Source organism: Plectropomus leopardus, chromosome 6, assembly GCF_008729295.1.
Source record: "Plectropomus leopardus isolate mb chromosome 6, YSFRI_Pleo_2.0, whole genome shotgun sequence".
In the NCBI taxonomy this organism is placed as follows: domain Eukaryota; kingdom Metazoa; phylum Chordata; class Actinopteri; order Perciformes; family Serranidae; genus Plectropomus; species Plectropomus leopardus.
In genome coordinates this window covers 18840538-18900772 of record NC_056468.1, presented here as the reverse complement: position 1 = coordinate 18900772, position 60235 = coordinate 18840538, and the positions used below count along the sequence as shown (strand labels likewise).

The following is a 60235-nucleotide window of genomic DNA, read 5'->3' as shown; positions in this document are numbered from 1 at the left end:
ATCAGAAACAGACACTGAGTGAGGGGAGGGAGCAGATTAAAGCCCCACAGTACATCATGATAGCGACTGCAGCATTTTTTGCTGCAAGACAACCTTAAAACCCCCTTCGTCTGAACAAACAGCTTTCACTGTAGGCAAAGTTTGAAAAGGGGACAGGGGAAGAAAAAAATGCAAGCTACTTCTCAGAAAATTAAACACCATCGTATCATATACATTTCAAGATATTCCTCCTAATAGCTATTTTTTGCTCTGTCTTTTTGACTATCAAGCCTCAAACAAATCCATATGAGTCAGATATGAGCTGTTGAACATACTTAATATGACAAATTCAAAAGGAAGACTCGATGATATTGCTGCCTCTCCATTTTGAGTCTCACCAACACAGCTTCCATCCTGTCAGGCCCAGCTACAGCCACGAGACAACCCTCAATAAGACCTGCTGCTGGGTAATCTTGGGAAGCACAGCCTCAAATGAGTAACTGTCTAGTTCATGTGAGAAAAAAATAACTGTGCTATGCTATTGGTTTTCGCTTGCTTTCTCTTCTACTACCTCCTTCCTTGCATTTACACTTTTGGCAGAATCTGACAAGGAAGTGGTTGGATGACCATGTTTGAAATTTGAGTGTCTTTTACAGCGCAAGAGTCTAATAAACCTCATTATGAAAAATCAGCTCAGTAAAGCAGGAGGCCACAGGGTATTTTTCCAGCCATTTAGATAAAAAGTCCTTTTTTCTCCACTGCCGCTCCACTCCTGAGGTGAGAGGGGTGGAGGGAGCTCTCTGGGTCACATGATGGCACAGCGATTCCTCTGTAGCGCCCCCTGGAGACGGATGGATGTGTGGTTCTGGCGCATGCCCCGTGCCACGGCGATGCCCAGCAGCTCTTTGAAGAGCAGGACTACGTGCCAGTTAAACTTGGCAGAACACTCCACGTAACCGCACTTCCAGGTCTTCTTCACCAGGACTGATACCGCCCTGCGAGGCATAAAGCGTTGCCGCTGCAGATCTCTCTTGTTGCCCACCACCAGGATTGGCACCTCACTGCTGCTGCCTTCCCTGCAGGAGCATGTAAGAGGTGGGAGAGAAAAAAAAGGTTCATTTCAAAAATGCACAGTTATCATTTTGGTGTTGGTCACAGTGGTTGGCTGGGCGTGTGCAAGATGTCTGTGTGCAGTTTTTCCCTTCCTTCTGAGGTGTGCGGGGGTGGACTGGAGGATTAGAGCTCACAGGCTCAAGGGGCCTCCCACCGCACTCTGCAGCAACTGGTTTACAGCATTATGAAGTGTGAAAATGTATGGCAAGCCAGAGGTAGGAATAAATTAGTGACTTGAGACTTGTATGCTCAGTCCCACAGTGTTAATAAAAAACAACAACATCTAAGAGGACATCCCCACGTCCAACCATATCCAGTGACACCTGATTGGTGGTGGTTTGGAAATCCAATTTGACGCTCTTCTTAAAGGTCCAGTGTGTAGGATTTAGAGATATATTGTCAGAGATAGAATATAATCCGAGCTGGCCTTCAACGTCTTTTGACTTCAAATTTAGGTTGTGATGGAGGCTGGCCCAAATTTAATGCCAGGACAACATCTATTGCAAACATCAATTTGATGTAGAATGCTGACAGCAGATGAAATCTAGATATTTTTGGTTTTTGGTTGTGTTGTTAAGTAAAAAAAAATACAACATCTTCCAAACGTCTCATGCCAGCGCCACCTTGACGTAAAATTTAGTTGTAAGGCAAGAAGAACAAAACCCATCATCTGCAAAATGTCAGAATATTAATATCCACACAACATGATATTATATCATCATTAGAGATTTAAAATATAGTCTACCCAATTTTTATTCCAACTAAGGTTTAACTAGGGATGCACAATGTTGGATTTTTTGCCAATATATAACAACTCAATATCCCCACCTAATTTTGGCGATCATTAAGTCTCATCTGTTGTGGAATTAACATCATATTATGCATACTCTTATCATGATGGCCCACCAGCAGATAGAGACTTGAAATTCAATGCTTTTCAATATAGATAATATTCATTTATTGTGCAAAAAAAGAGAAACACTTCAACTTAAGGTTGATGTTTTGTACATGTTCACTTTGTCAATAAAAATCTGTCATATCAGCAGAAGCCAATATCTACCGATACTGATGATGTGCCAATATTATCGTGCATCCCTAAGATCAACATCTGTCCGATATAAATGTCCACTGTCTCTCTGACATAATTTTGATGTGCCAGCATCAAACCTTAGAATGAGCCCTTTTTATCTACAAAGGGTGCAGATATTCATCTGTGGAGTCTGACCTGTTTCTACAGATCGAACAAACCAAACACTGGCTCTGGATAGGGCCATTTGCATTTTTGCTAAGTCACTGTAGTTAGCAGCCCATCCATGACAAGCCAAACAATGTCAGAAGAACACCGATTGTTTAATGTGACACTCTTTAATAAATGTTTTTACTGGTTTAAATCACATACATTTGTTTTGAAGAGGAAGAGACCTCTGCAGATAATTTAGCTTCTGGTAAAAAGAATGAAAGCTGAATGAATCCTAACCAGGAGTTCACGGTTCATGGGAGAAGTTGGCTGCAATCTGCTACCTTCACCACTATATGCCACTAAATCCTATACACTGCTCCTTTAAAAAGAAGATGTTTAAGGCGTTTTCAATAAAAAAAAAAGTTGCTGGAGGGAATCCTGGATTAGATTGTAGAGCAAATACCATGAAGGAAAGAAGGCTCATTATGTAAATCGGATTTCTTACAATGAGATTAATTTTTTACTTCGAAGGCTTTCTGTTTGGGTGGGTGCCAAAGTCAGGGGAACTTTTATTATTGTTTTCTGAGATTCTTTTTTTTTAAAAAATGATAATAGCTCAAGCTGAATATTAAATCAGGTACATTATGACACCTGAAGGAGCATCGACATGTGTGAGACATCTGCCGACTCACTTAGCTCAATGCCAGCTGAGGTATAAATTGTTAAAGCTGCTCAGCAATGTATCGCTTCCTCTTATACCGAATAAAAGTTTCTTTTTGTTACATTGCGCCTCATCTTCTGACAAGGCTTGCATGCTTATGCATATTTGCACGTCTGCCTCCACAGATGGGCAGATCGCTCGACAGAGAGAAAAGACAGTACAGTACAGTTTTCAAGCTCCTGTAGCGAAGTCCAAAAAGATGAAGGGTTAAAAAAAATAAACATTGCAGTAATCATCTCACTTTTCTCCTTTTCACAGGTTGTGCTCACGTAACAGTCTTAAAAATATCTCCTCGCATATCTGCTCCAGCTTGAGTATTTTAGCAGAATGGGATGTACTGTAGGAGTGTGTGTGTGTGTGTGTGTGTGTGTGTGTGTGTGTGTGTGTGTATGTTTGTGCATCTGTGTGTGAAATTTGAGGGAAACTGCAGGAGCGATAGACCCAACACTGTCATAGTGTTCACTGAGCAGAAGGTATAGGTTTCTGTGGAAAAACAACTTTATTCTGATTTTGAACTTCTTTTGTCAGCAGAGCTTTGCAGAGTATTTTAAGAATATATTTTCAAGTAAAACAAGCACATTTTTTACAGGTAACATCTACAGTACAGCCCCCTTACGCTGTAACAGCCTCCATTATTCATAATTTCAGTTTGTTTCTGTTCCTTCTCCCCTCTTTTCTTTGCTTCTGCAGCCTGGCCTCAGAGGTCTGTCCTATGATTACACATTTCTTCTGATTTCCATTCACCCATTCTTCCCCAGCTGCTGGTGATAATGGTTTTCTGTCATGGGCCATAAACATTCATGGCAACACATTTGCAGCTGCAGGAAGATAGGGATGATCTGTGCAGTTGCAGTTTGGTCATGTACAACATAGATGCGCAAATGAGGCCACTCACTATACTCTTTCAATATGTAAATATATGCAGGTATGCCAACAGCAATGATGACAGACCAAGTGATGCCTTTTCATTGGTCTTTTTTTCCCCTCACTAGTGTTGGTTTCCTTTCTGGCTCTTGTATTAGTTCAAAGCCAGCCAGGAGACCTTTAATGTATCTCCCAGTGGTTTTCAAGTTTCCTCTTTTTGCTGCTCTGACCAATAAAACCAAAAAATATCCTTAAAAAATAATCTTTATATCACTGTGGCTCTCATGCAGCAATGCCAGAATCAAATGTCATTACCAAACTGTCATGATCCATGGAGGGGTGTGCAGAATTAAAAAGATATCACCACAAGCAGACGATCTATCACTGTCACCTTGTCACAAACGTGTAATTGTACAGCTTTGTGGCAGGGCTGTGAAATTGCATGCTGTCTCCAGATGGATGACTAGGTGATGTCATTAGAAATCCCCAGCGAGGGCTAACAAGCTGTATATCAGTCTGTTGTTGATGCTCAGTAACAGTCTGGCCAGCTGAGAGCGAGCGTGTGGTTGACCTCACCTGTGCTCCACGATCTGCTGTCTGATCATCTTGACGTATTCAAAGCTCTCCACGCAGCAGATGTCGTACACCAGGATGTAGGCGTTGGCATTGCGGACACCTCGGCAGCGCAAATCCAGCCACTCCTACAGGACAGACACAGAGAGAAAAAAATAAATGAACAAATAGATACACAAATAAATGTACAATGTAACAGATAAAGAGCATTACCTAGAGAATTTTTAGCCATGCTGTAAGCAAGTTGGTCCACTTACACTCAATAACTATTACATGGACTGCTCAATATTTGGCACAGATATCCATGGTAGCCAGAGGAGGAATTCTACAGACATATATGATCCCCTGGCTTTTCCTCCAGTGCCCATTAGATTGATATTTGTGATTCAGGGTGAAATGTCTTGACAAGTATTGGATAGATTTCCATAATAACTGGAACATGCCATGTCTCCAGTCCCATTGCAGGTGGAAGGGAGGGGGCAAACTCAAAATGTCCCTTGTTGATTCCTCGCCACTGTTATATGCTTTTTGGCTAATATAATGTTTCCTTCCACTTCGTTTTTGGTTAATACATTAATAAAAATTTGATCACAAAAAACCCCCAAAAAACCCATTGCGCAACCAGAACTAGAGGGACAGTGCTTTTATTTTCCTCCGTAGCTGTTGGTAGCTATCCCCAGTTAACAAACAGTAGCAATTAACTTCTTTGCGGTTACTGTCACCAGCAGTGAAAATTGCATGTGGTGGAATGACGGAAATAACTGCAAAAAACAAAATGCTGTGTCCTGCATTATTTGTAGTGCTTTGGCTCTAAGGAAAACAAACAGCGATCCAGGTATTTTTGCAACAACGGTAAAAATAGAACACCACTTGGAAACATGGATACTTCAACCCAAGCTGTACTTTTTGTTTTGCCTGGGACTAGACCTTTGAATCTGACCACTCCACTGAGTTCAAGTTGACTGTGTAACGAGTTGACAATTTTGTCTGATACCAGGCAAGGTCTCCAGCAACTGGTTAGGGAAAATCAAATTTCCCCCACGGAAATCAGAGTGGATGCATTGTAAGAGTTAAGATTGAAAAGAAGTCTAAGAAGTTGACATCTGACCCTGCGTTAAGTCCCACCCCTCAGCACAGACTGGCCAATCATAGCGCAGCATTAGCCAGCTCCAACAAGGGTCTGACAACTACAGCTGTGCTCCATAGACTCTCATGCAAGAGTCTCAGATTTCCGTCATTTTCAGTCTTACATTTTGTGGACATCGAGCTAAACATTTTGCAAGGGACACATGTTAATTACCCAGAGAATCTGTGAGGAGATAAACGTTTCTTTCCAATTCCAAAACCAATATCAAACCCTGAAAAGTGTAGGGTTTGTGAGCAAATGTTAGGTAACTAGCTGACTTTGCTAATGAATGTAAACATACGCTAAATGATTATAACAGTGAAAAACAACCTACCCAGCTTAACAGGAATAGTGGAGGGAGCACTGTCTGATATCAGGTGACTTTTTGTGTAACATATGGGTCTTATACAGGGGGTTCACTTCCCTTTGGGGATCCTCAGAGTTACTGCAGAGGGGCCACCAAATCATTGTCTGAATTTTTTGTCTGAAATTACACATTAATATGAGTTCAATGTATCATTAGTAAAGATAAATTTCCTTATTCATGAGAAAAAAAGAATAATTGACAGTACAGAACATCGATGATAGGTCGATAGCTCACAGCTGGATAGAACTGGTTGCAGTATTATTATACGCTGCCAGACAGACGGACAGCACCTACTACATCTGTCTGATATGTGCACGGGCAGCGTCACTTGAGAACGTGGTGCATCCACATGATACGCTGTCAGGTTGAAAGACTGCCGGTAATGTCACAATATAAGGAGCGTGAGGGCAGGTGGGGTGGGAAATGAATGAGTCCTACAAACAGACTGTGATGTTTTTTCTACATGTGCCTCCTTTCCCTAATCCTAACCATCTGTGCCAGCATGTGCATTTTGGTGTGGGTTGCCATGTGCTGTTGTTGCTTGAAAAAAAGGACATGCAGGATTATCTCACCATGTGCATTTGTTGACTTCATGGTAGCAGTATCATAAATAGTAGACGCAGAAGGATACCTAACAGGTAATATGTAGATGCGGAAGCCCACTGACAAAGCAGCAATATGTGAAGAGTTGGGATGAGAATGTGTTGGTTTATACATGGCACTTTAGGCCACTCGCCACATTATTGTACAGGCCTAATATAATATGCAACTCCATTTATACGGTATTCGCAGTGGGGGTCCCTGCTGCGTGTTTCTGATTTAGTGCTAATTAGCAAGTGTTAGCATGACAACATGCTAAAGGAAGATAGTGAAAATTGAAAATATTACTTGTTAAATCACATTTACTTAAGTGTCTTTTACACAATGATAAAGTCAAGGTGAGCATGTTAACATGCTGGCATTTCCATTTAGCTCGAAGCCCCACTGTGCCTAATGACAGCCTTATAGTTCCACCAGCTTATAATGGACTGACTTATAGAATGCCATAACAGAGAGCAGCTAACTGAACAGTGTGTGGCATGTGCTCTGTAATTATTCTTGAGCACTTTGGCTAAAAGTCATAGTGCCTGCTGCGTAGCCTCGGTGAAAAAGTGCAGTGTCAATGAAGTCGTGGAGCTCTGGAGGTCCCACAGCCAAGAACAAAGTCATAAAACATGGTGACCGTCCGGCAATAAGCACTGCATGTTCAAGGACAATGACGATCTAGCTAATGAGACATATTGTTACGGAGCCCTCCATCACCAGGAGGAGGAAAAGGAACTCATGCTGGTGTTTAGCGGTCATTGCTGCTTGTTCTGAGCTGTGTGATGCCGTGCACATGCAGCAACACTTGTTTGATGGTAATGAGGCTCAAACTGTAATTAAAGCACATGGCACAAGTGGGCACATTTGCACCTTACTGGGGAACAGTTGCTTCAATAGAAACACAGTGACCCATTCTTCTATTCATGCTGTGTCTCCCAGAGCTCTCACCATCCCACCACCACCACCCTCACCGCCTCTAACAGCATGCAATGAATATATAAGCATTTGATCTGATAAAAGAGGGGGAGGCAAATAGAGGAACTTCAGGGGGTGGGAAGAAAAGATCTGCTGAGGGAATGAGAAAACAAACGCAGCCCTGAGAAAATGTCGAGAAGATGAAGAAAGAAGCAGCGGATCAAGGGATGAGCAGACAAGGTGTCAACATAACCTCTGGTGTGCACGCACACTGCTAATGAAGGGTCAGGAGACTCTGAGACTGGAGGCAACGGTTTTTGCAGTACAATTCAGTACTATTCAATCTAATGTAGCAGGTAAACAGTGAATACTATTAGCTACATTGTGTGCAAGGCACAGTCAGACTGTGTTTGTTAGAAGTTTAACATAATAATGTCATCATTTCAATACTTTATTACAGAGGAATTAAGCCCTTTGAAACCTGGATCGACATCAGTTTTCTTGTGCTGTGTTCAGATGTCTTTCATAAGCTTTTGAAATCTTTTAAAAACCTAATAAAATTGGTTTTATTTCTTTCAAAAACATTGGAAAAAGGCAATGAGCAACTTGGTAAGAAATGTCCCGCAAATTTCTGAAAATTTGCCAATGCAAAAAGAGAGAGAGAGAGAATGTGAGAAAATGATCAAAAAGCAGCAAAAATGTCAAGAAAACTGCACCGTTCACATGTACATGAAACACTGCTGGATGGCATCAGGTGAGAACGCAACCACACAGAACCACTTGCGTTGTTATTAAACCCCAGCGGGTGGCTGGAGAGCGTCACTTGAGAACGTGCCCTGATGAAACCTGTCACAAGTGCACGAATCAGGCAAGATGGCGACAGGTTGAATTGCTGTTGGTAATGTCTTAATATAGGGAGCCCAAGGGCGCCTATAGGGTGGCTGGGGTGGTGGATGATTCTCACAAACAACCTTTTAGTGCGGTGTTTGCTTCCTATCTAAATGTGATGTTTTTTATCTCCACCTTACCATATGCCTATTTCCCCTAATCCTAACCATCTCTGCCAGCATGTTGACTGTCCAGCATTGGTTACCATGTGCTGCTAACATAACTACGTGCATTTGCTGACATCACAGCAGCGGCATCCCAGAGCGTAAACAGCAGACACAGAAGGATATCTAAATTGTAATAAGCTGATGCAGAAGTCCACTGATAAGGCAGCAACATGTGACAAGTTTGGATGAGAATGTGTTGCTCTTTCATAATGGTGGTCCACGGGGAAAATGCTATTTGGGCGGCAGGGGATTTCACTGCAAGTGGCCACTGGGAAAAATTGGCTACAAAGCTGAGTTGTGTTCCTGGGGAAAACAGGGCAGCAGCTTTCCTGTCTCTCTCCCCAGGTAACAAAGTCTGCCTCACAGCATCTCTGGAGCTCATTAAATTAAACATTATCTATGTTTAATGCATGCAAGATGTAGCTGGAGCCATGAGCAAGATAGCTTGGCTTAGCATAAAGTCTGGAAGCAGGGGGAAACAGCTAGCCTGACTCTGTCATGGTCAGGTGAATTTTTTTGCCAAGTGCAGGTAATAGTCATCATTGCAAAGTTTCCAAGCAACCAGAGGAAACTCCAGCAAGTCATTTATCTAATTCTTGGCAAGCAAATAAATGAGCACATTTCCAAAATGTTATTTAGTAGTTTGATTTCCAGCATTTGTTAAGTAGATTTGTTTAACCTTGTGACTATGTCATTGTATTTGAGGCCCTTCTGATTCCCAGGGCATGAACTAACGATTGTCAACACCCCTTGGAGTGAGATTCGCTGTATCAATGCCAAAGGCAGCCTTTGACATCTTTATGAGATGCTCCGGGCTTTCAACTAACTCCAACGAAAAATCAGTTTGTGACAACAGACCTACTTGAGGCTAAGAGGAACTGACGCAGTATAAGGCATGAAGAAGTCAGTGTAGGGCAGTAGGGGAGGTGGATTGGTAAAACCAAACTCAACTTTTATCCAGTGTTGTTTTTCTGAAATGTTTCTCAATTCCTGTACAGTCGTTACTCAAGTGACGTACTGACATCAAATTACTTTACTCAACTACCATCCTTAATTAGGACAAAAAAAAGATCTTTTTTTTCTAAATCAAACCAGGTAATTACACTGTCTAAACTTAACCACAACTGTTTCAAAAAAATGACCATTTCATACAATGTGTTTCAGCTGTGCATCACATAGATACACTATGGGGTGGCCCATAATGTCGCCATCGCACGCCGAGGGGCGTGAATAAACATCTGCATTCGATGACCTGGGAATAAAAAACAGTTGTGTATTTGTGTCTGAATTCAGAGTCTTGGGTACATCTCTTTTTGAAAAAGATTTAATCATTACTCTGCACATGTCGAAATATCTTTCCATCACACACATAGAATTTAGACACAGATATAATCCCATATGTTACCACTGCTGAGGCAGTTTTTTTCAATATGCTGTCGTGATTTTCAAAGCTGACCTGTTTGACATAGCAGATAATTTAGCTTTGTGTTTTTTGACTGATGCACCTGCGCCTCGGCACAGCTGATTTGTCCTCTTTGGAGTTCTCTATGTTGTATCGCGTTGCTTTGAAAACCGAGGTATCAAAGTGCTGATTATCAGACCTCTTTTAATTTTGATGCTTCTAATTAGCAACAGGCTAATATGAACCTTGTTTGTAGCGCTGTTGGAAGTGGATGGAAGTGATTTTCAATGTGGTGTTTATGTTATTTCTTTCCAGCTCCTATAACATCTTGCACAACTTGAAATAAGAATGCCAGGAATGTAATTACATCACTCAAGATTGGAGGAAATATGCCTTTTTAAATCACCATACTGTACAGGCAGTCAGCACAAATAAGATAAACTGATAATTTGTGATAGGGGAGGCTGAGGGAACACGCAATGATCAGCATTACTTCTAATGATGATAACAAGAACACATCTGTGTCAGTGAGGAATAATTTGCCTTCATTCAGTTTGGATGAGAGCGTTTGTGAGGTGAGTGTGAGGAAGAAACAGCCTCACACATCAGCGAGCAGATAATGAGGCCGATCACCAGGCGTGGAGACAAACATGTGGCACTAAGATCCCTGCCATCAAAAGTGAAAGAGAAGGCAGAGGAAGTAAGGAGGGCACTGTGTTGTGAAAACTGGAATGAATGTGATTATTTTCTCTGTCTCCTTCCAGGTTGAATCACTTGTCAGAACGAGGGGAAGACATTTCACAGAAGGTATGATTTCTACCGTAATTTCCGTCGTTGCTTCTTTGATAGAGTGTCCAATACAATTTAAAGTCACATCAAGCACCTAAGAAAATATTCATCTATTTTTGCCAAAACAAGTCATAACAAAGCATATCATCACAGCTCGCCCTTTTCTGATAATTGAGGCAATTGACGACGTGACATGCACGCAGTGGCTTCAGTTGCAGCCTCACATCCCTGAGAGGCTAAAAATAGCAGCTTGTGTTCTCTCATATCTCTTTGCCATCCAAGTCCTGTTTTTAAATGTGGAGGAGGGGCTCAATACAGCAACACTAATTTTCCAAACCCAAACAAGAGGCAAAATAAAGAAATTAAGAGCTAGAAAGACAACCCAGAGGAGAAAACGTAGCTGATAAATTGAAGTGAAATGAATTTAAAATGCATGTGTGGGCATGTTTATTTTGTGTGTGCATGCAGGATGTGAGAGTGTGCTTGTGGGAGCGTGAATGTGAAGTGTGGTGCCACTGTCTCTATCCTCCAGTCGGTCTCCTCAACGCGTCGCACAAAAAGAGCATCTCATCATTCGCTCCTCAAGAGCCAAACAGAACATGTTTCCCTGACAACCACAGGCCATGGTCAGTTTTTAGAAGGCTATGACAAAGCTGCCGTGTCTCCTGATATTAAGGGAGGCATCTTAATGGTAATGAGTGGTTGTGATGGATCAATACTAAAGCTCAGGAGAAAGGCCAGTGTGACCTGTTGGGGGAAGGGTGCTGAGCATTTAGAGATATGTCACACAGAGGCCACCCTGGCAGATTTGCAATTAAAATTTATTACATCCCCTGGGCATGAAACTCCAATTACTCACAGGTGACCTATGCTGAGCCACCATTAAAACCTGTAGGTTTTATTGTTCTTTGATTAATGCACTTTGTCTGAAATGATATGCAGAGGGTGGGCTGTTGCTGATTTCCTGCACAGAAAAAATAAAAAAAAATGCTGCTTATTAAAGCAATCAAATACAGCTGATCTTTAGAAAGACAGCCATAAATTGTTAATTTTAAAAGGACAGTTTACCCCACAATCAAAAATACATTTTTTCACTCTTACCTCTAGTGCTATTTATCGGTCTAGATGTTGTTGTTGTTTTGGTGTGAGTCACAGAGTGTTGCAGATATCTGCTGTAGAGAAGTCCGCCTTCTCTCCAATATAATTGAAATAGACAGCACTTGGTTTGTGGTGCTAAAAGCACCAAAAAACAAACAAATAAACACACAAACAAGCAATGTCTCTTTCCAGAAATCATAACGCGGTCTCTCAAAATAATCCATGGCGAAAAACAAAACATCTCTACAGCTGATATTTCCAACACTTTGCAACTCACACCAAAACAATCTAGACTGATAAATAGCATTACAGGTAAGAGGTGAACTGTCCCTTTAAAACCAAAGCTAACATGCATTTTACACAAGTTAAGACAGCTTTAAAGGAATATTTTGACATTTTTGCAAAAATAGGCTTAATTATCCACCAGCTGATAGTTTAATGAGAAGACTGACACCACTTTCATATTTGTAAAGTTACAGTCCAGACAGCAAGCGGTTACCTTGGCTTAGCACAAAGACTGAAATCAGCAATTCTTGTACCGTCTGAAGGTAAAACCTCAGCCTACCAGCACCTCTACAGCTAATTTACATGTTGTGTCTCATTTGTTTGAACCATACCAAAAACAAAAAAAACTGTTTCTGGTTTAGTGTTGTGTGCAGGACTATTTCTTGGAGCAGTGTAACTTTTTTAAGGGTTAAAAAAGTGTTAAAAACTACATCTAATGAACACTATCATGTTAAAATGCCTAACTTTACAGCGGAAATAAACATGCTACAGCCTGGTACAAAACACAGTTTTGGTCTCTGTGGCTAAGGTTAGCATTAATGACAACTACAGGGGCTGAATTTTTATATAATTTGTCTGATTAAAATTTGATTAAAAAAAGTTAGGCATAATTTGAGTGACAGGCTGTCTGCTGATAGTGATCTTAGGCTCTCAGTCAGATCTACCCCTCGCTCCTCCACAGTGCACATCCAATTATGGTCACTTGTGCCTCCAAAAATCCGAAATGCCAAACTTAAGACCAAATGGGTGATGTCATGGTGGTTACATCCATTATTTTTATACAGATGTCCATGCAGTACCTTTTAATTCCCTGTAACAAGACAACTAAGCTCCTTCCTAAAATGTTGAATTATTCCTTTAATCATACTTGATGCTGTTGACTGAGCTGTAAATATTTTAAAACTGATTTAGCTGTTTCTATTTTAAGAACACTGAATTATTTGTTTTACTCACATTAAGTCGTCTAAACTCCATTTGGTTTAATATTAAAAGACCACCAAAACTCTCAGCTTGTGTGAGACAGAACTTTGACACACATACGCCTAAATGGTTTGCACACCTCACACAGGCTTCACAGCTGCACGCTTCATATTTCTACCACATGTGTGAGAGTAAAAATTACTCATGTGTGACGTTAAAAGCAATAATCTCCACCTTGTTGTCACAGTATCAACAGAGATAACTGAGAGAAAATGTCCAGAAAGAGCAGGAGAGGGAGAGGGAGCATTCTGTGTGGGAGGAAGTCATGGAGATACATTATGGCGAGGAAAAAAGAAAAAGGAGAACAAGAAAAATCATTGCTGAATCCACTGTCAGGCTTAAATCCATCTGTCATCGCATCTTATTGACACACTGTGACAGATGCTCTCTAAACGCAATGCTATCAGCAACAGACAGCCACACCGCAAAGCAAACAAATCATTACAGCATCACAGTGAAATAATAGAAATCTTGCCTGTCTCCAGAAAGGATAAAAATGGCTGTCTACAGTACGTGGTTAAAATGGGGTCACAAGTAGCCTGCCAGAACATCGCTGCTCTTTTTTCAAATATAATCTGAACTGATGAGAAATTGCCACGCTGCATAAGCATGGAGGCGTACTGACTCACTCCATTCTGCAGCTTATTCATCACAAATTTCAGAGGACATTATAAAACCTCATTTGGTAACCCTTACTTCGACAGCGTCCATTAAACTCTGTGCAACCTCTCTAATTGACTGCAGCGAATTCCTACTGTCTCCTCTGTTGGTCTTTTATTCCCAACAGCATCCCAGCAGGGAACTGTGCTTTAATTCAATCTGCTGTATACTGCAAGTCAATTTCAATCAGCTTTCTTTGTGCTGCCCACTGCCTCTGACCCGGGTTTCTCTGGCCTCGTGGTAAATACAGAGCAGGGTGTTGAGACAAAAAAAGCCCCCATGTCTCATCACTGTGAATAGAGGACGCCACCAGTCGAAGCAAGAGAGCAGGCTCCAGAACAAGCAGGACATGACAGGAGCGGGGAGGAAAAAGTACAGCAGGCCTCGCAGGGTCGTTCCTTAGCAAATGACTACCCATAAATCTGTCTGATAGAAATGTTGTGGCAGCACTCAGCTAATGGTTTTCTCTGCCTGTGTACCTTCCAAAAAGGGCCAGGCAAACAGACGCCTGCTCGCTGCACTGCACCCTGAAATGAGCATGAGATGTTCACACAACATGATATCGGATGATGAAAGTGGCGCGACTCAAACTTCAGGGACTTGCATTCCCACACGTCGACTCATGAGACTCATCCTGTCTTATTCCTGCTCACCTACTAACGTGTTCCCTAATGGTGGGTTAAGCACCATTTAGCAGAAGAAAGAAGAAACTCAATCAGAACGTCTTTAAAGAGCGTCTCTGTGGGCTTGAAACACTGAAGCACCCAGTAGACCTTTTAACACTCCCTAACAAAACGTTAAATCTAGTAGAACGACTACATGTAATTCTGCAGCAGCCTGACAGGATGATCGCTCTGGCCTCTCAGCCCGCCTGTCAGATGTTTTCGGCGTTAACGCCATGCTCTCCGAGCGCGCAGCAAACCAACACTTTGATAGGCCTCTTCTCCTTGGCCTGATCTCATTTTCTCAGCAGCACCTCGTCAGTACAGATAACAACAGCTGTTCTTGGGAGGGCTATGTGTGACACAGGAGGGGAGAGAAGCAGCGGCAGCAGTAGAGTCAGGTGTGGCGACCTTGGAGATTTCTGTCTTGAGAGCATCACAGCCTCTTCACCGAGGCTGCAGCAGGCAGGAATCAAACACACACCTCAGGTGAAGAGAGGCTTTGACAGACAGAGGACAGAAACACACACAAGGCCACACTTGTCTGTATTTTTTGGGCTGTTAAAGAAAAAGAGAGACATATCTTAAAGATTTTTTTGGTATTTTTGCCTCCATCAGCTGGAGAGAGACAGGAAAGTACAGAGAAGGATGACATGCAGCAAAGGGCCACAGGATTGGAATTGAACCTGGGCTCCTGTAAAGGTCTCAGCCTACATGAAGGCGCACAATCTACCAAGTGAGCCAGAGATCACCACAGAGAGACCTCAAAGCACTGGTCCCCAACCTAGGGATCCTGACCCCCACTAAGGTCACCAAAGCTCCGCGAAGGGTCGCAGGGCCTTCATGAAAAAGACATCTATTAAGTATCTATGATTGTTAAGACAAAGAATAAAAAGTTCCCAAAAAAATGTCAGGAAAACTCATCTCTGATGCAATATTCACAAGAAATAATCTGCTCAAAATTCATCCAAACTGCTCGTTTTGGACAGCCTTCCAGTATCAGTACTCAGTATTTTGTGTTAACTGTATAGTTATTATTTTATGTTGTGCTGTTATAGTTTCGTATCGAATATGTGTCAAATATCCATAAAATATTCCACTAAGTCAGGGGTTGCAAGTTTACTCAGTGACAGAAAAGGCATCTCTTACGCCTCCCTACAGTATGTGCGATTTTAGGAATCCAATAAATTTAGTGCAACATGGATCTAATAAACTTAGGTATGATGTCAAGTTTAATGCATGCAGACTGTACGATGACAAGGCCTACTGAATTGCAAGCTATGACGTACATTTCTTAATGTCAGTACACAATAACAAAACATCGACAGTGTGCGTCATCCATCTATGCCACTGTATTGGTAAGACAAGAATGTAAACAAACATGAATGGAGCCCTCGCTATAGTGCCATTAATGGGTGTCGAAAAAAGTCCAAAGAGGAGGAGGAGGAGGAGAATGTGGACACGGTCATGGCTGAGGAAAAGAGGCCAACTTGGCATGCCGGTTTTGTAACAGGAGCTCAAGATCGTGACAATGTAGTGAGACAACTGTGACGTAGGGCCACTGTTAAGAGCCACGACCAAAGATATCACCAGGTTTCTTTCACATCGGTCATCTTTTATCTAGGACAGCCCAGAATAGCACAGTGTATAACGGACAATAAGGAGAAAGGTTTAGAATCACTGTCTTAAAGGACAGGATCATTTTCTTCCCCAAGTCTGTCTTAAAACAACACTCACACGCATATGTACTTTGAAACAGGTTTTGGCTGCTGAAAGTATTCCTCTAAAATGATAAACTTTTATAGCCACTGTTGAATTTAAGGGATTCATAAAGAATGTGGTAATGGAGGCATGTGTTTGTTTTTGAGGGGCACCGGCAATAGCCATGGCTGGAGGCATTAAGTTTTCGGGTGGTCTGTACATCCCATTCCAGTGAACACAACATCTACAGAATGTCTCTCGGTTCTCTCTTGATTTTTAAATTCTTTTTTTTTTTCAAATTTGGCAAAAACATCCACTTTGAGTCAAAAATGAACTGATTAGAATATGGTGATTTAAGGTCAAAGGTCACTGTGACCTCGCAAAGCATGTTTTTGGCCATAACTCAAGACCGCTTACAATGATCATGACAATATTTCACAGAAAAGTCTGAGTATATAATGATTAAGTGATCAGCGGGTCAACTTTACTTTGACGTCATAATGTTCTACAAAAACATTTTTCTTATTCAACACCTTAACTCAGGAACAAAAGGGGAGACTTTTGGTCAGATACTGAATTAGTGACACTCATCTTGAGTGCTCAAACTGAAACTGTGCTGATTGCGTAGATCTTCTGTGAAGATGTGTATGAAGCATCCATGTTAACTGTAACAGCAACTTGACTGGTGCGTGGGGACATACAACCATGAGGACGCAATTCTTCTTCCTGTTATGTTTTTGTTGTACTTAAAAATTGCTCTTTTTAAATTCTTTCCTTTTGTAAAGCATTTTGTAACATCCATATTAACTGCAACTGTGGTTTCTGACAACTGTATTAAATGGAAGGTGCCATATAAATAAAAATTTATTTAATTACTCTCTTACAATCCCCTAAAGAAAAAAACTTCCAGAGAAAACAGCTTGAGAGAAACCTTGGCAATGAAGACTAGAAGTGACTACAAACCTAGGGCATGCAGAGCGACAGCACATTTCTGCTATGATCCTGCAATCAGATGCATCTCCAACTAATGAGGTGTGGCATCTGACCTGTGGCCATGAATAAAAGGGCAATCTGTTCTATTTTTAAATTGGGAGTTTAACCAGGTGCTGTGGCGATGCCTGCAGCACAAGCCTGTTGCTATCTGTGCATGCAAGATTCGACCCAACCAGCAGCAGCATTATCAGCTTATCTGAATGTATGTGAAGACATGCTATGATTAATAAGCAATGTGCAAGCTGTCATTTCTGCCTCATGAGGGGGGTTGTGAGAGTTTACAACGTCAAAGTGAAGCTCTCCAAGGCTTTAAGTCAGCCGGGTCTCCATAGCAACTAGTAGACTATACGGACATCTGATAGTGATGGAGGAATAAATAAAATTGGTGTTTTTGTCTTTAAGGAATGCCACTGGCTGCGAGCAGAGGGGATATTAAAGCAGATATGTAATACACGAGGCGTGAATAAAGTTGAATCTACAGTACTGTGCAAAAGTCTTAGGTCACCATAGATTTGTTGTTTTAACAAAGTTGTAATGAGGATATATGTATTTATTTATTTATTAGCCTCTTTATTAAGATACAAAGAATACAGAAAACATGTACGATGCATTAAAACACCTAAAAAGTCAGAAAACTGATGTCAATATTTAGTGTCTAACATGGAATCGTACAACCATAACAAAATGTAGCTCAAACAATCAATACTGAGCTTTGAACAAATCTTGAACGCAGCCTGGTGTAAACACACCAGCAGCTTAGCATTGTTAGTATCTCATATTGTCTGCACAAGAGAGTTCAAGACATGTTCAGTGAAAAGCGAGGTCACAATAAATGCTTGCAGCTTAGCCTGTTGAAGTTATTCTGAAATATTTGCGTTTTTAATATTGTATATATATTCCCTATATATTCTAGTTGTATTTGAGTGAAGAGGCTATTTTGAAATAAATATGTATGATCATTATAACCCTTGCTAAAATAACAAAGTTTAAGGTGGCTTTTGCACAGCACTGTAAGTCCTCAGACAGAGACATGATACCTGGCTGGAGCTGGATGGGAAAGAGGAGATTGGCGGGACGTCCAAAATCTTCAACTCATACATGTTCCCGTTGAGGATGACGGAGGGTCTGTACACATATCTGGTCCTGGTTGGCGTGTACACCTCCGAGAAATCGTTATAGATGAACTGGCGGATTATAGAAGTTTTCCCCACTCCGGGAGCACCGATGACTGCGATACTCAGCGTCTCCACCATTCCTGGAGCACGAGTTCAGCACCATGGACAGCGACGACAACAGCGACAGATGTGAGCGTCCAGAAACACAGCTGCTTGTTTTTGACGCTGTTCTGGTGGAATTCAACCCACACCGCTGCAACCTCTCTGTTTTTGTCAACCAGCAGCCTTTAAATCACCTCAGCTGGGTGCAATTAAACCGAATAAATCACCCACCCTGTCGAGCAGAGCGAAGAAACTTTATCTCCAGGCTGAGGGCGCAAAGAAAGAAGCTTGTCGAAAATAAAGCTCAACCATGATCATGCGGATGGAGGGCTTTTCCTCTGCAATCTGAGAGAGAAACTCTTCGGGGGACATCCCCAGGCGTCCTCTTCCCCCGAGAGGAAGCGTAAAAGTCCGTCCTTGTTGTCCTCGCATGGACATAATCTCACCCAGGCTAGACTCTGACCTTGCCCAAACGCACAGAAGCCCTCGGTGTCTTCATTGATTATCTCCTCTGCACCTCTCACTCATTTCCAGCGATGCACCACCGCCGCGCTCCTCCATCACAGAGAGGACGGGCGCACAGCCGCCAGCCGAGCAAATAAGCTTCCCACGTGTTTGGAAATCGTACACAACCCCATAATCTTCTTTTTTCGGTCGAAGATAGATTCACATCTGAGTGATTCAGAGGAGAGCAGGCAATCCACACAGCCTGGAGACGTGCGTCTTCTGTAAAGGCATCTGGAGCCTATTAACGAGCACTGTGTGTGTGTGTCTGCCGTTGGAGAGACATGAGCTGGTGAGGACTGCTCTCTCTCTCGCTCGCTCTCTCTCTCTTCCTTTCTCTCTCTCTCTCTCATCACTTGCAATATCCTCCTGCCCCGCTCATCCAATAGGATAATGCCGTGCGCAAGGCGTGTGAAAGCTTTGAGCTCCCATACGCTGCCAATAAATGGCAGAAGAATCGGCCGTGCGCTATAAATCATCTCAGCGTTGGGGGTCATGAAGGAGAGGTGCGAGGCTGAGCATCATATCTCTGAGGGACACGACTTATTACTGGAGAGGGTCCTCGGGCAGGGCACGGGCGATGTGTCCCATAAATCACTGCGGGATGGCAGCAGCACATCACGGCCAAAAATCCACTTGATGACAAGTCTGTGGAATAAATATTGCACAGTTTATGACCAGTAACCGCGGATGAGCTTGTAACCTTGGCCGATGGGTTTCTAATGCCGTACTTCCTCATAAGATGCAGTTTGTGAAGGGTTTACAACCTGTGGGAGTCCAGGTTGGTTTTTTGTCAAGGCTGCGATAACAACTAGGCGAAGCCTGCAGGGGCCCCCAAGCCTCAGGGGTCCAACAGACCACAGATTAAGTATGTCAGGGTTCCTACAGCTAACTTAGATTTAAGACTTTTTAAATGCCACTCACAATTAAATTTAAGACCCAAAACAAACAAATAAAAAAACACATTAACAGCAGTTGCTTAAGATTTGGGACAATTTTGCCCAAATATTTAGTAAAATGTTATTTTGTTTTTATCTTGTGGGGAGAACAGAATTGGTCAATACCTGTCCTTTGTTGGCAATTTTGTTATTGATTTTGTTCTGCACTCTGCCTCAGTTCCATCGTGCCAAGCCTTTAATGTATTGCCTTTACTTTTTTTTCTTTACCACAAAATTCTGGCTAAATACCTAATTTTCGTTGAATCTGTACTACCCTCTGTTGTCCAGGCTACATCAACAGTTAGCTAACAGACACTGGGCGCTCTGCTCTGTTGGTTCCACTAACTTTGCGTGGTCTTGCTACTGCAAAAGGGCATTATGGAAATAATTTTACAAAAGGGTTTTTACCAAACATTTGAGATTTTATAACACCACCTCAGAAGAAAAAAGATCCTAAAAATCTGCTTTTCATGTCTTTGTATATTTTAGACTTTGAAAAGATTGATTAAAGACATCTTAACATCAATTTATGCCTTATTTTTAGATTAATAAATTCAATGGCTTTTAAGGTTTAAAGCTTTTTTTAAGATCTGCAGAAAGCCTGGTATATGGGGATTACTTCCTGGTAATTTTTCCAATTGCATATGTGATTTATGCCAATAAAGTGCAAAATACACTGATACACAGAAAGAGCCCAGTGATAAAATTTATGGGTATATATTGGCAGAAATGGAAAATAATGTATGTTTTCTCTAGTGTATAATCAAAATAAAAAAAAGTTTTGTTCTCTTTACCTTAGAATGAGCAGTTTATGTCCAGGGTGCAAACTCCTCAGGGGTGAAAAGGTGACAAGGATGGCACCTGCGCCAGCTTAAAACTCTCATACTCCTTTATATCCCAACAGGGGGAGTTACAATGAGCACAACCTGAAACATCGACAGCAGAAAAATGCAAGATATACATTAATGCAGCAGTAATATTCATCAAGAAACACCAGACAGAAAAGAAAACACTGCTGGGAATGTTCTCCTGTACAATGACAACTTTTTTTTTTACAACAATTCGTAGTTATTTTTACTTGAGAAAGATTTTAAATGCAGGGATTTTACCTGTAGTGGAGTATTTTTACAGTGCTGCATTATTAGTAGCTATTTTTTTACTGCAGTTAAGTATCTGAATACCTAGAAGCACCACTCCTTGATAAATTTCCATTTTACTGAACTTCCACAATGTGCATCCACATACTTGTAGACTGTCTTTGCAATTAGTGTGAAATTCTCTGTGGTACCCAACCGGTGCCAACACTGACAATAACGGAGCCAAGCCACGAGCTTGATAGAGCAAGCAATTGTGGACAGCGAGGGTCAGTCAAAGAACGCAGTTTAATTATTGGCGTTCATACTGAACCATTCAATATACAGAGACAATGCAAAATGAAATGTGGTCAATTCGTTTATGTGCTGTAGTGATGACAGTTTAGTAGTGAAGTAGGCTTATTTTAGCAGCCTGACCGCATTCACATGGTGACTTTGTCTTTGTAGACCCCCCCCCCCCTCCATTTCAAACAATCATCAGACCTACACAAATAACAATAATCCCCTATTTTGGATTCAAAGCAGCAATTTTCACCACAAGCTGTCTAGTTGGCACCTATGATATCGAGACAGAGAGTGGGTCCTTGGTTTATAAAGAACATGTTGCAGAGCTATGTTTCTACAGAAGCCCAGAAAGGTCAAATCTAACGCTGGCTCCAGATACAGCCATTGGCGATTTCACGGTTTTGCCTCGGCCACTGTATCAGGAATCCCAATTCAGCTTTCAGTGAAAACCTCCTCAAAGTCTGGATCTTAAGTTATTGTAGAAAAAAGGTGACTTCACATTAGCATGTGCTGGACTAGTCGCTGACAGCAACATGCTGAAGTGTATCATTATAGCTGTTATAATCGCCTGCTTTGTTTTTTTATGGAGAGGAAGAGACCTCTGTGGATAATTTGGCTCCCGATAAACAAAGGAATTCTAGCAGGGAGAAGTTTTAGCTGGTTGCAATTTGCAATTCACTGCTAGAAGGCAGCAAATCGCCCTAAATTTTACACAACTGACCTTTTAGATGATGAGTCCCTCTATTCGGGAGACCTGGCCAAGAACTAGCACCTCTTCAGCTACCAGTCCACACTAAATACCACTAAATCCTAATCTGTACGGGAACTTTAATCAACTTTAATCTATCAAGGCTAACCCCCAAAGGGGCCCACAGGGGCCCACAGTGTATATTTGGCCCTGTGACCTAAGGGTTATTCAGACCTGGAATTTATTTTTATTTTGTTCGATAATTATGTTGTTACAAATATTGATAATTCATGAATTAAGATTTTTTTTTGTTACACTGCATTAAGTCAGTAAGTAAACAGACTTTGGACCAGATTCTCCACAGCTATTAACTGTCTGTTGGACCCTCCTCTCTCTGATGAATTTAATGTCTATTTAAAACACAAAGCAAGTACCTTGCTGAAGGATCATAAACACCAATCAAAGAAATGTGTCACAACCTGGCAGCCCAAAAGGTCTTCTTATTAAAGGCTGTAAAGCATCAGTAAATGACCCATTACCTATTAATAGAACCATTAATTAAACTCGTAAGCCCTTTGTAAAAGATGACTCATTTGAAAACCAGGCCAAACCCAAGTAATCTACAAAAATCAGTTTCAGGTAGACCTGTGTGCAGTAGAAAGCCACATCATGGACATCCGAAATGTGACAAAGTATGAAAATTATATATATTTTTTTATGTTTTCGTACCAAGTTGAAATATGACATGAATTTACAGGTTTACTCTGTACGTGCATATGATGGACTTGAACTATAACAACACTCAGCTTACAATATAAGATGCATTTTATATTATTACAGGTTGAATTATCTAACAGTATTAAAAGTTTTTCACAATTTGCTTAATTTTGATCAGTTACAACAAAAAATGCTGCTCACACAGCGATACATTAATAATATTAATCCAGTTAAACACCAACAGTCGTTCTGGTGTCTAATGAGTATTTTCTTACTTTGCATACATTATGCTGCAAGTTCTTCTTCTCTTCTATTTAAGTAATGTTGTATCCAAGACTTTGACTTGTACTGAGTAATTTCACCCTGTGGTGCTGCTACATTCACATGAGTAATATTTCTTCCATTACGAATAATTAATCATTTATTAAATGTTAAAATATTACTACCACAACGAAAAAAAAAAAGCCAAACATGGGATAGAAGCATGAAGTGAGATGTACAACGTGATTCCTTTCAGATCAAATAAGAAACAGTACTGGCCTTTTGTGTTGGGAATTAAGATGTATATATAGCTGAATAAAAGTACAATGGCTGCCCTCTTGGTATTAAGCTTTAGTAGTTTGACAGTCTGTTATCGTTCCCCATAAGGACTGAACCTTTACCAGTGCAATACCAATCCAGTGCAGTGGCGCCCCCTAAAGGAGTGCATTCATCACATACGATCATTATACAGTATTCATCAGTAGAAGAGACTCTTGACACAGCTTTTGGTCAGCACATGTTCATCTCTGGACAGATCTGACCTTTAACATTCAGAGAGGAAGAGATCTAAGACGAGACGTGTTTGCAGTGGAAATCCCGGTTAAGCTTTCTCGAGCAGCCCAGACTTTAAAACCCCTGTCACCGCTTCAGAGGAGCTGCTCCGCACCGTGCTGTGGATAAACCTCAGATTTCACGCACGGCTCAAGGTTGAACAACACCGCGAGACTCTGTATGCAAAGCTGAGAGGGCTGCCAAGTCTGTAACGCAGGAGCGGTAGCTGAGCAGCCCATGAGAGGAGACATGAACGCCTCAAAGGTCATCAATGATTATAAAGTACAGAGTGTGAAAACAATGCACGCCTGCTTCCAGGGACTTTGGGAATGTGGACTTTACCAAGCAAATAAAACCGAGATAACGTTTTGCATCCTGTGACTCTGGGACTTTGGCACTGGCAGACTGCACCGCAAACATAAAATGCCCTTGCAATGCATTTTAGTCTCTCATTAAAGAAAAGACTGGTTATGTGAATTTACCAAGAGTTTTTAATAGTTCTTTATGATGTACACACAATGAACAAAATCATGTCAATCAAAAACATCTGATTAAACATTTGATTTTTCTTTTTTTTTTTCTTTTTTATACAGCATTTCATATGAATCAGCCGTCACCACACACGAAGACGCACGCTCAGAGTACACAGCCACCTCTGTTGTAATCTGTACAAGGTGTTAGCGTGGGTGCATACATCCTGCAGAGCCGATAAAAAGGGCTTCAGTGTAATGACTCGGAAATAAAAATCCAATTAATCTGCTGGAGTCTGCAGGTGAAACAGGGACACTGGATGTAGTCAGTGTGCTACCTACATGTAGATTACTCAGAAGTGTTACAAACCATGGCATCACACATTTAGAGTGATCTCACCTGAGCCTTCATCTCAGGTGGCCACGGTGCTCGAGAGGCTGCGCTGAGGATACAGACAGAGTAAAGTGGCGGAGAAAGCCCGAGAGGCTGTCGGGGAGAAGCAGCAAATACAAAATCCTCAACACCTGAGGCTCTCTCCCAGTTTGCCACATGAACACTAACAAGACTACGAACACAAATCAAACCATGGAATGACTAAGTATGAGAGCAGGCAGTGGATGACTGCTGCCGGTCTATAAAATGTCCAGATATTGATGGAAAAAATTAAAGAAATGCACACAAACAGCTTCCATGCACACAGCACACATCCAGGGCCAGCAGAGGATCCAATCCCTCTGCTAACCACAGACACTAAAGAAAACGCTACAAAATGACAAAGACAACAATGATGTAGTTTGTAAGTATCTTATGTGTCTCTTCTAAGGCCCAGGCAGCCACCTCACACAGGGGCAGGGGCAAGGAGAGTTAAAGCCTTTTTTTCCTGCGTATTTTAATTGAAAGTACCCTAAATAAATATGCAGACAGTGATGATTCACCTGCTGATTGCAGACGCTAAAAATAGACTCCAATTTGCAGAGAAGTGGGGCTAGATAATGATTAAAGAGCCTCATGCAGAGAAAACCGTCAGGGAATACAGCCGTCTGTCCCCAAAAGAATACAGGTCATCTCTGAGCGGAGGAGGACCAGGTTAACGTGAAAGTGTTCATTCAGAAAATGTATCAGGAGATAATGTCCTGAAACTAGTGTATAACAAACATACATAAGAGGGGACGATGAGGGATGATAAGGCTAGCGAAGACAGTGAACCAGAATTTTCTGCCGTCTTAGGAAAGAAAAACATAAAAGAAATCATTAAGCATCCTAATTTAACAGCTGCATTGACACACAGAGTGCCAAAACAGCAGGAAGAGACTCCTGCACTGCGTGAGGTTGTAACATGGTCCGTGGATCAGGTGAGGAGGAGCAGGAGGAGGTGTCAAGAGTCTGCGAGGGCGGCGGCCGGGTCGATGTCAGGGTGATTTTCAGTTCTTGAGCACCATCTCGTAGTTCTGGAAAACACACTGGGAGACCTCTGGAGCTCTGCACTTCAGAGAAATCTGAGGGAAATAAGAGTCGAGCAGGGTTGAATATGATTGGACTGTTGCAATGCAAGGTGGGATAGACAGTTCACAAGTGACCATCAGCAGCAAGGTACATATCTTCATGTCTAGGTACAAATAAGAAGCAAATCTATTGACTGTTAGACTGTCCATGTACTGCATCATCATTTGAAAACAGAGTGGCTGTTTTAAAGCTAGGATTGGTAACTCTAATGAAAATAACTGTCAGATTTGCTGAAACTGCCACTATATCCACACAGTAGTACATGAGCCAGATAATCTATGATCTGTCCATCCGCCTTTGCAAGAATCTACCAAGGCCGTTGAAAAACAACCAAATTGGTGCAGAAGAGTCTCTAAACGGCTGTCAATCCTGTCAATCACTGCTGGTGAACTGCGGTCAAATTGTCAAACTCGGAAGCGCTGATCAAATATGAATCAAGACTCTGTTACACTGCCATTTTCTCGCAGAAACATATTTTAATGTACTATCTAGCTGTAAAATGAGAAAGATGGCCCAGCCTCAGTTCCAACATGACAGCTGGTTCAGAGACTCTCTCATTTTACAGCGAAAAAGTCATTAAAATATGTTTTGAAAACATTTGAGATGAGAAACAGGAAATACAGTAACAGAGTCTTGATTCATATCTGATCAGTGCTGCCTGGTTTGACAGTTTGACCAAAGGTCCCTGAGTGATTGGCAACATTGACAGCTATGTTTGAGACACCTCAGCTCTGACTGGTTGCTGCGTCCATGTCCTGGTCTGAGTCTAGTGAATGCCATTAGAGGCTGGAAGAAGAAGAAGACAGGAACATGTTTTTCTTACCCCACAGATTATATGTCTCATGTACTTCTCTCAGAATATAGTAAGTTTCAGCAAATATCAAAAGCTATTTTCATACTTTAAATGACAAGCCATATTTGGGGTTCCCACACATTTTCATAGTCAAAATTTCAAAACTTTTCCATGAATTTTCAAGGACCCATAATAAAATTTCTATTTTGGAAAAGCATGCACTTTACTGTGTGTGCAGCACTTGTCAGCCTGGTTACTGTGCTTTCTCTCTCACACACACACACGCACGCGCACGCGCACGCACGCACGCACACACACACACACACACACACACACACACACACACGCACGCACGCACGCACGCACGCACACGCGCACGCACACACACGTGTCCCGTAACAAATGTCGCCACACTACATCAGACATACTGTGGGAATATAACAAAATGTAAAGAAACTAGTGCAGTGCCCGTTCATAACATGCATGTGATTGGCATTCGTGTTATGATTTGGGTGCAAAAGCTCACACAAACATTTTACCGCCTCAATTAAGTCAAAGTAATTACAGGAACAGAAGAGGTAATTCCAAAAGATATATCATTGATGTTTGAAATGTATGAGTGTGCTACAGTGTAACATCTCCAGTCTCCCTTTCTTCATTTGTTGTTGAATTTACTGTAGCAAGCAACAAGGAACAAGCTGTACCCAGCGTGCCGTTCAGTGCTATGATGGTTAATAGGGGGAACACTACAGTGTGTGCAAGTGGTAAAGTAATAGTGTACTACCTATAAATATGTCCCACAGATCTCAAGAGCTCACACTTAACACTACACTTCCTTGGATCATCAGAAATACACTCAAATACACATGCCAAGTGTGAACTCGATTGAATGAACAGCGTTTGTTTAAATCGAAGTCAGACAGACGGAGACTACTTCAATGACAGATGTGAAGCAGAATCGAGTTAATGTCAGTATGATGGAGTAATAGCTGTTTTAAACCGATGTAGCAACTTCATTTTTGATTCAAGTCTTGGATATAAATGGCATAACTTTAAGCACAGGTAAAATTAAGGGGACAGGTACTTTGCAAGACCTCAAAAATGTGGTGACTTAACATTTCACCAACAAGATCTTCATCAGGCAAACTTCAGACATGAGCATTGTTAATATTGCTTCACGTGCTTACAGGTACAAATGAGAAACATCTTTTGGTATTTTTCCAGGACACAAAATGTATATTTTTCCAATGAGAATAAAATCTTTGGATTGAAACGCGTCCCTTGTTTAGTCTCATCAGACACAGATAGACATACAGACAGAAATATAGACACATAAACACACTTTAGCAAATAGAGGCAGGCTCTCCACTCTTTGATGTTCGTCTCAGCAAGCAGCAGGTTTAGGATTTGATACTGTCTCACAAAAAGGTGAGTTTTTTTTTCCATTAGCAATCACACTGCGGATGTTATTTCCTCAGACTGAGAAATACAAGACAGCTGGAGCTCAGGGATAATTGTATCAGGACAGGCACCGTCATGACATCGCACTTATTAATAAATACAAAAGACAGCAATTCTGAATATTTCAGAAAGTTTCTCAGAATAATTGCTGCACAATCAAAACCAGCTGTGCTTCCTCCGATGACGAATGGAGCCCTGAAAAGCCCACATGTCTCTGTGACGTCGGTTAAGTCAAGAAAACAAGCAGCATTTGTCTTGCACACACACACACACACACACACACACACACACACACAGACACAGACACACAGCTCTGCCTCTTGCAGTGTTGTTCTTTCAGCTTTCATCACTGTCATTTCTTAGAAACACATTTGTTCCACCGGAAAATAGTTGGAGGGGGTCACAGGGTTAGTTTGCTAAAGATAGAAAGCGCAGGACATTTACGACACATAAAAACAGCACAGAAAGAGAAGAAACTAAATCCGAGAATACTAATGACTATTTAAAATCTGCGTTTCAGTTTGAGTGATTTTTCTTTGTCTTGTTGATTTTGTGGAAGTATTTTTGGGCACTGCATGTCCCTTATTAGACAGCAGACAGTGGAGCGCTGACAGAGAGAAATGATCGATGACATGTAACAAAGGTTTCCAGCCTGACTCTAACCAGAGTCTTTGCAACAACACGTCCAAAATCGCCCAAATATCCCCCAAATATCGCCCAAATATCCCCCATTTCTCTAATTGTGTTTATTTTGTGTTTTTGATGTTCATTTTACTGGAGTTTTTTTTTCATTATTTTGTCATTTTTGTCTATGTATTATATTCAGTAATTCCTCCTCATCACTTCATGACAATCTGAGGTACAACTTTGAAAAAAGTGTTTTCAACAGCTTGTTTTTAAGCTGTCAAAATATTTTTCAAAGCACTGTGTCGAAGTTTGAAACTCCAGTACTGAGAGAAGACTAACATCTTCTCTTTTTAGCCTGCCACCATTGTAATAATAACACTAATCAGTTATTAACCAAAGATTTGGTGAGTGACTGACAAGACCCCTCCTTTACCTCACCGGAAACCAAAATCCACCAAAGTGACTGTGTGTGTGTAGTGCTGGATACCACAGAGCTGCAGAGGAATAAAGCAGTAATACTGCACATCTCCTTAAGTGTTGCCTCTGCACACTCTGGACTCTTTACTAATGCATGCTACTGCTGCTGGCAACATTTAGGCAGCCGCTCTGCTGTCAGCATGGGGTAAGATGTGAGGAAATGCAGATGCTGTAGCTGCTGTGTAGAACCTGCTATTAAGAGAGCTAGAAACTGCGGCATTCAGGGGTTCATCTTACGGCTTGCTGATAAAATATTATTAGGATTATTCCCTTAGGAAAGGGAATAAGATAAAAAAGGAAGAGAGAGCCACGGTAATGATAGAGAAGGTTGTTATCATCTAAATGTGTAAATCAGTATGGATTGAGAGACATATTTCTTGTTTTCAATCATCCATTTCTTTTTTTTCCATTATGGCAACACTGTGAACGTCAAGGATCAAGGTTTTTACATGACTCTCTTTTTCTAATAACTTGTTTAAAAAAATGTGTTTTCTTTTTGCCAAGGATTTTCAATTGACAAGCAGATTCATGGATTCACAGCACCTATCACACCAGCAATGAAGCAGCCTGAGGACACTGCAGGCTGTCTTTGTAAATCTGCAGAAAAGAGGACCTGGAGCCGATGCAGCCCTCTGATGCAGCAATGCAGCACTGCAAAGGGTAAAGTAAAGAAAGACGACCGTTCGATGCATGATCATGGCTTGATAAAGTTTTAAGTATCTCAATTCTAATACATTTGAGATCATAAACACAACCTTCTTGACAGGCCAACTCAAAAATGAAGAGTAATGGTTTAGACCTTGTCCTGCATCTTTTATTCTTGTTTTTTTTTGTTTAGATCTTTATTTTCAAACATTCAGAATAAAATGAGAGAATAAAATTAAATTTAAGAAAGAAAAACACATACGTATTTCATTAACGAAAAGGAGTGGGAGAAAGTAAAATTCTAAAAAAGGGGGTAGGATTTGATACCCCTTTTTTAGAATTTTATTTAAAAAAACAAACAAAAAAAAACCCTTCATTTTAAAACATGAATAATCCCAATTTTTGGCCCAATATTCAACACACACACACACACACACACACACACACACACACACACACACACACACACACACACACACACACACACACACACACACACACACACATCAATACAGAAAACAAAGTCACACCATCAGAAGAAACCTACCTATCTTATTCCCTGTCTTAATGCGCCTGTCTCCCTCTCTGTTTTACCATCTCATATCACTTCATTATCTTGTTTAGAAAAACCTGTTTAAATTTGTTAAATGTTCTGTGTTTTCAATACCACATTATCAACTGTTCCAAATACTGTCCTCCCTGTTTCTTGAACTTACAAATTTCTCTCAAATCATGTAAGCTTTCTTACATTTGAAAGAACTAAAAAAAAAAACAAAAAAAAACTAAATGTACTGTATGTGTGAGCTACGTGGTGGGCAATAGTTTCAGTTAAATCAATTAAGAAACTTCTTTATGGATGAATTAAGCAGACCAGTGTGTCTGTTTTCCTTTAATCAGGTTAATTTAATACCTGACAAATAAAGCTACTTCATCATATTGTTGCAGCAATCATTTAAAACCCAGTAACAGCTCACAGCGGTCTTCTCACTGATTTGTAACGCTACAAACAGAGATCTAATTCTGAGCTATTAAAGGGAGAGATACCATGGCAAAGTAATATTGCTAAATCTCTTAACAGATACAAAATTATATTATTCATATATAGTATACATGATGTTCAGTGGTTAACCTAAAAGCAGTAAATCTCTGCTTGTCTAAAGGGACAGCAGATATATTTGTGTGTACAGCTGTACTTTGGTGTCCATTTCTGTTGAAGCTCATTTTTACCAAAACCCTCAGAATTAGCGGTTATCAGGAAAGAGAGATCACCCTACATCACTGGTCACATAGTTGCCATGGGGACAGGAGCTGGCAGATGAGGATACCATGCTTCATGTCAAAAAGATAAGTAATGTCCCAATTCTCTCCTATAAAACTATTAGGTATACATGAGCTCCAATGGATATCAGTCAAAGGGAATTTGAGAGCTGCTGACAATTTAGAAACTGACAGCTGCTGTAATCAATATTTCTGGAACGCGGTGTGAAATGACAACATGACGAGAGGCCCCGTAGCTCACCTGGCAGAGCAGGTGTCCTAGGTGTACTAGAGTCCTTGGCAGCAGGTTTGATTCCAACCCATGGCCCTTTGCTCAGTGTCCCCTTTCCCCCTATCCTTTGTATCATAAGAAACAAGAGGCAGAAATCCCAAAAAATAATCTAAAAATGTTTCCAAAGTTTGAGGAACACAGATCTGAGGACCACCTTTTTTTTTTGTATCTGCACCATAAGAACTAGGTACTACCGGTAACATCCATTTTTAAAATTCCACTAGCCGTGTAAACTGACAACACACCGGTCTTAAAAAAAAAAAGAAATAAAATGCAGACAAATGGACTGACACCAAAGTCCAAGCTTTACTTAGCATATTTGTGGCTGGGGAAATACAATGCATTTTGATTTGTGAAAGCAAAAGGGATGTTGCTAGACCAACCGCTGGTCGGCTTACACCACTTTAGCATTCCTATTAGTGGTACGAATGCAACTGGAAAGAAAAAAACACAGCCCTGGAATAATAATAGGTAGTTCCTCTCAGAGTCTCGAGAACTCTTTGGTTCACAAACACCTAAAGTGACAATATAAAAAGTGATGAACCTACAGAGAAAGATTACCCAAAACTGAAGCTCCCCAAAGCCTTTCATATTCATGGTGAATTTCAGCTCATTGTTTGGCCACAGCTTAAATGTTTTGATAGACTCTCACTGCTCTCATAGAATTGTTTTCGGGTTGCACTCAACTTCTTTTGGTGAAAAAGCTCCAAAAAACCTACAGTGCTCTACCTGCTCATCACCAAACAAAAGATACACACAGGTCATGTGAACATAGTGGAGCATACAGCAGCTAAAGAGGCTGATATTTCCCTTGCAAGTAGAGTATAAGTAAAAATAGAGACCAAAGGAGAGGAAATATTAGTTAGGGTTTCCCCACACATTTATTTACTTGTGGCAGCCTGCCACAATTAAAACATCTGCATTTTGCATCTACATTGTCGGAGCACAGAGCATACTCTGGGCACAGACGGAGCAGTAGACCGTCAGTCACAGTGAAAGTGAAACTTAACCATTACTTGCGCTGGTTCTAAAGTTTGCATTCACATTCACTCACCTCTGAAGCAGCTGCCCCTCTAACCATCACTCTGATCAGATCAGATCAGAATTCATGAGGGGTTCCTGCCTAGGTTGCGTTGACAGACTCAAAAACCCTCAAATTTAGAGAGGGAGCACAGAGTGAAATTAGAAATAATGGCCTCCACGCTCCAGTCAGGTTGCACATACAGTTTACATTCATCTCTGTACAAACATGGATGCTTCACACTCATCTTCCACCAATGACCACCAAAATCTCATTAGCTCATTGATTCCAAATGAATGTTTGTGTCAAATTTGCAGAAATTCCCAAGACGCATTCTTTGGATACTGCATTCACAATATTGTGCCGGACGGACGAACAGATGGACGGAAGGACAACCCAAAAACATAATGCCTCAGGCCTCAGCTATCACCAGCTTGGAGGCATAATAACGGAGTGAGTCAACCTCTTAAACACCACAAAATGTCAATTTCAGGGCTAAACCTACAGAGAATCATAACCTGAATCTGAAGCTCACGTCAGTCTTGCATAACTTTATAATGAGTTTAAGCTCACTGTTTAGCTGTCTGGTCTGCAACCTTACTGTTTTGGTTAACTCTCACTGCTCTCATAGATTTGTTTTTGACCTCAACTTCTTTCACTGATAAAGTTCTGCAAGTGACTTGCTGGTGAACATAGTGCAACATACAGCTAAAGAGTCTGATGTTTTCCTTGTAAGTAAGTAGAGACCAAAACATGAGCTAAAAGAGAGTGAACATTGGTGTTAAATTCATCAGGTGGACACAAACACAGCCACAATCAGTATGAAGCTGTAAGACCCTGATATAAGTAGTGAGGCAACATGGGAAAGCTGAAGCCAAGCAAGTTGTAAAATTACAAGTATAACTTTAAAACAGCATGGGTACACAGCAGCGAAAATCAGACATTATCATAATTATTATATATCTTCACTCATGGCAATAAATTATTATTGTATTTATGACTCATCTTCTGAAGCACAACAAAACCCAGGAAAAACTGCACTGGCAAGGCTTTACTTCTTGAGGTCTAAAAATAGCTGCCGACAAAAGGCTTTAGCAGCTTGGCTTTAATGTGCGTGCCAAGAGAGCGCAGGGACCATGCAGCAGCCAGAGAGAGAGCGAGAGCTCAGAGAGACGAGCATCAGACTGCACACTGTACATGCAGCACGGTTATCTTTTAAAGTCTAGTCTCCTTTCTCCTCAGGAAACAATTTATGATCCATCTCCAAAATGTAGGGGAGCCTTTCCAGGCCCACTGAGGAACTACTTGAACTTAAAAATGAAAATGAAATCAAAAAGACAAAAGGAGCACAGGACAGAGACAGCTGAAGGTGAAGAAGAAAAAAGTCTTCCTGAATTAATGAGGTTACGCCACAAATGGACACACTGGGGAAATAAAAAAGCAACAAATCAAGAGCGAGAAAATGAAAAATGGTCACCGCCTCCAGCAGGAAAAAATAAATCCTCTACTAATAGTCATTAAGTAAAATAAGCTTTCATTTGGGTCAATTAATCTCATATTTTATCTCAAGGATATATTCCTTAGGTCATTTTTTTCCCTAAATTTCCCACACACTGTTGGGCTTCATGATGACGTACTAAAATAAGAATGTATGAATGAATTCAAAATCCTGACAATTTAATGAGCGAGAGATGTGACTGACAAGTTGACTCGTCTAGCCTGGAACCCAAAAAGACAGTTAACGCCACCTCATAAATAAAAACATGAACTGAAAGCAGACTGAGTGATGAGCGGGGAGGAGAGTCACAGCAAGGTCATCGTTCTGGACTTAGTCATGCAGAATTTCTAAGCCAAACACAATCCATCAACCCATCAACAGCGCAGACCATGGCACGCTGACAAAGCAGAGCCATGCAACAACACAGTGTAAAACACACACACACACACACACACACACACACACACACACACACACACACACACACACACACACAGAGCTAAGTCATGAATACTAGTGCCACACACTCCAATCACAGCACAATCACCGAGCCTCCTCCTTTCAGCACGCTCAGCACTCATTACCGCACATCAATCTCTATCATGTCTCTGCTGTGTCATCTGTCTCGATCCATGACGTGCAGTGATGACAGTGTTTTGTCAACTCCATCATACTGACTTAATTCAACAAGTCAGCCTGTAGTTTGTTCTCAAGTTCAGGGTGGAAGTTTCCTACCCCGTATGTTTGAATGTAGATTAGTGAGGCTATTCTCGATCAAAGTTATGCAAGTCCCGAGTTGATGGTTTGGATCAGTTAATTCCTTTGATTCCTGACAGGGGTGTTGTGATATAAACCATGATATTTAAATGCAAAATACTGATTTCTTGTTAATAATACACGTATTATAACACTGTATAAATATTCTGGTGCCTCTTAAATGATTTCCATTTCTTTCCAATTGCTTTGTCTCCCTCCCCAACACCATCTGGTTGCCTTTTCAATATCCATTAACTGTAATTGCTCTTTTTGTACGATTTTGTACAGTTACAGACTCTCTCCACCTCTCTACACTTTGAGCATGACTCATCTGCCAAATAAAAGAGAAAAAAACATATAATACAATTTAAAGATGAATTTGACTGATACAGGGTGTCTACTGGCATAAACAAGTTAAATCTAAGACTTTCTAATACCACATTCAATAAAGTTTAAGATCCATCTTGCGATGGAAAGTGAAAATATAATCTTTCCAAGAAAACACACTGAAGTTCTTCAAAAAGTGAACAATAAGGTAAAATGACAGATAATGTGCTTAGAAAAATAAACTAATGTGCAGGCCCAATAGTTAGACCTTAGTTTAATTATGCAGACTCACTGCAAGATCGAGATCAATTGTGTAGAAAGGATGAAAATACAGACTTTGACCCATACAGGTGATGTGCTGGAGGTCTGTTGCCCTGTCGAATAATGTTTCCCTCCTGTTAAAATGATGTTTCCCATAGTGGCAACACCTGAAATTCTCATTCTGACTTGACTAAAAACATATAAAACCCATTTTCATGGATCCACAGCCACCCTGGCCTGTAATAGTATTATTATTATTCTAAATTTTCTCTAGATATTGGGATAATATCATTACCATGAACTCTTTCTGCCTCAATAATTATGTGGTGAAAATCGGATGTAGTGCCAGCCCTTATATCTGATTTATGTTTATCATGGGACAGATCTCCAATACCATGCAAATCTAAATATGTGTTTTCAGTTTCATGGTAGGTATGATTGTGGCATCCAAAAATATCTAGATCACCAGATATAAAATTTTGGGTTAATGCAGTTGTAGAGACAGCACCAGTCTGTGCTCAAAGGATTAAAAGGTAGTTTGGAAAATTGGACTTTTTTGGGCCTGCATGAAAATCGATTAGAGCACAGATAAGAACCTCTTGCAAAAGGGACCTTTTTTTTAATTTAACTTGTTTCATTTTAATGTCCTGCACTGTGTCTTAAATTACATTATCTACACCTGTGTGATGTACAGACTTGCTGCTTTGAACCAACCTTTTCTTTAAAATAAACAACTTACAAAACTTACATGTCAGACGAAAATAAGCAATCAGGGTGAAAAAAAAATCAAATCCTTCAACAGAAAAAGCTGTTCCTGACAATGAGGCAATGATTTTTCTCAGCAACAATATGCTTACATACATACAAGTACATAAGGGATGCCATAGCGAGGAAATTGGTGAATAACCTCGTGAAAACAGCAGTGTTTACACTGTTTTACAAGCAAAGATATTCTTTGTTAAGCGTGTATTTTGATCTTAAACGATAGATCCTTAGACCTTCCCATTATTTTGGGGAAAAAAACTAATAGAACAGCAACAGTAGGCGTAGCTTTGGCAGCACCTGCTTTTCTTTTAAATTCTTAATAATAATAACAATAATGTAATTGCTGTGTGCTCGAACACCATGTACAATGTTGCAATGTCATTTTTTTCTTAAAATCTGTGGCCAATATTAATTCCTCTTAATCCTGATATTTATCACAGTAGCTGGCACAACATACTGTAGTAAGTTTTTTTTTTTAAATAAAATACTAAAGGTCGTCCCTGTTTCTCACTAGCTATTTCTATTCGTAGCAAGTAGTTAACACAGCAGCACCAGAGTCACACTGATGTGACTCAAATTCATGAATTCAGCTGATATAACTGGCACCGTACTTACTGTGTAGTTTGGGTTTCCTGCCTGCACCCTCAGCTCAGCCAGCACCCAGATGCCGTTGGTGAGTTTCATGGACTGATACAGCATGTCCTGGCCCTCCACTGTACGCTTGGCTATAGTGAAGATGTTGCTACCCTGAAGTTTGTTGGAGGCCGCATCTGTTGAGGAAATGTTATAAAAATTTAACACAATACAGTAAAAATTTTAAGAGTTTAACTGAATGTGTCCTGTTTTTATTAGCTTAACAGGCTATTGCTAATTTTTAGTATTCACCTTCTGTCATCAAACAATCATTAAATGTACCAGACGATGCAGGATTTCCCTTCCCTTTATCATCCTCTAAAACACCACCCCAGGCTATCTGTGCAGCAAAGATACAGTGACTAATTCGGAATTAACTTTTCTCCTCAGCCTCGGTCTTGCTGCTGCTCCCTGGTAGGATGTGAAACCCTCTCTTTGTTCATGAGGACGAAATTTAATCTGTGGGGGAAAATCTCCATTAAGCTGTCATTAGGAATTCTTCTCCAGTTCAACCGCTCTCACGCTTGTGTAAAACTAAATTATCACACGTAAATATGGGACTGCAGCTGATGAGTTCTCATCAAATGCAATTTGCTTCATTAGTGAGGATCTGAATCCTAGATCGCCACTGCTCCGTCAGGCTATTTTCACATGTAAAGACGCAGCAGAGTGTCGCTGCAATGTGTTGCGTCTTTGGGCAGTTCACTCTCTGTTCCCTTTCCAGCCTTCTCACCTGAGTTGAGATGGCAGTCTTTGATCTGAAACTGGGACTCGTTGTCATTAGGAATGTCTTTCCATGTGGCGAGGAACACCTGCCGCTCTGTGGACGGAGAGACACGATCACTGGATGAGTCCAAAGACAGAGCACACACAGAAATATACACACTATCAGGGTTATACCTCGCTCAGAATATACATTTAGGGGGTAACTACCCATGACAGAATGATCGGTCCGTGCACTGCAAAGGCAATGAGTCTGTTACCCGGTTTGACAGAAATGTATGCATTTTCCTGTTATTTTGATCATCTGATAAACAAAATGTCTATTATTCTTGAGAGGATGAAACCCCAATTGTCAAAACTGGTTTAAAAAAATTGCAACAATGGAAAAAGGGAGGGGAGTGAGTCTGAGAGAGAGAGATTTGTGGTTAGGAGAGGGGGAGGCAGTCAGTGTCCATCAGTGTCAATGTCTGGAGAATCAGGGACAGACATTTTCAGGATTTACCCTTTCACACATGTAGCTCACAGCAGGAGACTGTCGTGTCAGACGCATTTTCACTTTCTGGAAATTCTGTTTGGTTGAGGCAAGGGATGCAGGAGGCATGATGATGCAAAAAGTATGATGTTGCTGTAATCAGGGCTGGAAATCAGCGCCAGCCAAATACTGGTAAAATATGCAAGTGGCCACTTGATTTGCTTCACTCACCAACCAAAAAAAGGTTATCTATTGACACCAGCCAAAGTAGCAGGTGGACAAAAAGTTAATTTCAACCCTGGTTGTAATTAAGGGTTTTTAAGATTTTCCACAGACATTCTGTGACAAATCACAGGAGGTCTTCTCCTGTGAAAAGTGGCAGTGAATGAGCGGGGAGATGACTGCTGGAAGTCAGCGTCATCTTGTTTAAGTTTATGCTCTGCTTCTTTAACATTGGTTTGATAAATTGATATTTAAACACATTGTGAGAGGACTTGAATTGCTATTTTTATTCTAAATCATCATTTTGTTGCAGGTGATTTCTCTTTGGCAGTGGCTAAAGCCTCTTTGGGGTGCCAAAAACTCCTCTACGCAAGAAAAACATGAATGAATGTTAATGAAGTGAAAATTACAAAAGAATCTGTGGTAAAAGTAAATGTACACACAAATATCTCAAAGTAGTGTGTGAGCAGTTTGTTTCCACACTAGGCACAAGGTTTCCTGATGCAGCTGAGGCTGCGGAGCATTAGCTTGCAGCCTCTGACAGCAGGAGGCTCCACAGGGAGAAGTGCCAACATGTTTTCACTGAATTTATCAAACAGCAACACATACACACAAAGAAAGAAAAAGGTCCAAAAATTGATCTTGTGTATCATCTAGGAGCAAATGCGCAGCCCTGAGAGGTTAGCGAGTACAGTCTAACGCACATCTACGTCATACACTTCTTCACATGATAGGAACATTCACGATAATGTGTAATCGCTGACTGACTGACGTATGTGTAATTCGTTGACGTCAGTGGGGGTTTGAGGCTTTTGAGTGAAAAGGTTTAGTCAAGACACACTCACCCATCTTCCCGTCCTCCACAAACAGCATGCTGATGGGGTACTGGCAGCTGAAGTAGAATACGTCAATGTTGTTCTTAACAGCCACCTGCGAGAGTGATTACATCCAAGGAGGGGGTAGAGGAGGACGACAGGAGGAGAAACAAGAAGCAGTACATGGGTAATTACTTTTCGAGTGCCCTTCAAGGATGGGCATCGCTGGTGTATGTGTGCAGTTTACTGAACAAGAGGGCTACAGTCTTACATACAAACACACACACACACACACACACACACACACACACACACACACACACACACACACACTACTACAATACCAATGTTCTTTTCTAGCCTCCCATCACACTGTCTCACAGTAAACTCTTTTGCCAGAACATATCGGCACATATTAGTTACAAGCTACGTGTATCAAAAATAGTTTTTTCCACAGAGCCTCCAGAAAGTGCTTTACAAGATGATATAAATAAAGATGAAGATCTAAGGAGACAAGAATAGCAGACAGTGGTTAAAAATAAAATACCAAAAATAAAAACAAAACAAAAGCAGGACTGACAGGTGAGAGACAACAAAGACAGCACCTGACAGCAGGTCTATATTTAAAAAAAAAAAAGCTTGAAAGTGTTAGCCTCAGCCTCTCAGACAGGACTTTTTACAGACTTTGGGCCCTTGTGGCAAAAGTACAAGACGCTGAAACACGAGAACAACTGTGGTATAATGGGGGCACCTGAAGCGGCAGCCGGTGGTATTGATCAGGCTGCTAAACAAAGTGCGGAGAGAAGGACGGTGAGTTTGGCCAGAGGAGAGCGGAAGAATGACTCATGAATAATTTATCGGGGGGTCTTATTCCTGGGTGCAATGCAGGACTGCCTGTAACACAGCGAGTCATATACAAACTACAAAGCTTCACTTTGTCTGTTAGTTAACTAAAGGAAATGCATTATAAAGAATACAACATACAAAGTCAGATGCCATATAAAGGCTATAAAGGCTACTGCATGATATGATTTTAAACTTCAGGTCTCATGTGATGTACTGAGTTAACCCACAAGACGCCAGGTTCCTAAACTGTTTGGCCTTGTTTTGGCAACAAGATATTTTTGTGCTTCCCAATACTTCTGCTAGCAGAGAGCCTTTTATAGTCCACATATAATTGGCATTATTTGTCTTACGTGGGCTAGTAGTTCCTATCCACATCACCTTTGAACCGACAAAATGATTAGGAGATGAATACAAAATTAATTTATGTTGATAATTGTTTTAATCTTTTTTTAAAGGTAAAAAAGCAGTCAAAATAATGATAAAGGATCTGCATACTAAAACCTAGGGCTGCACCTGACTTAGAATTATATCAGTTAAATCAATATTGGCTGTTCAGTATAAATATTGAACTATTTTTCCCTCTTTTCCATAGTTTTGGAGTGTGATTGGGGTTCAGCGGGATGTTCAGTGCGCCAGCGACATTTGCATAATAGTTAGCAAGCCAACTACACTAACAACAGATCAAAAATGTGCAACAACATTTTTTTTTCCTTACACTTAATATCAAACAAAAGCCACAGACTATATCTTATTAAGTTGCTATAAGCTGTAAACAAACCACTTTTATGCAGAAGACAGAGGATAACATTATCTGGGAGCCTGACCAGGAAAAGCCTCTCTTCCTCCAGGCAGCTTCCTCTGCGTCCACAGCTGCCTGTACCGCAGAGCAGCGTGAAAACGAGCACTCAAAAAATAATCTTAAATTGCACCTGCCTTTTCCATATATGTATTACACAGGATATTTGCATAATAATAATATTCACCATTAAGCTTCAGGTAAAAAGAGTAGAGGCGCTGTATCACACAGCAAAAAACATACATCTAACAAGACAGCTGCCAACAATTTTGTCCATTAAATAAAATCAGCGCAAGACGAGATGATCTGTCTGATTTAGCTCAGCAGGTGACGGCAGCTGATTTATTCATCAATCACTTACTTTATAGTCCTTTCACAATTTCCTCAACTCTTTGCTGATGTCTTTTGCTTTCACTGTTTTTTGGAATTTCATCACTGCTGAATACATCTATTTCCGTACTCACACACACCTGAGAAAGTCACCACTTTGACATTGTTACATCTAACTGGTTTCTTTGCAGGCCCATGACACTTGCACCCAAAGTTAATAAAGCACTAAAAATGCGGCGATTTGTGATGAAGGGGTTTCAATGACTGCTACCGCACACACGTAGTGAAAAAAGAATTCAAAAATAATCCATCAAGACAAACACAAAGCAGAACCTCTCAAAGTAAAACATCTGAGAAAGTGTTAAAACAGACAATAGTACTCATCAAAGCCGGGCCCAGAGGCTGCAGAGTAGAAAGGTTAGCAGGGCCACTGAGGCCAGGAGAAACAAAGGAGCCATGTGTTGTGACCACTAATGACCGCCCCCACCTCTATCACCCCCTCGACACTCTTATCTACTCTCTCCAGCTGCACACAGCACCCGTCCTCAATTCTACCCAGTTAAAAGAACCACCCTGATCAAAAACAAGCCACCCACTGCCGCTCTTTTTATTTTCAACTTATCACGACCGTTCTGAAGGTTGTTTCATGTTTTAATTCTGTTTTATTCACAACAGGGGAATTCAATGGTATAGGTGAGTAAGAGTGAGGACACATTACTAATCGCTGAGAACACATGGTTATGTTTCCTCCGACAAAACTGAATGTCCCAAAGAGATGCAGTCAGTTTCATGAATATTTTAACAATGACGCATTTCCAGTTTTAATTCTGCAAACTTGGGATATAAAAAGATCAATCATGAAGAAGTCAAAATTCTGCTAACTTTAATTTAGTATTTGACAGGCTGTACAATGCGATGATTTTATTTAATTATCAAAACCCAATATGCAGTCATATCAGCTAACTCCAGCCCTTTAACACAGAGATCCAGGAATACTGCCACAACAAAGACTCTTCATTAAGCAGGCACAGCTTTTTAAACAGACCAAAAAAACTCCAGCATAATGACCCCCCAGTGTGTTATTTTAGGGTGTTTTCACACAGGCATTGTTTAAGTCGGCCCAATCGAACTTTTGGCCCGAGTGCGGTGCATTTGGGAACAACTCCGCTCCCTCATTGCCTGTTTGTACCTTTCATGCGGATTGCGAGGTGGATTAAGGGTTCATTTATGCTCAACATTAGATACATATACGAAGAAAGATGTAACCTTCTGTCTGTACCCTGCGTTCATTTTGTCCGTATTTGTGCACGTTTTCTGAAAGCTTACAATGAGGAAGACACCACCAGAAAATGGCGGGGTGAAACAAATCGATAATATAGTGAAAAGAATTCGCCTACCACATTTCGCAATTTATTTATCGGCTTCACAGACCACTGCCAACTACAATGTTGCCTCCATTAAAAGTTACATTATTGCCACCTCCTCCACTGCAGCTTCATTTGTTGTCGTCTGAACCTTGAACAGCATTGTAAAAAGGGGCTTCTGTTTACATTTAAATGCAACTCTGACAGAGTGCTGTCATGATTTTCGAGGCCATAGGCCCAGCAGGAAGTCATGTTACAACAGCAAACACCAGGCGTCAGTGTCCTGATTAAAAAAGTGATGAAAATAAAAACGTTTTGCATACATAACATTGCACTTTAAGTCTTGACAATCATCTTGTTGACAAGTGGTATCACTGTCACAAGTGTGATGCTCAAAAATTCAGTCCTGAGTCATTCATAGAAAATGGAAGCAGAGAAAGAGATTTAATACTCCTGTTCAACCAAAACAAAAACTAGCACAGTCACATAAAATTCAGGGGGGGGGGAAATACTGTGATGGTGTTACCTGCAGGTTGTTGAGAGGCTCCATCTTCATAACAGGTCCCACAGTGCTGAGAGGAAGGACTGCCTCAATACTCTGGTTTGGGCTGAGAGGAGTGAGAATCTGGAGGGGACCAGCCGGAGCGAGACCAAAGCTACAGAGAAACACAGAGGGCGGAAAAAGTATTACAAAGTGCGTGACTATACAGAAATATCAGCAAATCACATAGTGGGTGGTCTTACCTATTTCTGTTAAACTGGATGGCAAAATCAGTCATGACACTCATAGCTTTATTAGTGAGGGTCATCTCCATCTGGATGACTCCAGCACGGCGGACAAAAGTGCCTGAAATCTCCAGACCCTTGGCCTTCATGGCTGGAAGCCAAACCTTAACAGAAAACAGATCAGTTTTTTATTATAAATCCCACCACTGGTGTTATATCATTCTATAGCATGTCTCATCCCAGGTTATCATGACTCACTGTTTTAGGGGGGCTGTAGGCTCCCATAGGCATACCAACTCCTCCTCCGAGATCAAACAGGTCATCCAGACCGCCGCTGACAGGGGCATTGAAAGAGGCTGGCATTGCAGCTGGAGGAGCACCGAAACCAGCCCCCATCTGTGGGTCACAAAGTAAAACCGACACATTAAAGTCATCCTTTACTGAGCAATCCAAGCTCAACAAATACTCAGATAAAAAGACTTACAGCAGGACTGCCTCCAAGGTCTCCGCCGAGCTGGGTAGGAGGGAAAGAAGCACAAAAAACTCCACGTTATCTATTGGCGCAACATTAAATACTCTGGAAGGATTGATAAGGATGGATGGAGGGTAGTGAGGGTCTAAGAAATGTCTCTCCGTGATTAATGACAGCTATGGGGTTTACTCTATAAACAAGTGACAGCAAGATGGAGACACCAGTACAGGAGAAATCCTCCTTTATGTGACTGACCTTTTGCAGCCCACACAAGTCAGGCTGAGTGGCTATTGAAATCAAATAGTTTTTGTTCAAATGCTACTCACTAAGTGTGTCTATAGCGGTGGTGAAAAGGTCAGGGGTACAGTGAACAAGACTGGTGTTATAAAAAATACAGTGCTCCCACACAGTGACAAAGGTCAACTACTGTGCATTAAAGACAATATTTTGACAAGAACTGTAGGCAAGACTGACTAAGATCTCACCTACACGGAGTGGGAAACATTAAGAATGTAACACAAAGTGCAAACAGGCACAGTTCACTGCTGGGGAGGACTACTTGGAGGACACAGTGGCACAACAGGGGACAAAAGGGGGGCTCAAGGCTGGTGCTGGCCTTTACTGGTCCAGCGTGGTCCCCTGGACCAACCTCAGTGGGGCTGTAATCTGGGGGCGATGGGGGCGATGGGGACGATGGGGACTGATGTGAGAGCTGAGGTGACTGAGGAGTGTCCGTCCGCAGGGGAATGGGAGGCTGATTGAAACAAATTGCAGAGCCCCGAGATAAGAAAAGAGCTGGACTCAAGGATTTCACAGCATGCTTACCATAGATATCACAATAATAAATAATGACAAACGATGAGTGAAAATGTCAGACTGATGCATGAGAACTTCAGTAAACAGCAGTGATTAAATCAATCGTCTAAAATGGCCTGACATGGTTTAGAAATGTTGTGCCCTCTCCCTCCATTAGTAGTTACCGGCTCTGACTCATCCCCCATCTGCAGGTGCAGCATTGAACAAAGAAAGGGAAACACACAAGGGTCAAAAGAAAAAAAAGAAAAAGCACCAAAAGGCAGAAAAAAAAGACAAAATACAAAGTTATATTAAGGTCAGTAGGTCCCATTTATATTTAGCCTATTACCAAAATCAACCAAGATGTTTTACACCTGGCCGCCTCACTCAAACAGTGTTGTGTAGAAGACCTACCAGGCTGTCCAGTCCTCCTCCAAGAAGGTCCATAGCACCCATCTGCATGCCAGAGGAGGGGGGTGGCGGGCCAGTGGTGGTAGGAGGTGTCAGGTCCAGATTAAGCAGATCTCCCAGGAGGTCTCCCTGGGATGGGATGACAGCGGGAGGCGCCTCGGATACTCCAGCAGCAGAAGCCGTATCTGGGCTTTCAACACTGTCACCACTAATAGAAATAAATAAGAAGGAAAACGCATTGCATTGCATTTTAGGACATTTATTTAAAGTCCCTGGTTAAGCGTGCTATGATTGACCAGCCACTGATCGTTATCAGTTGTCATTCATTCTCTGATTGATCAGGTCGATCAAAAGAGCCAATCAGATGATGCAAAACACGCAAGACAACTACAGCTAAAATGCAGACAAAGTATGATAGACTGGCTGATGAATAGGAGTGTGTGAAAGAGAAAGTTAGTTAATGCGGTTGTACACTGGAGTCTGTGTGTGTGCGCGTGCTCGTTCTGGCGTCAGTGATATAAGTAAGTGTTATAAGCGGGGGATGCTGACATAAAACTGTTGCAGTGTGAGTTAAGATTCAAGTTGTGCTTTTCATCAGTAATGAGATTAAAAAAAAATCTTAAGTGAAGTATGTTTAATTAAAATGATCAAATTATTGGTATTGGATTAACTAGATTGACCAAAATGTTCAATATAACCTAAGACTAAATAAAAGAAACAGCTGAAAAAAATTAACATTAGTTGACTTAGTAGCCTATAACTTATTGTTTTAATTTACCTTTAATACTAGTTTAATTGTACTAATGCTACTTATTTTATGTCACAGGAAACCTATTTTTGTTAAGCTCTAAGATGCCCAAAATAACCAAGCGTAGGCTGCTATGGTTGCATTTATCACTGTCTCTGAGAGAGAGGTGAATATTTTGCACATATTGCCTGCCAATAAACAAACAGTTATTAATTAATTATACTTTTTTATCTGTTATTTAAATACCTAACATACAGTGTTGTTAAAATAGGTAAATAAACGAATAAATAATGCTACAAGACAAATAGAAGATCCCAGGATTTGTGATTGGTGTTGGCTGAGACAGCCTCCTGTGATCAGTACTGGTTTTCATATAACCTTTAAACCTAATTTGATGTTTAACTGCCGATTTAACTCCATCTATTCCTCTGAGAAAAATGGCAAGTAGATGCGATGAGTGATTAAAATACAGGAAGGAACAAAGAAGAACAGCTGCACAGCTTGACACTCCTGGAAAGTGTGTTACTCATCAGATTTGAGGGAAAGCATAATAGCAGCATCAAGAAGCTAGATCCACTTCAGTAAACAAATTCCTTTGCCTGCAGTGTTTTTTAAAAAAAAAAAAGAAAAGCATGACTCACGATCCAGCACTGCCGGGGAGTCTCTTGTGCTGAACACCACGGCTGCCCTCAACAAAGGCACTGGGAGGCTTGTGGTAGACAGAGGCCAGAGTACCAATGTGGCAGATGAGCTCCTCCAGCAGTGTGGGCTCAATCAGATCCGTCTCCTCAGAGATCAGCGGCTTCTCAGCCAGAACCACCTCCTTGGCAGCCACCGGGTCTGTGGAGAGCAGACGCCAGTAGATGTAGCCGCGGTCCCTGAGGTCTGGGTTATCAGAGTCCTGCAGAGAGAGACGGAGAAATGAGGATGAAGGATTATTATTATTCATGGAGCATGTTTAATAAATACTTAATGTTGGACTTTTTTTGTCTTGGCCCCAATATGAGAGACTGAGTCATGATTCAAAGTCATTAAATAAGTTCTAAGAAAAAAAAAGACACCTCAATTTATGTGTGTGGTAAATTTTTAAAAATGTAGATGATATGAGGCTCTCAAATGATTTCAGTTCGATGAATAAAATATATATTTCATCATAAGGTTATTTTTTAAGTTATGAGGCACACATTTATTCTCCCCTATGCTAGTTTTGCCTGCACACATCCAGGGTTAGCAATTCATTGCTGTAGATAAATCTATAGAAACTAATGTAAAAACAGTACAACTGTAATACTCTACATCTTTGTGAAGCTCATAATGTTGTGCTTTTTGGTTACATTTTGTTTGTTTGCCATGTCATTTATTTTCTGCAATAAACCAAAGGAAAAATCCCCCCCAGCTTTTTGACGAGGGAACCAAGGCGGCCCCAACTTCCATGTCAGCCTACAGAAAAATATCAGTACCGGGAGCACTCTATCGTGCACCAATATATGCAGAAAATACACAAAAAGAGAACCACACAATTTCTTGTGATTCTTATATCAAAATCCAGTCATGTTCTCTTCCTGTAAAACTTTGACAAGCGCTTGCATAAGCTTGTACAAACAACTTTCAAGCAATAATATCATAACATCCACTCATCAATCAACTTGCCACTTTTAGCCACAAAGAGCTAAGATTAAGTCAGCTAGAGGAATTCATTAATTTAAGTAAAGTGGTATCTGTGGCAGCTCCAGATTACGTGAAAGACATTTAACAGTGAACTGCTTTAGCAACCAACATTATATGAAGCATATAATTGGCTTTGCCTCTTTCTTCCTGACATTTACTGCTATCCCTTTCCACCACTGTTAAGACACGCCCACTTTCCAGCCGTTAAATCAAATACCTCCCAATGTTAACGTTATATCCTGCCTATCCTGTTTCCATCGGAACTACATCACAATACTAAAGCTAGATACTCTGATATATCATATCATCTGGACTTAAATTTTTCCAACATGCAGACACGTACAGTGTGTAGTGAGGCCATAGCCATTTTTCACATCTGTATTAAGACAAATAGGTGGATTGTTATTTAAATGAACTGTAACATAATATCACATAACAAGATTATTTTGGCTTGATGATACTTCATCGAATTATCAGAGTGTTTGTTTGCATTTTTTAAATCAACTTGTTACCTAAAACCATTAAAAGACAATTAGTGTAGCAGCAGAGTCAGCTCAAACCACGGCAGTCATTACTGAGGGAAGAGCCAGATCCATATTGTCATTACAATACTCCTGTGTCCCTGAAATGAGGGAAATTAAGGATAGAAGTACTTATCGGAAAAGATACAAAAAAGAGCAAAGTCTGAAGTCATGTCTGACGAGAACATAGAACACAAACTAGAGGAAAACATGGAAAGCAATTCCAGAGAACGAGACAGTAAGTGAAGATTGTCAAATGTGTGGAGAGACACGATGGAAGCAACTTATATGTGTGTGGGGGGGTTTTCTCACCTGTGTGGCTAAGCTCAACACCTGCTGCACTAGCTCCTGGGTCTCGGTGGGCTTTTTCAGGAACAACTTGACGATTGCCGTCAGCAGCTGCAGCTGCACCTAGAGGACACAGTTAACACATAGAGTACTTTACAACAGCTAACGTACTACATTTAAAACATAGCAAGCGTACATATAATTTTGCCTAACATTGTAAACAGCGGCAAGGTTTAAAATTAGGGGTCAACAGATTATCAGCCTGGCAAATTATTGGGGCCGATATTTGGCATTTTGCCAATTATCTGTTTCAGTGTTTTATTTCAATGATCGCCGATAAAATCAACTAATTAAAAAGTGCAAAGAAAGTGTCAGCATGGGAGAACTTTTACTTTGTAAAACCTCAGGGAGCTATTTGTATTTATTCATTTTAATTTTTATTTATTCATTTTCATTTCTAATAGTATAGTATCGAAAGTAATATTGAAAGCAGTATTGACCCTGAAAAAACAATATCAGTCGGCCCCCTATTTAAAACAGTGTTGGTGCTACTGTAATTCCACTACCTTTGGCAGTGATTAGACATGTAACTTGTGCTCTTTCATAAAAATAAGACAATTACAGTTACTGAAATTTAAATGGGCTCCTTACACGCTACTTTTGTCTTGATCATAGCAGACAACCAAAGCATATTAACAGATTTTTTTTCCAGTTATATTCCTATGTCACCTATAGTGATGCATGGCTAAGGTGAATGGCGTTCAGTGGCTCTGCCTTATGTGTGTGTGTATGTTTGACAAAGACAGAGACAGAAAGAACAGAATTTGGACTATTGCACACTATCTTTCAATAAGTTATTAATGACAAATGTTATTCGAAAGGCTGCAGGACCTGCTGTTAGACCAGTGCATCACAAGTCACCGAACCTTACGGCGTCACAAGAACTGGCATGAATCATTCAATCAATCAATGAATCAGCATTAGGCTGTCACTGACCACAATTGCTGACAGTCAGGCAATTTGAGCTCGCTGTCCTGGAAATATGGTCCTTATTTTTCTTCCTCGAGATCAAGGACAAAAATATGCCTATAGTTTTGAGTTTTAGTCCATGCACAGGATTTCAATTACTTTTTAGGTTAGGAGGATGAACCTCCGTGTGTAAATAACTTATCATTTTTATTTCATTAGACCTGTCCAAAAAAGAAATACTGTCAAATGTCTAAGACACACTTACTATTTTATTAAAGTCATTCAACTACCATTTGGAGAAGTAACTGGTATCTGCAGCTAATTTTCATTAGCACAACACAGATCTTAACAGTGATCTTTTAAAAATGACCTGTACTGAAATACAGTTAACACATAACATATAAAGATTAAACTCCTTTCACTTCTCAGGTCTTAAGCTTGAAAGCTTAGATGCTGCTCCCTGCTAAACAGTAAAGATTCAACTACTACTTTAATCTGCTGTTACCAAACAGCACAAAAATGAACATTTTATGCATAATACATTCCTTTGTAACCACAAAATCACTTAATATCATCAGAAAAGCTTCTCCAAAAGAATAATATGGGAATAGGTCTACTACTTGAAGGGAGCCGTCTAACCAAGTAAAGCCTGTTGTAATCCCACAACGAACTGTGGCAGAGAGCTCTCCAGAGTGAAGACAGGCTTTTCCACAAAATGTGGGTCTGAGCCAGACATAAAAAGTGTTCCCATTATCCCCATTACATCTTATTAAGTACTGTTAGTAAAATTACATATACTTCTCATCTAGGATTCTAATTTTTAATTTCTCTTATGGTATTGCAGATTTTGTCAATTTAATTAGTCTGTCCTGTTCTCTGTTGCAGTACTGCATTTGTATATGACATCTCACTTCCATTTTTTACCTCCCTGCAGCAGCTTACAATAACTTTAATTATTTCCAACTACAGAAACCACTGTGTGCTACTTACTGCTAGCACTGGCTGCAATTATTGGTGCCATTACCATTAAAAATGGACTTCCCATTTTTGGAACAACAATCTCGCCACACTCTCCACACAAACACACCTGAGTGCTTTCATCATGGAAACCCTCCAAAAAGCTCTCCAGTAGCTCATCAGCGTTGTCGATGCGCTCAGCATACTCTCCCACAATCCAGATCATGGCAGCGCGAGCCTCCGGCTCATCCAGGGAGTCCAGGTTTTCACATAGGGTGGCAATCACGCTCTCATACCTGAAAACAGTTACAACATTATATGCACTGAACAACAAAGACAAAAAATAAACGCATTATCTCATTAATTTATTCAGAAAAAGAGGGATAGAAATACACAGCAAAACAGGCCGACAGGTGAACAGTCACCATATGACACCAACTTGTAAAACATGTTAGCACACAACTGCCTACTTTCACATCCGGCACACACGGAGCAACACTGGCATTACTTTGCAGTTGTGTGTTCCAGCAGCCTGACAAATGTGAATCCAATATTAATGGTCTTCTCTGCTCTGGTTTGCTCTTTGGGTCTTTAGCTTGCTAAATGTTCAACCGGACAATGTCTTTTGATCTGCACTGAAGTCAGGATAATAACTTATTTCATTTACATACTACTTTCATTACAAGACTTGGCAAGGCAGAAAGATTTTGTTGAGGTCTAATTAACTGAAAAGGCAGCAGTTTGAGTGGTAGTGAATCATATAGCTAAAGGCTTGGGCCATGCTGAGCTGGAAACTTTCCAAAGCTGCTCCCTTGGAGACTCACGACTTCTCAGTGATAGTCTACCGCTGTGTGGGAGAGGTTTCTGTCTGGCACATGAACCCACTCTGTTGGATCCACAGCAGAAGTCACGCTCCAGTCGAATCTGCCTGACCTTTGACCAGGTGCAATTGAGACAGAGTTTTAAAGTGCCGTCCACTAGAAACACACTGTGTTACTGAGGACAGTTTTCTTCTCTGAAAACTCTTATGCATGCCTTTCAGAATAAATGCTAAGCTGAAAAGACTTTGTCTTCCTAATGAGCTTTCACTCTGCAAATTTTCAGACCAAGAGAAAATAATCTGAGGGTCACTGAAGTGGAACAGTACGGGTGTCTGCTTGAGTATAACAGTGTGTGGAGGAGATAGCTCTTAAATCTCAACATCAGACTGTTAAAGTTGAATGTGGATAACAAAGTGTTAACCATGAAAGTGCAAATGACCACACTGATGCCTCAGAGAGAACCTACTTGTTGGGGTACTTGCGGAAGATGTCCTTGATGACCACAATGGCCTCCTGCACCACATAGTTGACCTTGGTTTGGATGAGGTCTAACAGCGTGCTGACACAGCGCTCTGCTGATTGCTAATAAGGGTGAGAAAAACAAATTCTGTCACAAGAGGCCTGCAGATTAAAGACAGTATAGATAAATGCATTTATCTATACTGCAGTGGAATTATCACTTTTAATAAAGGCTTATGGGCTATGAAATATTATATATTATTAAAGGAATTATTCTGTGATGTTAAATACTAGGAATACTAGAGCATCATTAAGTATATTTAACTTGAAGCTTAAATAATTCCTTCAGTCCAGGCTTCAGCTTGTAAATAGTCCTGTGTTCATTTCAAGTTCATTCTACTGAAATTTTGAGAGGAAAATACCATGATGTACTGTATACTCTTAGATGTCAAATATGGAAACCGTAATAATCCATAGTATAAGTTTAACCGTAATTAGTTGTTATTTTATGTATGATTTATTTATGAAGTTTTCGACACAAAGAGCATACATACAATACAAAACCCTTCACATGAATATATATAATTAACTAAGAGAAGATCTGTGGATATAGAGAAAAGAAAAAAATATACTAAGACAAACTAAATTAAATCAGCAACAGCATGACTATAAAATACATTAAAAAAATACAAAAATATAAGAATAAATAAAAAAGGGAAGACGAATAAGAAAACAAAGGGGGAATGAGAATACATGACAGAGCTGCCTTGTATAAAACACAACTGTGTCTTTTATGGTTTACAGATCTGTTAAGGTCAAAGGAGCAGTAAATGTGAACAATCATGTAAACGGACCAACAAAACATCTGGTGACAGTATGACTCTTCACCCACCTCTACTTTGATGGCACAGCGGCCAATGGCTCTGACTGCTTTACGGACAAAGTCCACATCCACCTCAGTAGCGTACTCCTTCAGCTCAGCCAGGACCTGCAGCGAGTCAGACGAGCAGAAGCGTCACTCAGATGATCTTGTGAACAACATCTTTATTATCTTTATTAGCTTTATTAAAAGCACTCTAAGACATGGTTCCCATGCAGTTTTACCAATGAATTTTACAAACTTTTCCATAATATTTTATACCATTTCCATTCATTTATGTAAGTAGTTAAAAAAAATAGCATGCATTAGCACCTCTCTGCCAAGTGATTTGAATTAGGGTCCAATTCCAGATGAGGGGAGGAACGCACACTTCTTTTCCCCACAACTAAATTTGGCCACTATACCTTCTGCACCAAAATTTTAAATGTTTTTGTGAAAAGCCTCCATCTTGTGTGGCTAGGGTCTGTCTCTCTCTCTCTCTCGAGCCATGTATAATATTTGTCATTCAAAAGCCATACACAATTAAACACACACTTCCCCGGCATTTGCATATACACAAACGATTAGTGATTGCTAACTTTTTTAAATATTAGGCATTCCCGCTGCCAACTAGCCTTATAAAGGAATGTGTATCACGTATATTTATATATATCTGTGATGTTTTAATGGTCAGATTTTTAAATAGGTAATACAAGAATGTAAGTCGTGTAAGGTTAAACATTTCTGAATTTTTATAAACATATTTTAAATAATAACCAAAACAATATATACTCAGTACTTTTCCAAAACATTCTGTTCATTCCAAGCATTTTCCAGGTCTGAAGAAGAGTTTTCTAACTTAATAACTTTTCCAGGAATGTTATGACTTTGGGAACCCTGCTGAGATAACTGCTTTCAACTTTTCCATCTCAATGAAATATTACAACTGTTTGTTTGTGTGTGTGTGTTACCTGAGCGATGTTTGCTTGAGATGCAAGGCGGATCATTATGTCCAGCTTCTCCAGTTTGACATAGATTGGGTCATTGTACTTTACAAAGAAAACCTTCATCTCATGTTTCAAGATCTCTGGGCTAAAAGGGGACACCAACATTTCTTGTTAATTGAGGCAATCAACTAAGATTGTAAGATTGTAACAGTAAAGTAAAAAGGAATTCAACTGAAATGTACTATGCTACAGTAAATGCAACTTTAATTAGGGCCTGATGTTCCCAAAGTGTTAATAATAGTAAAGAGACATCCTCAGGTCACCTCCCCAAATTTACCGTCTCTGTACGATGAGGTTGATGTTCCTAAGAGCCACATATTGCAACTCGGGCTCAGCAGAGAGGAGAGTGACCAGTGGAGGGGCAAGCTTCTTCAGCAAGGTGCCATAGTAGTCCAAGTCTTTGGGCAACATCTCCATGAACTTCATTAAAACTTTTACAGCTGACAACACCACTGCAGAGTTGGCGTGGGAGAGCCGTGGGGTCACACGCTCGCAGATGCTAACAGATGTTGATATTGGGAGAGAAAATACAATTAGACAGGCTTTAATAAGTAAACCTGCTAAGTGTCACGCAGTGTTAATGAAGGCAGCAGTTTCTCCTACCTTTGGGACTCGCGGTCATCACGAGGTGTGTAATTGGCCAGGCAGTCAAGAATGAATATCTGTCCCCACTCTGTACACTCATTTAAAGCTGTCAGCAACTTGTTGATGGTCTGAGGGTTCAGGTCCAGGAGATTACTGTTGGGGTGAGACTCTGCTATCTCAGACAGAGCTGCCACTGCGTTTGCTACGACCTAAAGATGAAGACAAGAGTAAAGATAAACACTTACAGAAAAAAGAACAAAAGCCCCCAGCTGCATTAGGATATAAACAAGAGGTCATTACACAAACACAATTCTGGCAACACGTAGAGCATCTGTATGCCAGCAAAGAGCTTATCAGTGAAAGGCAGAGCTGGGGCTTGTAGCCAGCTGTGTCACCACTCTCGTAAGTAAGAAATCAAATCTGTCTGGTTCAATAGCCAGCTAGCAGGCTGCCTGAAGCAGTCATACCATGGGGTTGGAGTCAGAGATGAGGTCTTTGAGGGTGTCCAGGAAGCCTTGGTCCTCTACCAACTGGGCATTGATATCATGAAGCTTTGCTACACACACAGCTGCTGTCTTCCTCACATACGGGTCTTCATCCTTCAGACATTTCCGCAATGGCTCGCAGAGGTACTCAGTGATCTTGTCCACACGGATGCAGCCCATTGTACGAACAGCAAGGGCCCGGATTAGAGGGTTAGGGTCTTCACAGTCCTAGATGAGTGGGTCAGAGAAGTTTAGGTTTGGTCACTTTTGATTTTTTTTCTATATCAAACTACATCCTCAGAAGGACATTTTTAATGTATCTAATGTTTGTTTGCATTCTGTAAAGAATTAAATTATCATATATTAAGGCGTCCCTGTTGTATGATAAAAGGGAAGAAGGAAAAATATAAGAAAACAGGTGGCTGTTTTTAACTTAAAAACTTTGAGGTTTTGTAATTATCTCATTGAATTTAGAGAGATAATGACAGGCCACATTAAACAGCTGTGCAGAGAAGCGTAGCCCAAAACAGCATGCATGAGTAGGTTCAAATTAGCAAAAGAATATTTATTCTCCTAATCACACAGTACTACACAAACATTTCCATAGCCCTGTATATAACACCAGCACAGTCAGAAACGTCCAGGTACCAACAGTTTGTCTCAGTTATGGAATTGTAATATTTACGTTAACAATTTTCCAAGTAAAATTAATATATTTACTTTTGTAAGTTGTGCATGAACTCAAGTACTGCACAAATCTTTTTATAGCACCGCAAGATCTAATTGCACAAGTACTGCTACTACTCTAGTGGTAAATTATACATAGAAATATAAATCATTGAATATAGTTTCTACATATTTATGACATATTGAGCTTTACCTTTACAAAAGTGTTAACAGCCATGATAGCCATGTCTGGCTGACTCTTGGCATAGTTCATCAGGTAGAGGTAGACCAGCTTTTTCAGCTCCAGGTTGTCCGTCTGCATGCAGTTTACAACATCTGGGAACAGAGCGCTGAAGAAGGGACAAGGCATGATGTGAATACTAACTCAAAATGGCGGGTGATTTGTTACAGTTCATTATTTAGGTGGGAATGTTTCCCTGACTCACCTGACATCCTTGCCAACTGTCATGGATGCAATGACCTTCTTCACAGCCTCCTTCTTCTTCTCTTTCTTATCACTGTTAAGCTCTGCCTTGAGCTCAAAGATCTCCCCTGTACACACAAGAGAAAAAAAAGGTAATGACACATCATGAAATCTGACTGTGATGCTGGGGGTGGACAGGAGAACTGAGAAGCATTGACCTCTTTTCTTGCAGTTTCTGATACTGGTGGGTGGTACTGGTTGTCAGATGTTGAGGTGCGCATGCTGCAAGCAACCATCCTGACACAGAGTGCATTAATGATTTTTTTATACAACAGCACAGTTAAAGTTGAGGTTATAGCTAAGCCCACATCACCTGCATTCTTTGTATAATCAGCTCACTGTGGCTGCTGCTTCCTCCACTACTTCACTTCCAATATCTAAAACCAAAACTAGTTCATAACTTGATTATTATATTAGTTAGTCCATCACCAACTTTGGTGATTAAGCCTTCTAGTGATCCACTGATATAAAGCGTTCATTACAAAGCTGCAGCAGGATGTGCTCATTAGTATTCAGAACAGCTGCAGACTTAGAGCTCCAATAACATGGCAAATGAGAGTGCACAAGTACGTTCACATGCACAAAATATATTTTGAAAAATACAATATTCCTACTAAGCTGTTTAGATGTCTTATGAAAATTAATATTTCACTAAAAATTCTGTTTACATGCAATCTTGAACACTTTGATTAACGTGCCCTAACATGTCGTTTATCATGTCAAAATATGGAGAAGTAGAACAGCTGGAACTGTTTATCATTTTGCCTCTTTGCATCAAAATAGGATTTTTTTTTCAGTTTCCTACTGCTGGCGGACTTGTTGGATCATAAACAGACAAAAGGCCGTGTGTCACAAACTGCGAAATGGCTGTATACATGCCCAGATGATGCTTCTCAAACCCAAATAATACCTGTATATCCCATGTCTTAATCGTAAAATGTAAAATAAGGAATACATCCCGATTCTGAATATTTAAAGAAACTATGCTGTTTATATGACCAGCATCCAATTCAGCACAGTAATTTTCATTTTTTTCACAGTAATGGTGTAATACTGGTGTGCAACCATAGCCTGTGATGACACCTGACTGTTGATGAGTAATGCTGGGCGATTATACAATATCATCTTTTATGAATTATCAAAGCAAAACTTGGCATTAAGGTTTTGGGTTTTTTTGTTTTTTTTTGAGTGTGTGTGTGTGTGTGTGTGGTGTGTGTGTGTGTGTGTGTGTGTGTGTGTGTGTGTGTGTGTGTGTGTGTGTGCGCACACGCGCCTTGTCATAGGTAAAGCGTGACACTGGAACGCAGCTCAATGCACTTAATATCAATTTAATTTCATGTTAGTTTGCATACCTTTGGATGATGATGTACTATAACAGAAATAAAATCTTGTTAATATGAACTGGTCGCAAGCTGATCTTTATGATAGTGGAGATGCCATCATTTAAGGTTTTTTTGTTGCTTTTTTTAAAACTGAAAGAGCCCCACCTTTATTTAGTTTACTTTTCCTTGCAGAGTCACTGACATGTCTTTCTGCACAAATTAGACTACATAAACATACACTGTCAGTACAATGACAATTTTTGGCTTAAATTTGAGTCTGCGCATTTTGAGTTTCCCAGACCTTGTAAAGTACCTACTAATCACTCCTAATCTCCTTTAAGATTTTAGCAACAGACTGCACACAGCAACATTGGGCAGATTCACAGAAAATGCTCATACTGAAAGAAACATGCTCTTATGTCTTGAGTCAATCCTAACAAATATAAGATGTCAAACACTTTCACTAATAAGCATCTGTTTGCATTCCCTAAGCCCTGTGTGTGGAAACATGGTCATTTTGGGTCATGTGAGAAAGAGAGCCACACAAATGCAGCAGCAGCACAGCAGGACAGTCAAATCTCTGCCAGCTAATGCTCAATATGTCTAATCTGATTTACAATAACCAGAGCTGTTCAGTTCTTGGCAACAATGTTGATGCAAAGTATGATCGCAAATTTGTTTTTTTTTTTTTAATGTCTCGTTAGGTCATTTCAGTATTGGTGATGGCCATGTATATTTAGCGACTCAAGCTTTAACTGAACACACATTGAGGAGAAATGTTTAATTGAGAAAGCCCTTTTGGCTTCTTAGATTGTATGATGATGATCGTGTCATGTACAATCTTGCTTTGAATAAATCCAAATAAATTTCTCCGAAACCACTGAATAACTTTAAATTAATTGGGCTACATGGACAACCAAAAAAAAAGAAGTTAAGGTCTCCCTTTGCAGAGACAATAATTCAGCACCACTCATCTGACCAGGCCACAAAGTACACGTGCATTTACTTAAAAATAACACATTAAAATGATTGAGAACAGAATATAAAAAGAAAACTGTAACTTGTCACTAAGAAGTTTTACATGGTAAATCATTTATCTTTTAAATTAACAAATAGTAATCTATCAGACCTTTCTTGGTGGTGGTGAAGTACTTGGAGTCCGTCATCTTGGATCCAAATTGTCGATTCTCCTGCAAAAGATAAAGACTGTGAAATCTTTTCCTGAGTGGAAACTTGGAGCATCGCAAGAGCAACAGGAAACACTAGAAGTGCAAGCACAGGGAAATACAGGGAATTCCTGTCTTCTCTTGAACAAGTGGCAGTACTCCACAAGAGACAATAACAATGGATTTTGCTAAGAAAACCAACGTTATTATCTCCTCTTCATGGATTCTGTTGGTCAGCATGTGTGTGGCCAACAATGTCTAATTTACTGAGTCAACTTCTGTAGCATATAGCTATATGTATTTCCTGGTGATTGTCACTCTTGGTGCAGAATTTAGACAACAATACTTCCTGAACTAAAACTTTTTTCCACTGTTGCTGATGGATTCCAAAATTTACCTGCCACTCAGTAGATTGCTATTGCGTTTTTTTTTTGGATGGTGAGTGAACCAAATCTAGCAGCCAATGGCATATTTTACCAGCATTTGGCTGGTTGGCTAGTGCTGATTTCCACCCCTGGTGTTCAAGTTAACGGGAATGCTGTACAGTGTAACCCGAAAGAAAATTACATGTTCACATTAAAAGCGAACCAAAATCCCACAATGGGGGAAAAAAAGGCAGTATTAATTAAAAAATACTTACCATGACCTTTATTGTCATATAAACTGCTGTGTACTTTTAAGAAACATATGGCTTGTGCACATGATCAATACACTACATATTATGTTGCCTCTATTTTCTTTTGGTTTGGCCCTGAATATAAAGTGAATAAGTTATTGACAACACAGTAATATTGCAGAGAAATCTGACTTTTTTATTTTTTATTTTTTTTCTTAACTTGGGGCCATACTGTTAAAAAATAACATTATATCGTGATTAAGATACTTCATTACCGTAATACAAATAGTGATGCAGTCCCCAGCAGTTCTACACTGAATGACACAGATGGCCCCTCGGTAAAAATTAGTATGGCTAATAACTTCATTACCCTTTCATTACTCAGACTGACTTTAAATATCGTAAAATTTAACGAAACTTGCAGGGAAATGATGCTCAAACACAGTGATGTCAACAGTTAATGTATTAGGTAACATGTCTAAGCAAATGTCATGGGCCTATCGGTTATTTGAGATAAAAATCTGCAATGATTAAATTAGAGGGTTTCATTAATCTAGCGTAGTAGTTTCATTATTAATTGAGTTTCAGGTTTCTGTCAACATGAGACAGGCAGTTAGCCACAAGCTAACCGACTGACGCCGAAGCTAACGTTAGCTAACAAGACCATATTTACGATAATTCACGCTGCTGCCAAGCCATACTGACACTGTACTAATAGTATATACCTAAATAAATGCCAGACTAACAACACGAGTACTTCACAATAGCTGACTTTACCACTAACTTAGCCCAAAAAGTAATAAGGAAAGGTTCGCTAGCTGGCTAACATCAGGCTACCGGGACGTTAACGTTAGCTTAGCAGGCTCGAGTGTATCATTCAGTTGGAAGAAAACTACAATATGTGACGATAACGTTGGTTAAACGACTGCAGATAGCTCTGCAGACAACGATGCCAGCCGATCAATTACTCACGCATAATTGATTCGCCCATTCCTGCATTTTTGCGGCAGTTAGATGAATGAAACTGGTGCTAAAGGCTAGCTGTCTGGTGCTGTGTGCCTGACAGTGGCCACTTTTGTAGCTCGCACAGCTGAGACATGACCTTCTAAGCACGGGCTTAAGGAAGCCTTTGCCGGGATAGTTAAGCTCTTAATCTGTCCACCCGGTTCAAACCTTACCGAAAGAATTAGCGTACCTTCTGGAGTTTAAAATTAGACCAACCACACTGTGAATTTGGAGAGAAAATCTGCACAAACATCTTACCGTGACAGGCGTAGTAGGGGCTGTGATGGCCTTCGTCCCCTCCCACTTGATTTACTTCCGTCTTTCCACAAAATAACGTTTGCAAACAGACAGGCAGCGTCAGCTCTCAGAGAGAGCTGTTCAGAAATTTTGGGAACTACAGTGGTTCAACAAATCTATCAACAGTGGTGAAAGCAGTATGCACATCTTTTATTTTGGTAAAAGTACCAATACCACATTATAAAAATACTTCGAAGTAAAGCCCTACATTGAAAATATTACTTAAATAAAGGTAAGTAGGGTATAAAAATTATCCAACCAACCAAACAAAAAAAAAACCCAATAAACCCCCTAAATATCTTTAAAAAATTATTTAAACATATAAATATAAATATAATACTATATATATATATATATATATATATATATATATATATATATATATATATATATATATAGATAGATAGATAGATAGATAGATAGATAGATAGAGAGAGAGAGAGAGAGAGAGAGAGAGAGAGAGAGAGAGATAGATTACCTCAAATACATAAAGAAGCTACCACAAAATTAGAGAAACAAAGACACCCAACAAATTGAAAGCTATAAAAGAAATAGAAAACACCCCAAAATCTCAAAGCTGAACTGTAGAAACAAATGAAAATAACGTTTATACAGCTGTGCTTGTATAAACGTTTGGGTATTTTAACTTTTAACAAAAAAAAATCATGTTTTATAAACTCTTCTTGTATTTTTTATACAGAAATCTTAAATTTTAATGTAACCAGGGCTCAGTTAAATGTAGAGAAGTGAAAATTAAAATGGTTCCCTCTGAAATGTAGTGGAGTAAAAATATAAAGTGGTATGGACAGAAAATACTCAAGTAATGGACAAGTACCTTAATTTTGTACTTAAGTACATCAACTTAATTACATTCTTAAGATGCAGTAGGCTACATAACATTTCCATTGACCTCTAAAAGTTAACAACATAAAGACTAATTGTCAAAATATTAAATTTAAGTTACGTACTAAAACAAGCACATCATTTTGAAAGAGTTACTATAAGAACAACATAATTATGAAGTGTAAATACAATAGCTATTAATACATTCAGGTGCTAGTTTATTTCTGTGCATGGCTAATGCAGATTAAACCCTGCACATGAATTATGTCATACTGAGAGGTGTTTGTCATATTATGTCCATGTTTTGTATATTAGTTTACACTGTGTTAAATCAGAGGTGTTTACTAAGTTTTGTCCTAAGTCAGACCAGATATGATATATCATGACCCCCCTGGAACTACAAAT

General features: G+C 40.3%; 2 protein-coding genes across 4 annotated transcripts; both read right to left on the bottom strand.

Moving 5' to 3' along the window:
* Window positions 1–370: 370 nt before the first annotated feature.
* Window positions 371–18406, bottom strand: rasl10a (RAS-like, family 10, member A). The gene is made up of 3 exons (XM_042487481.1): window positions 18087–18406; window positions 4434–4558; window positions 371–1055 (listed from the first exon to the last, which is right to left on the bottom strand). The coding sequence occupies exons 1-3, from the start codon at window positions 18300–18302 to the stop codon at window positions 785–787; spliced, it is 612 nt and encodes a 203-aa protein (XP_042343415.1). The 5' UTR covers window positions 18303–18406; the 3' UTR covers window positions 371–784.
* A 5372-nt stretch (window positions 18407–23778) lies between these two features.
* On the bottom strand, window positions 23779–58997 carry ap1b1 (adaptor related protein complex 1 subunit beta 1). 3 transcript variants are annotated; one of them, XM_042487808.1, is made up of 22 exons: window positions 58949–58997; window positions 57033–57093; window positions 54544–54649; window positions 54312–54447; window positions 53414–53659; window positions 52965–53155; window positions 52639–52860; window positions 52326–52446; window positions 51388–51483; window positions 50503–50618; window positions 49346–49511; window positions 47314–47412; window positions 45454–45713; window positions 44068–44272; window positions 42871–42900; window positions 42645–42782; window positions 42405–42550; window positions 42187–42316; window positions 38355–38439; window positions 36826–36912; window positions 36075–36229; window positions 23779–25272 (listed from the first exon to the last, which is right to left on the bottom strand). In XM_042487808.1, the coding sequence occupies exons 2-22, from the start codon at window positions 57067–57069 to the stop codon at window positions 25198–25200; spliced, it is 2847 nt and encodes a 948-aa protein (XP_042343742.1). In that variant the 5' UTR covers window positions 57070–57093; window positions 58949–58997; the 3' UTR covers window positions 23779–25197. The 3 variants fall into 3 exon arrangements, with proteins under 3 accessions (XP_042343742.1, XP_042343743.1, XP_042343740.1); XM_042487809.1 differs by lacking the exon at window positions 58949–58997 and adding an exon at window positions 58864–58869; XM_042487806.1 differs by lacking the exon at window positions 58949–58997 and adding an exon at window positions 58658–58743.
* Between the last annotated feature and the right edge of the window lie 1238 nt (window positions 58998–60235).

What these genes read in the sequence shown, in the direction of transcription:
- rasl10a (XM_042487481.1), bottom strand. Translation starts at nt 18,302, where the DNA reads ATGGTGGAGACGCTGAGTATCGCAGTCATCGGTGCTCCCGGAGTGGGG. An exon ending in TCCCATCCAGCTCCAGCCAG is followed by an intron (nt 4,559 to 18,086) that starts GTATCATGTCTC and finishes TCTGTCCTGTAG; the next exon opens with GAGTGGCTGGATTTGCGCTG. An exon ending in CAGCAGATCGTGGAGCACAG is followed by an intron (nt 1,056 to 4,433) that starts GTGAGGTCAACC and finishes ATGCTCCTGCAG; the next exon opens with GGAAGGCAGCAGCAGTGAGG.
- ap1b1 (XM_042487806.1), bottom strand. Translation starts at nt 58,684, where the DNA reads ATGCAGGAATGGGCGAATCAATTATGC. An exon ending in TCCATGATGAAAGCACTCAG is followed by an intron (nt 47,413 to 49,345) that starts GTGTGTTTGTGT and finishes TGTGTCCTCTAG; the next exon opens with GTGCAGCTGCAGCTGCTGAC. An exon ending in ATCCAGTTTAACAGAAATAG is followed by an intron (nt 42,317 to 42,404) that starts GTAAGACCACCC and finishes GTTTCTCTGTAG; the next exon opens with CTTTGGTCTCGCTCCGGCTG.